General features: G+C 46.5%; 1 protein-coding gene across 2 annotated transcripts; it reads right to left on the bottom strand.

The window, feature by feature from the left end:
- Positions 1-717: 717 nt before the first annotated feature.
- On the bottom strand, positions 718-37,063 carry ARRB2 (arrestin beta 2). 2 transcript variants are annotated; one of them, XM_088446174.1, is made up of 15 exons: positions 36,981-37,063; positions 24,328-24,358; positions 23,544-23,604; positions 22,705-22,749; positions 22,249-22,445; positions 22,042-22,101; positions 21,717-21,784; positions 10,562-10,697; positions 10,365-10,449; positions 6,608-6,680; positions 6,384-6,521; positions 6,215-6,298; positions 6,035-6,108; positions 4,082-4,136; positions 718-2,423 (listed from the first exon to the last, which is right to left on the bottom strand). In XM_088446174.1, exons 1-15 carry the CDS (start codon positions 37,001-37,003, stop codon positions 2,327-2,329), a joined length of 1,227 nt encoding a protein of 408 aa, XP_088302300.1. In that variant the 5' UTR covers positions 37,004-37,063; the 3' UTR covers positions 718-2,326. The 2 variants fall into 2 exon arrangements, with proteins under 2 accessions (XP_088302300.1, XP_088302299.1); XM_088446173.1 differs by lacking the exons at positions 24,328-24,358; positions 36,981-37,063 and adding an exon at positions 23,997-24,283.
- Positions 37,064-50,942: the final 13,879 nt, after the last annotated feature.

The raw sequence follows: 50,942 nt of genomic DNA, 5'->3' as shown, positions 1-50,942 counted from the left end.
AAAAAATAAAAATTGTCAACCATTTTCATGTCGAACTTTTGACATGTCTAACTTTAGTGTGTCTGACTTTTGTTTGTGTCTAACTTTTGTCCCCGTCTAACTATTGACTGTCTATCTCTTATACCACTCCCCAGTTTTAGAATGTCCGAACAGCAAAACTGTGGCAGAGAACGCTGGGATGTGTAGTTCCACAGCAGCTGGAGTGCAACAGGTTGCCTAGCCATCGTACTGCATGAAGCAATCATTTTCTGAATAGAAGCACAAAAAAACCTATATATGTAATCTAGCTTTGTTTCACAATACTCTTAAACCCACTTCCTCCCTTCACTGCTTGAACTTCCTTCTAATACCAGCAGATAAAACAAGAGCAGCCGGCTTCCTGAGCGGCCTTACGTTGCAAAACAAAATGACCACCATCGGCGTAAAAAGGGACTAACGCAATAATAAACAGTAAGCAGCTTGCAGCACATTCAGTGTACTGCACGTTACTGTGCGACCAGTGAATGCGCATCAGCATCCTTCCCTGTGCTATAACGCGTACGCTGCATTATAGCAGTGAACTACCGCTAAACTAATAAAACAGGCTTCGGATAATACAGAAACTGAAAGGAATACAGGGATTCTAGAGGGGGGCGATTGGCTTTCAGCAGTCAACATTTTGCACGCCGCGATTTGTCTAGATCGACGCAGTAATAGCCGAGGAATTAAAGACCACAATCATACACCAGATTTTATTGTTAATCCTCACATCCTAATATTTGTAGCAAAAAACGGGGAAAAAAAACAAAACAACAAAAAAAACAAGATAAAAAAATAAAAACAAAAAACAAGATAAAAAAATAAAAACAAAAAACCTGTGGCGCTTCTCAGCAGCACAGAGAGATCGTGTTACATCTAAAAAGACAAATATATATTACGAATCAAGGCGAAAAAAAAAAAAAACACTCATTAAAAAGGAGGGGACAGAGAGAAGGGAAAATAATCTGTCACCTGCCGTTTGTGCGGAGGAGGTTACAGAATCAGCTCCCTTAAGTATTTCACATAACAGAAGCAAAGTGCCCCCCACCCTCCCCCTCCCCAGGGGAGCCAGTGAAAGCGTATCCAGACTTGTCCTGCTATTTGGCGGAACAAGAGATGATGGCAGTTCTGAGACTCCCTGAGGCCACTCAATCCCCGTCTGCCCCTTCCGTGTCAGCAGGACTCAAAAGCATCACATTGCGTCTCCCCCCCCCACCCATTAAAAAAAAAATGTATCTCCAGTAAGGTCATGACAGCATGACTGGCCCTCAGGACGGTGTAAACACCCCACCCACCCACACACTCCCCCGCAGATCAGACCCTCTCGCCCCAAATCCTACGTATTCACAGCTGTGGAATGTTCCCTGTATACAGTGAGAGAGTGTGAGAGAGAGAGAGAGAGAGTGTGAGAGAGAGAGAGAGAGAGTGTGAGAGAGAGAGAGAGTGTGAGAGAGAGAGAGAGAGAGAGTGTGAGAGAGAGAGAGAGAGAGTGTGAGAGAGAGTGAGAGAGAGAGAGTGTGAGAGAGAGTGAGAGAGTGTGAGAGTGAGTGAGAGTGTGAGAGAGAGTGTGAGAGAGAGTGTGAGAGAGAGAGTGTGAGAGAGAGAGTGTGAGAGTGAGAGTGAGAGTGAGAGTGAGAGTGAGAGTGAGAGTGAGAGTGAGAGAGAGAGAGAGAGAGAGTGTTAGAGGGCACGTCCCAGGCCATCCAGGATCTCGGGGGTTTATACAGAAGTGTGTACAGACGAACACACGGACAACACAGCGTGTAAGCTTGGTGTACGCACGTTTGGCATGCACACGTTGCAACAGCTACACGTGTGCAGAAATGTTTGATCAGGTGGGTATACATGTGAATATATATATTACACGACCATGTTTAAAATTCCGCTTGATCTCGGTTTATATACAAGGTATAGCCGCCCCCGCGTGTAGACCGTGCGTGTTCGGCAGCAGCAGATTCCCCGTTACACTGTGTATATGCACACAGACTTACGCTTTCCGATATATACATAGAAGACTGATATATATGTAAGTGTACATAAACAGCATCATGAGCCGCGGCTCCCCCGACACATACAGCGGTGCACACGTACATACAGGCGCCTAGCCCCGTAATAGAGGGTCTGTGTATATACACTATACTGTCCCGCCCATCACATGACTATACACGTGTGCACACATCTACACGCAACACAGCCTGCCCTCTCCGTTACACGTCGTGGCCGTAAAATCCATGCGGGGATTTCCATCTGAGGAAGAGGGAACACGTTCCACTTGTGGCAAAGGGGCGGAGCCTCCACACGCGCTGGGCTAGCAGTACGCCTCGTCGTCGTCCTTGTCGTCTTTTAACCCCTTGAGTCTCAGACGGGCAAAGTCTTCAAATACAATGTCATCGTCCTGTGGGAAACTGAGGGGAGAACAAGTTTAGAGAAGAGTGGAAAAATTTCACATTGGACCACTTGTCACATACATTTCAAAGTAATGGAAGGGAGTCTACAGGGGAAATCACCGCCGACAACAAAAAGAAAAAAAAACTGTGGAGCTTTGCAAAAGCTCTGACATAGAAGCAATCTTGCCCCCGCAAAAATCATCTGAATTCAGTTTTACCCATTTTAGGCTTCAGTGTCCGACATTAGACATCAATCCCTCCCTTACAGAATGTAAGCTCTTTCGAGCAGGGCCCTCTACCCTCTTGTGCTTCTCCCTACTGTCATTTAATTTATCTCTTACTCCCCACTAGGGCAACTAACACTCGGCTGCTTATGTGGGCGTAAAGGTCGCTAATATAGCAATGTTTATTATACATGTCCATCTTTGTATTGTAAGTCGCTGGTTACTTATTTGTCTATGTACTATGTAAGGCGCTGCGGAACACTTGCGGCGCCATATAAATAAATAATAATAATAATGGGCTCACTGAATGATTCTAGATTGCAAACCTTCAAGACTTACTTTACCTGCAATGATAGCAGCCTATACATCCCGAGACACATGGTGCCTGGCTGATGTCATTGGTAACAAGCGATGTCATAATTTGCACAGCTCAATACTCAGGGATGTAGTCGGTATCCCAGCGTGCGGGATCCCGATGGTCCAAATACTGGCGGCGAAATCCCGACAGGTCGGGATCCCAGCCAACCCAAAGGTAAGTATCGGGGTGTTAGTGGGAGGTTGGAGTTAGCTAGCGGGGTTAGGCAATAGGGGGAGGGCTAGGGTTAGGCACCGGGGAGGGAGTGTTAGGATTAGGGTGCGGGAAGGGGGAGGTTAAGTTTAGGCACTAATCAGGGGAAGGTCTCAGGTTTAGGCACTAGGGAGGAGGTCTCGGGTTTAGGGTGCGGGGTAGGTTAGGTTTAGGCACTAGGAAGTGGAGGTTAGGTTTAGGCACCGGGGAGCAAGGGCTAGGGTAGGGAAAATTCTTTCCTATGGGTGTCGGGATGATGCTGTCGGTATTCTGAACAGCGGCATCCCTTCAGCCGCAATTTCATACCCATTTTCATGTCGAACTTTTGACCCTGCCGACCTTTTGTACCTGTCAAACTTTTTACATGTCTAACTTTTGTCCCAGTCTAACTATTGACTGTCTAACATCTGGTGTCTATCTAGACATTGTCTAACTAATTACTGTCTATTTCTTATACCACACCCCAGTTTTAGATTGTCCGAACAGCAAAACTGTGGCAGAGAACGCTGGGATGTGTAGTTCCAATGGCCAAAATTTACTCAGCAGCGTGTTCTAAACTCCAGCGGTTTGATGGCGGTTTCTAAATGACACCAAAACTGCCGCTTAGTCATTTTAGCCCTAGCCCTCTATTCTTTTCTAAACTGTGTTTTGACGGCGGTTTTGGCCTTAGTAAATCTGCGGATAGCAAAAACGACGACAAACTGACGGGGGATTAGAAGCCGCCGCTTAGTAAATTTTGCTCAATGTCTCAAACACACATGGTTTCCTGCCTCAACTGAGCACGGTACCGACGTGTCCCGGGCAGCGAAAAATATATGCCACCCGGTATCACGCTGTGCACACATGTACCCAGGGGGCACACAAACACTTGCTGTAACACTTACTTTGTATCAAATTCTATGAGATTTGTGTCAACGGGCATATCCATCTGAGGGTACTCTGCAATACAGAAGGAGACGGCAGCGTGAGAGAGAGGGGTCATCTCTGAGTGACAGTCGGAGGGACTGCGGTAGTTCTGCGCGGACAGCATGAATAAGGCATTGGGGAAGAAACAGCCGCAGACACTAAAATAATTGCTGTTTATTAGCCCTAATCCGCCCATTCAGTGGTGAGGACCGATTGCGTCAGAGTCCTTGTAGTTTCGGCACTGCGTTCCTGTGATGGTGACATGTTGGAAATGAGGATTGCAGTTCTGTGACACAGCTGCCAGGCTGACCACTAGGCTAGATTCTGCATAAGTAGATCTACATACATACAGCTTCTGGAAGGAAGAATATAGTATAAAATGGTTTCTAGCACTTACCGACTACTATAAACGACTACTCTTGGCGACCAAGGGGGAATCCTTAACCTATTCAGGTCAACCCATAGAAAGTACTTTTGGTGCTTGTGTTATATCCCCCACCCTTGAACCTTTAAAGTTAAATCTAACAATTGTGTGATTATAGCCTTGGGTGCGTAACTTCGTATTGCTAAACAGTCACATTAAATCGTTTAATCCCAACTTTCCTGATACACTGCAGGCAGTGGGCAAATCCTTTACTGCTAAATTCTGCAGTTTCAATATGGTCGCTAGATTGTGTGACTCACTATATGTGCATACCTTTGTGTTGTTAATCACATTAAATAAGCTTCGCCTTTATCTCTATGATGAAACATCGCATGCGGTAGATCGATCTCTTAATGCTAAACTCTGATTTACATATAATTAAAATACTTGGAAGCACTGCGTGGTTAAGATGTTCTGCTGCTAAATTCTGCAATTATTGTAGACCTACAAGTGCAAACGTACTCATTTTGCTGGAGTAACCAACATTAGGTACCTCCCACACCTACCCGTCCGCGGTTCCCTAGGGAGTATTCAGACACGGCTGGCTATAAGTTTCCCAATCATTGATATTCACCCCCACCATCCTGATGAGGATTTATCTTCACATGGCGTTATACCGGGAGTAAACAAGGCGTTATACCGGGAGTAAACAAGGCGTTATACCGGGAGTAGAGGTAGGAGAGCTCTGAAGCCTCTTTTGAAATTTCACACTTTCAGCACATTCGATTTTAAATATTTCACTGGCTCCCAACAGATTAATATGGACAGCTTTTTTGTGAATGCATTTTCTCCCCCATTATTTTCTTTTTTTTCTAAATCAAAGATTAAATAAAAGTTATATTATAGGTCTTCTCATGAAAAATTCAGTAACAGACTTGTAACAGTCGACAGAATTAAATACTGGTACAAAAAAGCTGAAGTGAAGCCAAGTATTGCATGTGATGCATGCACGTTCACCATAGAACTTACCCTCCCCATGCCCAGTCTCATTACCAGATGACCATACTCGGCAGTCCCTTACCTATGCCCAGGCTCACTGTCAGACAGCTACACTGAGCAGTACCCTATGCCTAATCTCTCTACCAGACGGCCACACTGAGGTCCATAGTCTACACAGAGTATCACTGACAGACAGCCATACTGGGCGGTCATCCCCTTACAGCCGGTCTCACTACCAGATCGCCATATGGGTCTGTCCCCATCCTACACCCAGTCTCACCGGCAGAATGCCACACTAGGCAGCCTACAATCTATGCCCAGTCTCACTGGCAGACGTCAGTAAATCTACCCCTGGAGTTAGTGACATTTAGCTATATTTCTGCGAGTGAATTGGCCTCATGTCCCTGGCACATCACACCTGCTGTACATTTCTCATTTATCTGGAAGGTCAACAGCATAAACAAACTTAACAGGCAGCGACACACAGCTGGCAACCCAATGGGCAGACTTAGCCAACGTGTAATAGAAAGCCAGAAACACGGGCATGTCAGGGGCTTATTACACTCACCGGACAAAGGTCGAGACACCGGCTCTGGAGGCTTCGGATGCATTAGGACAAAAGGCAGCTCTACAGCAACATCCCTGGGAGAGAGAACATCCAGCTTTATGCTAAATTCACATATCCTAGCGCTCATATCCTCTGCAGCAAAGTCATTACTAAAATGCGTTACACCAGCGCAATACTCACGCTCCACGTGACACCACGAGCTTCACTCTAACCCTGTAGGAGACCAGGATTCCCAGAACCTCTTTACTGGAGCCCTCCTTCACACTGCAACAACACCAGAGCAGTGGGCATGAGGAGCCAACACCACACAGGGCAACTGTGCCAATCACAGCCCGCACGGGACACTTACATGGTGCTCGATGCAAGATTGGTGTCCTCATGTTTCAGCTTCCCGTCCAGGGCGAGCCCACGTTTCTCCCGGTTATTAGACAGCAAGGGGGTGAGGGTGTAAACTTTGCAGAAGGTGGAACTGCCGGCCACCTGGTCACTGTGGGCACCAGAGAAGGGAGGTCAGCGGAAGGAGAGAGGAGCAGGGGCACAGAAAGCTGCGGGAGGGGGGGAGGCTATACTCACTCCTGTTCAATCTGGGCTACCGGACACTTGTACTGAGCCGTGCTGAACAGGCAGATGTCTGCGTACTGTCGGACTGCAAGAGAGCAAACAGCGAATGGATGAGGAGCATTCCTCATATTTATAAAGGTACTTGCATATTCCACAGAGCCATGGATGAATAAAACATTATTATGCAATGATGATAACACAGGTTTGAAATTAGGGATACACCAATTACATATTTTTGCATTTAGCTGAATACCCAAATCCTCCCCCCCCCAAAAAAAAACTAATATGCAAAGTAGGGCTAACTAAGGAGGCACCTAAACCATAAACCCACATTACATTTTCTCTCTATAAAGAGATACTCTACGGCACGCAGAACACACCCCAAAACTTGCTGCACCCACTTATTTCTTTATTATAAATGGGAATATGTTGAATTATATGACTGGAGCTAACTGGAGTAAGAGTAAAAGGAAGGTGGGGGCGGGGGGGCACTTATGTTGTAAATGTGAAGGATGTTGAAGAACATCTAAGAAGCCCATTAGTGGTGTTATAGAAATCACACTAAGGCAGGGGGCCTTCAACCTCGGCCCTCCAGCTGCTGTGGAACTACACATCCCCAGCATGCACTGCCATAGTTTTAGCATGCTGTTATATCAAAAAGGTAGCAGTGCATGCTGGGATGTTTAGTTCCACAGCAGCTGGAGGGCCAAGGTTGAAGACCCCTGCACTAAGGGTTCAATGAACTAAGCCTTGGGGAGTAATAAAGTATCAACCGATCAGCTCCTAACGGTCACTTTACAGGCTGTGTTTGAAAAGTGACAGCTAGGAGCTGATTGGATGGTACTTTGTTTCCCATCCACACTCTCTCTACAAGGCTTAGGGGTCTATTTACTAAGCCTTGGATGGAGATAGTGTGAACGGAGATAAACTACCAGCCAATCAGCTCCTGTCATTTTTCAAATACAGCCTGTGACATGGCAGTTAGGAGCCGATTGGCTGGTACTTTACCTCCATCCAAGACTTCGTAAATAGACCCCTCAGTACATAACCCTCCCCCAGTAAGAAATAAAAATTACCCACAGAAACGGGGGGGGATTGATGCAGAATTGGTAGAGAATAGTTCAAAAGAGTACATGGAAAAATGGTGTCATTTAGGCCACGAGCTGAGCGGTAGGCTTCTCAAGATGTGACCAGCTCTGCATGTGTAGCCCGTCACGTTTAATGTACACAGCTCATCAACCGCCTATAGACATTGTGCAAAAATAAATGCTGCGTGCTCTCGAACTACTACCCCTCCCCCCTAATCTGCTTAATCGTCCATGAGTCATCTGTCACAATTTCCGGAAGGACCTGTTCTTCTACATGTTAAAAGATTGTGTGAAGATAAGGCGGCCCTGTACCAGCCAACTTCCTAAAATTAGCTTTTATAGCATCATAAAAATATATCAATATCACTGCCACAATACTCAACTGGATGAACAAATCTCATACAGCATATTATGTATAATGAGATTTTCTGCACCCGGTTTAAGAGTAACCATTGTAAAAGAGGTTTATAGTGCGTGAATAATTAGCGGGAACAGAAGAAAAAAAAATAAAGTGTTGGAAATAATTAAGGAAAGATTTGCATCAAAATTAAGCCTCTGTTTTAAGGATCGTTCCAGTGGTGGGGTGAAGGGCTTGGAGGCAAGGATGAGGATTTCCCGAGAACGCTAGTTAAAAGTTTAGGATAGTCTTATGGATAAATACATCTTTCCTCCTTCAGATTGAAGAAAGTACCCGATTAAAAGCCGCTGATCTGATGAAGCAATTATCGGATCAGTGCGCATCCGTACACGCTGAGCAATTTCTTGCTCGGTCTGTACTTTATGATCGGAAGGTCACAAATGATAAGCTTTTGCAGCACACTCTATAGCGTCCTCCCAATCTGAGCGTTGCAGGAGCGTTTGAAGCAGTTTATCGGCTTTCCAGTTGACAAACTATAAATCGCCGCCGCTTTTCGGATTATCGAGTAAATAATTTTTTGTATCGGTACACAGGCCCGTATTAAATTTGAGGCGAAAAGTCCGGATCCGCGATACATTTCCGCCGATGGCGTCATTTTCGCCTGTTTTGCTTTTACCCCGTATTCAATTTGAAAGACTTTCCGCCTAGGCGGAAAGTCAATGCAATGTACTAGGCGGTAAAGTTTCGCCTATGAATAGCAGGCAGAAAAAAGTGCAGAATTGGGGTTTTGGGGTGCAACGTTGCAGGAACCCCCGTGCAGCCTTCAGACAGTCCCCCAGAGGTAAACTATCAGAAAAATTTTCAAAAAAACACTTGACACCCCAAAAAATGACTTTGAAAAAGGGTGCGGAAAAAAAAAATGTTGGGGTACAAAGTTAAAACATAGCGAACTTAACTCTGGGGGGGTCCCCAAATATGGCCCAAGTGTTTTTTTGATTGCAGGTGTTTGTGGCAGGTGGATTTTTCAACTTAACTTTAGCCACTTTAAAATATGCTGGCCCCATTTTCAAGTACCCCAAATTTGCTGGGACAAGTTATTTTCTGGAAAAAATACTCCTGAATACTATTCTGCACCACGTATAGAAAAACGCTATTTAGCAGCTATTAAGCCCATTTAAAACACCAAATACCTTCAGCAAGCCAAATCGGGGGGTATCATAGGGAACCCTCATGTCAGAGCATCTTTTGGGGGGTGTCAGGCTGATTTCCCCAAATCTGACAGTACTTTTCGCCTGTTCAAGTTTCGCCGGGTCCCGTTTTCGCGTACTTTCAAATTGATTACGGGGTAAAGCGGGCACGCGCGCGATACTTTTCCGCCTACAAAACAGGCGTAGTAGGCGAAAAGCCCGGGACTTCGAAAAAGTATTGCGGCTCGGCTCAAATTGAATACGGCTCTTAAAGGGGAACGCCAATCAAACAGAAGGTTGCGTAACTAAATTCACTGCGCTGGGCACAACGTACTGCAATATGAGCTTTAATATAGAATATAGGGCCTGATTCAGACCCGGTCGCAAGCGCCGAGCGCTCGCAACCGGGCAGATTGTGGCCCAGAGCGTATGTGCACGACAGAGCCGGCTCCGTCGTGCGCATGCGCGAGACCCGGATAGCGACGGGCAGTCGCTCCGGGTCTCGCACCAAAGGGGGCGTGCTGTCAATGTTGAGTGACAGCACATCCCCTTTGGTGGGCGGTCCGGGGGGGTGGCTGCTCAGACGGAGGCGTTCCCATGAGAACGCCTACCGTTTGGGGGCAGCCCCACTGACATCACAAGTGATGTCAGTGGGAGAGCTTTCGGCTCTGTTTGAGCCGAAAGCTCTCTGGGGCTTGCGGCCACGAGACTCTACCACAAGGGTCTCGTCGCAACCCACAGCAATGCGAGCGGCCAGGAGCGTCCGGCTCTGAATCAGGGCCATAGAGGATTACAAGACCTATAGTAGTAAGCTTCAGAACTCAGCCCAACGATTTCAATTAAGCAAGATAGTTTTAGAGCAGAGAAACCCTTTAACTGGTGTATGAACAAGCACTATTCCACCTGTGTTTAACCGGAATGTGGTGCACGGAAACCGGGGTCTACAAACACATCAAACAAATACCCAGCCCTTATTCTACCAGCCTGGTGTTATAAGTGAGGGGAATGAAGAGAACCAAATTATGTTACAATGTTGGGTACAATCTGCACTGCTGAATAGACCCATCCGCACTCATTAGTAGCGACATCACCGGTGTTACAGATTACACAACAGCAGAGGTGCGGGCACGACGTACCAGACACTTTCACCCTCTTGACAGTCTTGCTGGAGTTATTCGTCACGTGCACATTCACGTTGATGGCCTCTCCGTGGTAATAGAGCTGAGAAGAGACAGACAACAGATCAGTTCCCAGCGTTCACCACTGAGGGCGCTCTTCCTGCATCCCATAGCTGCCCATTATCTCCACACACAGGATGAAAGCCCTGCTGTACCTCCTTGTCCAGCGAGGCCTCCAAGTGCAGCGACCTGTCCGACATCAGGAAGTTCCTGGTGATCTCCGCTATAGGTTGGGGTCCCGCCTTCTCTGGCGCAAACTGCACCTTCCGGATGACCAGGCGCACAGAGTTCCTGTAACGTGAAATTACATTTAAATCAGTGTGACCCAACAATATGGCTCATGCCTCAGTTCTAATAGAGGAAAGACATCTGATAATAGATAACATATTCCTTAGTGGCTACTTTGTAACTGGACGGGAAAATCAGGCTTAAAAATAAAAATAAAAAAATTCCATTACATAGAAAATATCCTTTGGATCCTTAACTGCACTATATGACCAAGTTTTATTTTTATCCAGTGGAACGAACTGGTATAGATAAATTAAAATGTATTTTATTTCTCTGCTTGATACGGTCTTGTACTAAAAATCCAAGAACATGTGAATTGTGACTAACGCCCATATAACACCACTGGATGTATATATAAGAAGCCCAGTAAGACTGTATGCAGTCAGAAATTCCACATATCTTTAAGGGGTTAAATCGGCTTATGTATACTAGCTTAAATGAACGCTACATTATGTACACAACCAAATCCAGAGACCAAAACTCAACTATATTACAGGCCAATTGAATTAAACAGCTCTACACAACAACAACGATGGACAATTCCAGCTCATGAAAGAAACTGATTCAGGGGTCTATTTACTAAGCAGTGTTAGGAGCTGATTGGCTGGTACCTTATCACTTTTCACTCTGTCTCCTAACACTGCTTAGTAAATAGACCCCCTGAGTGGTGACTTGTAGTGTAAAGCCCCAGGGGCGGCTGGTGTCTGGTCAGTAGCTGCGAGCGAGTTACCCAGCGATAGGCTCAGTTCAGCTCTGAAAAACGGACATTTTCATTGCAAACGATTCTTTCCCCGCTGTCTGCTCGTATGCGGCCTTCTGCAAACTCGTGATTACACTTGCTAATTAACTCCTTAGCAGTCCGTTTGGTATTTAACAGCCTCCTGACCATACTGGTGCTAAAATAGGTTTCTTTTGTGTTCTATTTAGAAGAAATATTTTTATATATAATTGCACTTTTTTTTTTTTTTTTTTTTTTTTTTTCTTTACAGCAACTTTTTATCTAGTGAAAAATGTAACGAGCGCACCTTGAAAAGTACAGACAACACCCACTTTAAAATGTTTCTTATCTCTTGTTTCCAGATGTAATTTATTGGCTCATCTCTCCGCCAAGTGTAGTATTACAGTAGTTTGTGTTCAGTGGTTCATTCATCAAGATGGCAATACGCAAGTCTATCTCAGGTTATCTCAGCTCTAGAGCAGAGTACCAGGATCAGTGTCCATTCCGAATGCAACATAACATCCGTCCTTTCAGCTTCAACGCAACCCAGGGATGCTAGAATGTAACTATGCCCACCTTCAAGAGTCATCCACCATCATTTACTATCGGGACTTATGAGGAGTATCGATTTAATATTATTATTATAATTATTAACAGTTATTTATATAGCGCACACATATTCCGCAGCGCTTTACAGAGAATATTTGGCCATTCACATCAGTCCCTGCCCCTGTGGAGCTTACAATCTATATTCCCTACCACATGCTCACACACACACACACGAGGGTTAATTTGTGTCGGGAGCCAATTAACCTACCAGTATATTTCAATATGAACATTGCGCTTGTCTCAAGTGCTCACAATCTGCGGCACTGTGCGACCACAATCTGCACAAAAGTACGCAAGTGTCACAAAACACTCCACAATACAGCGATCTAACATTTACATTTTTGGTAATATTGCATATAATGTAAAGATGGGTCATCTGATAGAAAGTTAAACATTTGCCACACAAGGAAAAAAATTTAAAAAAGTATTTTTTTTTTTTCTTTAAGTTAAAAACATCATTGAGGTTTCTCTGATTACATGTGAAGTTTGGAGGATTTTTACAACATTTGTTCCTGGTCTGTATAACCCAAGATGGATTAAAAGCTATTCTAGAGGAAAAGGACCAGAAGATGCAGAGAAAAACCAATAGCGCGAGGATTAAGCTGTAACGCCCTCATAATCTCCCCAAGCACAGGTCATTCAGGTGACAGGGCTCACAATCAGGGTACTCTGCTACACAATGAGATCCAGAAAACATGCTCAATCTTCTATACCGCTATCATTTGTAAGCAAATCAGAGAACCAGAAGTCACTGGGCACCACAGCAATTTAAAAAAAGGGACCCTAAGGGGAATTCAATTCAGCAAAATATGCTGCCTCGATGTCCATCTATGCACATTACTGCTGAGCCCGAACATTGCTTATTTTCCTGTGCACCTCTAAGGAGAGTTACTGGACCTGACTGGAAAAAGAGCCTTCACTGGGCCAGACCATTCTGCAGCCAGAGCCTGAGAACCTTCAGTGGACCATACCATTCTGTATCCAATCAGAGCCTGAGGACATCCACTGGACCACACCAATCTGCATCCAAACAAAGCCTGAGGACCTCCACTGGACCAAACCATTCCGCAGCCAGAGCCTGAGCACCTTCACTGGACCAGGCCAATCTGCATCCAATCAGAGCATTATAATGTTCATGAAACAAATGAACATATCCAATGTCTAAGATTTCCGCATATCTTGCTTGACGCAGCTTGCCATGCACAGCCGCCAAAGGTTGCCACGAGCTGTATTTATGCCAGGTGCCCGCTACTATATGTGAAATGCTCCGCCTCCAGCCCCAGCTGCAAGAAGAGAGCTTAGGCTCAGGATGCAAACAGGACTCGGAGCGCCTGTCCTGGAGCCTCCACATCCTGGAGGAACGGCTCCCAGCCACAGTCTGACACAAAAAATTAAGCTTAAAAAAAAAAAAAAAAAGTGTGTAGCAACTTAAAATATATAAAGGGAGAGGGATAGACAAACTATATTAAAGGGTTAGAGGGGGTGGTGGTGATGGGAATAAAACATACTGGGGGCTGGCTAGAGCCTGGAGGGACACTGGGGGCTGGCTGGACGAACACCTAGGGCTGAATGGAGGCAGGGTGCCACACCCCCTTTTGGAACAAGAATATTGTTACTTTTTTAAGTACCCATTTGGGGGGGGAGAGGGATGCATTCTTACTGTTTGCATTGGGGGCCACATTGTCAAGAAACAGGTGTGTGTAAGTATAATATATTATACATACATACATACATATATATTATACATACATATACACACACCAGTCCATGTCTGCCCCACTCAACCACGTTTGACGTCAAAAGCCACAACAACACGGGCTCCAATTGCGAATTTAACAGATCAGCAATCTGCGTCATAAACCTATTTAAGGTGACACCGCAATCCGAGTACATTGGTAAGAGAGGTGACATTAAAACCTCTTTATTCCATTGATCTGTAGGATGGCCAGCAGCAGGTACACAGCCCAGTCAGTGTCCGGAGCCGCTCCATTCTCTCACCGACTGATTAGCACATTTCCTCTCTGTGGTCCACTCTCCAACAGAGGCAATGCAGCCCATGTTAGGTGGTTCAGGTTAGTGACATCAGTAAGACAGTGGACTACAAGGGAAGAGCAGCCCCCCCCCCCCCCCCCCCTACCCAATTGTGCACTTCAGTAAAATGAGGTTACTGGTTCTAAAATGCTTCCTGTTTGCTTTAAGGTGTTAATTTGCAGCCACCACACAGGCATCATAGACGCTCCTCTCACAGATTTTACCCTGTAACAGGGGTTTGTGGAGGTGACGAATGGTCTGTGCCAAGACAGCAACACACGCGCTCTCTCCTCCTCCTCCCCCCCCCCCCCCCCCTCCATTTATGCAGAGCCCTGTGGTGAGACGCACGCGTCTACAGGGATGTGGATCTGGTTATACGACACACATGGCTCCTATGGTGGCAGAAGTAACAGATGCCCTGCACTAATCGGCATCGTTCTCTAGCTGCACACTGACAGGAGGTGTCCACGGGGCACCTCTTACTACAGGGCAACCACCAGATATTTTACGGAACTACTACAGCTGGCAGACGGACATCCTGAGATCTGCGGTTACACAACAGCTGGAGACCCACAATGTCTGCTGCTTATGTCTTACTGTATATTGTGTCTACCGGCAACTATGGCCGCACTCACAGATTCCTTTATTACCGAATAAAAAGTGGTCTACTATAGAAAAATAAAATACAATTAATATTCAGTAGTGAAAACAACAAAAAAAATCCATTGACCTTTCCAAATGTCTGATTGTATTGCCCATTAAAAAAAAAAAAAAAAAAAAAAAAAGTAGATTATGGAGGTCAGCCATTTTGCTGGAGACAAAACCCCAGCTGAGGTTATGTGAAAGCAATGCATGGGCAGGTAATGGACTGCTCATTGCCTTATTACTGTTCCTTGAATGACAAGAGGATAGGCAAAGCCTTGTTTATCTATAGCTGGCCACACACACACACAGCGGTGTGTACACAATGAGCCGATGTGTACGATTTCCCTTGAAACTCTCCCCGGCAGCTGTGCACACGATTTGGTGTCCGATCTTCATACGATCTCTCCTGCATCAAGACTGTCACAGTGCATCTAGATTGTCACAGTGCATCTAGATTGTCAGATCTGCCCTAGTGCACGACAGATCTGGAGATGCGATCGGGGACGCGCATCGTGAGTGGGGGACTTATTTTACACGATCTGTTGTTCCAATGTATCGGAACTGGCCAGATCGGGTGAAATATCGCTGTGTGTGTGGCCGGCTTTAGTGGTGCCTTATGGTTATCACTAAGTGTCAGCTTCTCTGCAGCACTAAAGCTGGGTACAAACCTAACGACGGTGCGACTCAGCGATGTGATGTAACGATACATTGAAAATCGCCATAAACACTACATGATCTGGCGCACGATAACGCCAGAACGTGGCTTCATATGCTGCACGTAACAATGCCACGTCAGCCGTGGAATCGTACCATCTAAAAAGCAGCACAGCAGATGAGACGGATCAATGGACGGCAGTGAGCGACGCACTATGCGATGCAACGGTACAATATATCGGACAATAGATCGTATAGTGTTTGTACCCAGCTTAAGGGCTGATGGTTCTGCACAGTGCAGCAACATTGTTGCAACAGAGGAACTAGTAACAGCTGGAATGCAGTGAATGAGGAGGAGGTGTGACAGATGAGAACAAGGTACATTTTTCCTGAGCCAGCAGCTCACAAGTAGATAGTTTAGAAGCAGTGTTTATGTACAGTATGCTTATATTTTGAATGGATACATACAGTACTGTGCAAAAGTTTTAGGCGTGAGTGGATTAAATGCTGCAAAGTAAGAATTATTTCAAAAATAGAAGTGTTACTAGTTTATCTTTAATCAATTAACAGACGCAAAGTGAATGAATAGAAGAGAAATCTAAATCATATCAATATTTGGTGTGACCACCCAATGCCTTCAAAACAGCATCAATTCTTCTAGGTACACTTGCAGTTTTTGAAGGAACTTGGCAGGGAAGTTGTTCCAAACATCCTGGAGAACTAAGCACAGATCTTCTGTGGATGTAGGCTTGCTGACATCCTTCTCCCCCTTCATGTAATCCCAGACAGACTCGATGATGTTGAGATCAGGGCTCTGTGGGGGCCATACCATCACTTCCAGGACTCCTTGTTCTCCTTTACGCTGAAGATGGTTCTTAATGACATTGGCTTTATGTTTGGGGTCGTTGTCCTGCTGCAGAATAAATTTGCAGCCAATCAGACGCCTCCCTGATGGTATTGCATGATGGATAAGTACCTGCCTGTATTTCTCGGCATTGAGGACACCACTAATCCTGACCAAAGCCCCAACTCCATTTGCTGAATTGCAGCCCCAAACTTGCAAGGAACCTCCACCATGCTTCACTGTTGCCTGCAACTACTTACTGTACCCTTCTCCTGCCCTTTGGTGAACAAACTGCCTTCTGTTACAGACAAATATTTCAAATTTTGACTCCTCAGTCCGGAGCACTTGCTGCCATTTCTCCTGCACCCCAGTTCCTATGTTTTCGTGCATAGTTGAGACGCTTGGCCTTGTTTCCATGTCGAAGATATGGCTTTTTAGCCGCAATTCTTCCATGAAGACTACTGCTGGCCAGACTTCTCCGAACAGTAGATGTGTGCTTCTGGGTCCCACTGGTTTCTGCCAGTTCTGAGCTGATGGCACTACTGGACATCTTCTGATTTCGAAGGGACGCATGATGTGTCTGTCATCTGATGAGTTTCCTTGGCCGACCAGTGGGTCTACGGTTCTCAACGTTGCCCGTTTCTTTGTGCTCCTTCAAAAAAGCTTGAACAGCACATCTTGAAATCCCGGTCTGCTTTGAAATCTTTGCGAGAGACCTTGCTGAAGCAGTATAACTACCTTGTGTCTTGTTGCTGTGCTCAGTCTAGCCATGGTGTATGATCTGTGACTTGAAACGGTCTTCCACAACCTCATCTTTGTAGCAGAGTTTGGCTGTTCCTCACCCCGTTTTAAGCCTCCAACACAGCTGTTTCTGATTCAGTTAATGACTGTTTCAACCTAAATAGGAAAACGATCACCACCACCTGTTTGGTATGATTGGTTAATCATACACTTGGCTATAATCCTACAAAATCTTTGACTTTGTGCAAGTGTACCTAGAAGAACTGATCCTGTTTTGAAGGCAAAGGGCGGTCACGACAAATATTGATTTGATTTAGTTTTCTCTTCTGTTCATTCGCTTTGCATTTTGTGAATTGATAAAAATTAAAAATAACACTTCTATTTTTGAAAGCATTCTTACTTTGCAGCATTTTTTTCCATACCTGCCTAAAACTTTATATACTTTTTTTTTAGTTCTTTCTACACATATACAGACTGACCATTCAGCGCTCGCTAAAACGGATGGGCCCAAGAGCGCAATAAACGTGATTCGTTCAAAAACCACAGGTTAGATACATGGAAGCAGAGAACGTATCTACCATGTTAGTGAACATGAAACATCCGCAGGCTTGTGATAATACAGTGATGACACGCCATGCTATCTGGTAACACAGGTGTGGGGCTGGATACGTCTGCGGAGATTGCATGCTCAGTGGTCAAACCAGAACGCACAATTTCCTCCCATTCAGATACAACATAGGTAAGCTCAATTAGCAAGCACCCTACCGAGGAATCATGCCAAGAAAGAACTGTATTGGGAAAACAAACCTATGGGTGTTTTATATTTACCTAATGAAAGACAGACATATCCAACTAATTACTTTATGACAACTTTAGCAAACACAATTAAAGTGACACACAAAAAAGGGAGGGAAGGTGGGGGGTGGGAGTGATTATATTAGTTCTAGAAGCTAAAATAAACAAGCCTCATCCTATCCACTGCAAGGATCAATGTCTCCCATTAAGATCTACAGACAAATCCTCTGAAATACTTTGTGCTGCTCTGTAGATTTCAATGTTCTGTTCATCGGCAGTTGATCCCCTAGAACAGGGGTTCCCAACCACGGTCCTCAAGGCACACTAACAGTCCAGGTTTTAGGGATATCCATACTTGACCACAAGTGATTTAATTAGTACCTCAGCTATTTTGATTTAACCATCTGTGCACAATCATGGATATCACTAAAACCAGGACTGTTAGTGTGCCTTGAGGACCGAGGTTGGGAATCACTGCCCTAGAAGAACAGGAGACGGCAGTGTGCAGAACCTATCAAATGCACCTTAAACATTTTTTTCTGAATGGGAAATGTCCGCGTGAGAGACTGACAGATGCGCGGCTTGTGTTGGGGCAGGCTGAGCAAAAAGAGGAGAGCAATATCTGTGGACCCAGCAAAAGGAAAGTTTATTTATTTCTCTTATCAACAGTCACTAAAATTGTGGTGTGTGACACGTGGGCAGTGCCCTACAGAGGAGATACAGACTGACTGATATGTTGGCAGTCCCCAACCGAGCACATACAGAGACTGACTGACACTTCTGGCAATCACTACCCAAGCACATGCAGACAGTCTGTATGTGCTCTGTTTTGGATGCCCACGCATCGGTCAGACACAAGGGAAAGCCGTTGATCTCACAGTAACAATGTCTGTGCCCTCAGCTTTTTCACCTGTGCCAGATCATGCAAGGACATGTGGTGAAGTAAAACTCGGCATAACTCAGAGGTGGCCAAGTACTCAGTTACAAACTACCAGTAGATGGCAGCCGGCCGCTTGGAAACACTCTGCCCCCTTCAATTTTTTTAAATAAGTGGGATAAAGGGAGTGGAAGCTTATGGACTATTTTAATGCTAAAAAAGAAATAGGTGGGATTAGCCTAAGCATCATGAACACACAGTTTCAGGTTTACTTTCCATCAGAATCATCGTTGACCATAGAACTGACTACAGACATAACATGCGCACAATCTAAGGGCCATATTCAATTAGAGGCGAAAAGTCTGAGGCCGGACTTTTCGCCGTCATCGCAGGTTTTCCTAGGGATAAAGTATCTGGCGCGCGCCCGCGTTTCCCCGTATTCAATTAGGATTCGACGAAAACAAGACCCGGCGGAAAGGTAAGTAGCGAAAAGTCCTGTCCCTTTTTGGGGAAAATTAGCCCCGTCACCCCCCAAAAGATGTACTAACATGGGGGATCACTATGGGTACCCCCGTAAAGCCCTGCTAAAGGTATTTGGTATTTTTAAACGGTGTTGGCAGGTGCTTTAATGAGTCTTAAAGAAAGTGGTGAAGAATAGCATTTAGCAACATTTATTTATTTATTTTTTAAATAACTAGCCCCATCAAATTTGGGGAACATGAAAATGGGTGCAAGTCCCTAAAGTGAAGTTTTAAAACTCTTCAAAAATCCACCGGCCGCAAGAATCCGCATTCCAGAAAACACCTGCCACATACTTGGAGACCCCCCCCCGCCGAGTCTATTTCGCTAGTTTTTAAGTTTATCCCCCAACTTTTTTTTCTGCCTCCAAAACGAAACCACTTTTTTTGTGGTGTCCTACGCTACTTTTTTTTATAAAAATGTTAGATAACTTTTAGGGGACATTCCAAGGGCTGCAGGGTACTTTTTTAAAGTTTGTACCCCAAAACCCCAATTCTGCACTTTTTTTCGCACTTGCGCAAAAAAAAAGTCTTTGAAATTGAATGTGGGGAAAAGTGAAAATGGCGAAAATGACGTAATCGGCAATAAATTATCACCTCTAATTGAATATGGCCCTAAGGGGCAAATCTATTACATTATGATCCAAGATTATTTTTTAGCGGTTTGAAATTCACATGATTTACTAAAAGCAAAATAAGTTATTTAAATCTCCACTTAAAAATAAAAAACAACCTCTCTCCAACAACTGACAAGCATAGGTGTCTGCACTGTGGGGTGTAGAACAGGGGCTTTTAGTAATGGGCGATTTGCAAAATAAACAAAAATATTCTCGCTGGTTACAGATGGTCAAGACCGCGTGATAACCAGTGAGATTTTCCCCTCCACCTCAATTGAGGCTTGTGAATGGGTGCTGGAAGCCCATAGAAACGCAATGCTGATCGAAATAAAGAATTGCCACTTTAATATTAAAAAAAGAAAGCAAGATCCTATACTATTGTGAAACTCCCAAGCCCCACAAGCCGCGGCACGCTGGTACAGTGCGAAAGTGTCTCTGGTCCTACAGGAAATGTGCCGCCTATACAAATTCATTGAAAAAGCGGCTCCTTTCCTGAAAACAGACACAAAACCACCCAAAATCGCCTGACGTTTAAAAGATCTCAACATTTTGCTGAATGAGTTACATTATATGGGGGTTATGCTGAGCGATTTTAACCAAATAAAGGTAAATCACACACGGACTATTCACACGGTCACTGACGAGCAGCCACATCAGACAAGCCTATCTTAATTGTTGGGTATAATTTAAGGTTCAGAAGACTATTTGCAGCTCTCTTATCTAATCTACTCTGTGTAGTCGCCAGGTAACTCTATACACACACACACAATCCTGGGTGCCAGCTGGCCTGAGGTGTATGCTCCCAAAGGAACGCACGCATTGCGAGCAGCCACCTGCGCTCCTCCCCATAGACCGTGGACTAATCTTGCATGAGCCCTCTTGTCTAGGAGAGGGTACAAGCCATCAGCTGATGCTCAGGCTGTCCCCAGACGCAGCCAAGAGATATAGACACACCACAAAGGTGACACGAACTGCTGAGTTACATTACACCTGTATGATACCACCTCACAAGATGGAAACGCTATCAGTTTTTAGCCACCATCCAAGAGGTGGAACCATGAAGAGATTTAAATCTTGGCAGAATAAGCCAAATGTACATACATACTAATAATGCACAGAAATAAAAAACATTCTATGGGTACAGAAACCACGTACAGATGTGTCCTCATACACTTGCTCAAATAAGCCCCCCTCGGTACGCCAGGTCCAGGGCGACTCAGTAGCGCAACGCATCTTTCTCCCTTAAAAATGCGATTCTTATTCACAGCAATAAAACATCTGGGAGAGACAAAACTACTTTGCTAGATGACGGTGATCATTTTGATGCGTGACGCTTGTACATCTGTGCGCGCGACGTGCCACGGTTTCCGATGTGCTTCCTCTGCGACTTAGTACGTGTTTAAAACTAATTCTGGTGTGGTTAACGTCGCAGGCAAGGGTCTCTGGTAGACCGGGAGGCGTTTGGCTGCGTCTGCGATGCGAGTAAAGTTTAAAAGAAAAAAGACGGCAAGCTGCATATGAGCTCGTCAGCCGCGCCATATGGCATATAGACGCTAGTTGTACGAGGACGCATCTGTATAGAAGATTATTAAAATTAAAAAAAATATATATATATATGACACCCAGTTATACATCTGTATCGGAGCAGACACCCAAATACACCTTATACTCCTGACACTGGAGTGGACGAGTAGCTGGTCTCTCCTGGCTCAGTTATTCTCTAGCAATTACTTAGGAGGACAAGTATTACACCATACTAATAATTGTGTAGGAGCAACAAAACTAGATATTAGAAGAAAAAAAAAAAAAAAGGAGTGAATTGACCCAGACCGAGCTGCGCTTCACTGAAAGGTTTATAAAGATCGTATAAAACAGCTTTTGATCTGTACTCATCATGTTTAATACCAGTTTGTAAAATGCCTTATACATACCGGTAAAATAAATAAAATAAATGAAAATTACAAGAGTCTTACCTTTTGTGCATCTTTTCCTCCATGGATTTGGCGCAGAAGGCACGGATTTCATAGTCGACGCCGCAGGCCTGGAGGACAGAACAGGACGGCACGATGTAAAGACAACTATAAGCGGGATCTAATTCCTGGATTACCATGTGCAGTGTATGCGTATTGGGGGGAGACGACCATTACATTGGCAATTACATTGCAATAACTGCGTGGAAGTAGATGTGGGTCCTATCCAAGCTATTCGCTTTAATTATTGGTCAACAAGTATCAAAACAGACCCTTTTCTATCTTGTAGGGGAGGTGTATGCATAACATATACAGAAACATTTCTCACCTTTCCGGTGTCCTCGGGTCCTGGTTGAAGCGTCACCGAACATGGCAAATTCTGTGGAATCTGGTAGAAATGAAAGAAAAACAAGTGCCAACTGTAATGTGACTGATGGAGGCGACCCAAAGTGGTGGAAATGGATAAACAGGAGGGAACAGCGAAGTTAGACAGGAACAGGGGGGCAGAGTAGAGAAAACGGTGGCGTGAACTAACAGTGAAGTAGAACGGATGGGCTTGCTCCCCAAGCTTCTTGATCAGGCGTTCCTGCAGGCGGGTGAGCGGCTTCTTCTCCTCTGGCAGAGGGGGGAAGGCCTGGAACGTGGAGATGAAGAGGTCCTTCCGAAACGACAAGCCCAAGACATCCAGATCCTCCCGGCCATAGCGAAAAGCACAGGTCAAGGTGACGAAGACTGTAGGGGAAACAGAACGAGATGAGGAGAATTAGAAGAGGTGGTGGAGCAGAGGTGGTGGACGGAGGAGCAGAGGTGGACGGAGGAGTGGAGAGGTTGACAGAATTGTAGGGAACGAGGAACAAAGTCTGGAACAAAAGAGGAAGTGTGTAAGAGGAATATTAATATCAATTCAACAATCTAAGGAGGAAAGGAGCATAAGGGTAATATAGAGATATATACTGATCTCCCATTATCTTATCTGACAGTTAGTAAATACCTTTGCGGTCTTTCAGATATTCGTTATCGACCAGAACCACTCCGTCTACAAGACAACACAGAGAGACGTACATGGATGGGATGCTAGCAATACACGCATTCACAAGTCACGTCCAAATAAAGCCGTGCTAAAAACATAAATATGGTACAATTTCTGAGGCGAAAACATCTTTCTGAATTTGTAGAAATAAGTGATAAAAGTCTACGTTTCTATTAAACCGCTCTGTGCATGTGAAAGGGGGGGAAAAAAAAAAGTTAAAGTGAAGCAAAAAAAAAAAAAACCCGGGCGAATGATGCCCACCATCGAGAACCTCTCATTTACCAGTATTGTAAAGAATCTACACCTACATTTAAAGAGCAGCTGCCAATGGTACACAGAGCTTAGGATAGGTGGCCCTGTCGTGTCTGTTATACTAACATTTAAAAACACAGGCAACACCTCTCCACTAACTCAGCACCATCAGTGCTTTATGCGCCTTAAAAAAATAAATATATATATATATATATATATTAGGGATGTGCAGGCTCGGATAGGTTCGAGTTTGCACGTGGAGTTCGGATTTTTCCCTCCAAAAAAACGGAACTCAGAACGAGGCAAAACGTCATCTTACATGGACGAACATCATCATTCCTGGACAAAAGACCAGGAATGATGATGTTCGTCCATGTAAGATGACGTTTTGCCTCGTTCTGAGTTCCGTTTTTTTGGAGGGAAAAATCCGAACTCCACGTGCAAACTCGAACCTATCCGAGCCTGCACATCCCTAATATATATATATACACACACACACACATACATACTTTAAGTCAATATATAATGCTAAAAAAAATAGCTCTCACCAACAGGTTCAACTCGATTGAGGTGATCCACGAAATCACGCTTCCCCAGGTACACTGTCAGCTGCAAGCAAAAAGGAAAACATTACGATCCCATCCCAGAATTCTTTGTTGATGGCGTCACTGCCCCTTATCAAACACAAGCAGGTACCAGGAAAAAAATAAAAAAATAAATTTATATATATACATATATATATATACACACATATACATACACACACACACACACACACATATATATATATATATACATACACACTGTCCAATAGCTCGTTTATTTAATATCACATATAAATGTTCAATACCACAGATATCCACTAATAAAAAAAAAAAAAAGCGTAGCCAAGATACATATAAAAAATAATGTATAGATTTATTAACGCACAATTATCAGCATAGCTAGTCCCCTAGGTCTCCCCCCCCCCCCCCCCCCCCGCACGGCCCCTCTCGGGTTACCACATTCCGCAGGTGTTTCTTGTAGACTGTGAGACCACGAGGTACGATGCAACGGATACGTTCCAAATCCGACAGGTCCATGTTACAGTCCCTCCTTATCTCCAGCCTGCACTGCCTCACACAACCATCTCCTCTCATGGTTACATCTCCTCGTACCCCCTTCCCACCCTGGGGAGCGGATTCTGGCCTCAGGAGATAAAAGGCTCCATGTATGATAGGATGAACAGAGGGGCCATGGGGAGCTATGGTGACACAAACATTAGGCCGCCTGGTTAACCCCTCCCGCGCCACCACACAGGCTGGAGTTAGATCACCCCCTGCCACCACTCACCTTGCAGTTAGGGCTGGATTTCTTGAAGACTCTGCAGGAAGAGAGGGAGAGACAATTGCATTACATACATTGTATGCCCGGCACTTAGCAAACCCGTGTAACTAAACTCACAATCCTTTAAAAAAAAATGAAAAAAATAAAATACATTCCAAAGCAGTCAGTGAGAGATGTGCTGTCATTAAGTTCTAAAATATATTAAACTAAGACTTTCCACCACAATGTATACGAATGGGAATAAGTTTATTTTAAAGAAACTTAACGATAACCAAATCTTAACTGACATTTATCCCCACTCTGATGGTGGCTTCTCACTGCAATACTTCTTACAGGAGCAACAGAGAGCATGTAGCTCTGAGAGTCTTTATAGGAGACCATGTAGTAATGATTCATGGGGGGGGGGGCATTCAATTCACCGCGTCGTTAGCCCAACTAAAGGATTTTTTCTCGCACCCACCTGAGGGTGTGAGCGTAAATCTTACTAAAGTGTCGGCTGCAATGCTATTTTTCAGCATAGTGCGGCGCAAACATCGCGGACGGTTACAGCGCCTAAACACCCGACTTAAGGCGCTATTTCACATCGCGTTCAACTGAATTGTCCCCCTTATAGGAAGAAAGGAGAGCACATGTAGCGATGAGAGTCCTCATATGAGAAAAAGGAAAGCTTTACAAATACATATAAGATTAAAAATAAATAAATAAATTTCTTGCAGGGGGCTCATTGATCATTTTGAACATACAAACACATCTTCATTGCTGCAATCGCGCCAAACAGCCCCTCTTGGCGCACCAGGTCACGTGTGACTCTGCTAGCACCAGGCGTCTTTTTTTTTTTTTGCCGAAAAAAGCGTCTTAGGCGCAACGTGAAGTGACGAGGCCACACCAGGAGACATTGCTGATTAAACGGATACCTGTGCATCTGTGTGCGACTGAGTCTCTGAATCTACATACATAGGGCGGTATTCAATTATTTTCGCGGTCCGTATCTCCAGTCTAAAGTGACGGGAGATCGCGGGGAGCTAATCAATTGTTACTGCTTTTCCCAAAGTGGTCGGGTTTAGTGCTGTGGCGCGATCGCGAAAAGTGCAGTTCGGACGCCCAAACAAGTCACTTTTCGCCCATTTCAGCTCGCACCCCCCTGGGGCTGCGAGCTGAAATGGAGCGCTGGCAGCTGATCGCGCCCGACAGGAGCAACAATTGAATAGCTCCGTCGGGGGCAAAGGGGGCTGGAAACAATTTAATTCCTCCCTTAATGCTATAATGCAGCTGCTTTTTTTTCCACGCCAAGTTCCATTGTGCTTTGTATACAGACTCAGTCGCACCCAGATACACAAGAGTAGATATCAAATTAATCAGTGCAGTCTCCTGGTGCGTCCTTGTCCCACCGCATTGCGACTAAGGCAGCTCACTTGCACCGGGCATCTCGCACGCTGCGTAGCGTATTGAGGCTAGATGTATGAAAACCCATCTGTTGTACAGTGCCTACAACCTCTAACGAGGGGCATATGGGATAAAAACAGCTGTCCCAGATACCACCTGTAATTACAGGCTACTGTCAGTCTGTTAGACACATGACCTGCGTTTCCTGACTCATGTCAGATGACTTAAGTCTTCCTTCCTGAAAAGGCGAACACGCAGTGTCTACACGCAAACCCGACGGTGGGCAGAGTGTGGAAACTGGAGGACATGGTGTAAGCATGATACGCCAGCACCGGGTTAGCTCTAAGCTTGCACAGAACAGGAAGAGACAGAACATAGACCACAGCAACACAACGGACACTCCAACGCACAAGTGCCATTAACACTTCTGTGTGCCGGTTACTGCTCTGCAGGAGCGCAAGCTCTTCAGGGCCTATTATTTTGCAAGCAGCAATGAGCAATGTTTGATGTACCGTAATAACCAGAAGCAAATCTCACAAGGTTACAATAAAAGCTCAGCCCCATAACTACATATCCACGCGTATATAAAGAAAGTCACCAGCCGATAAGAAATTATACAGTATAAATTATGTAAAAAAAAAAAAAAAAAAAAAACAACACCTGCATTACATTCTTCATAAATATATCTGATCGCCTGCAGATAGTGGGTTGTGTCCATCACACCCGATATAAGAGCAATGCAGCACCTCATGTATACAAGTCAAGTGCCAGTGTTTCACTCATCCCTAATAAATGATCCTAACATTGGTCCGGTCAATAAAGCCGCCCTCTCCAGATACTCTGTACACGCCTCTGATGTCACCATGAAGTGGGCAGGGCTGAATCTTAGTACATACTAAATGACCACTAAAGGCAGAAGGCCTTGAATTTGGAGCATAGACCAAATAAACTGTAAAAAAAAAAAAAAAAAAAAAAAAAATAATAAAAAATAAATAACTTGTGTATGTTTGTTCACACAAATGTGCTTTCCTGTCTGTATAGATATATTGCTATTCATTGAACAGGACTTATTTCCATTTCAAATATTCCAGATCTTCAAATCTCTTATTCAAATATATAATAGAGCAATAAACAGGCTCTTTCCATACCAGACGGCATCCCAGCGAAGGGGAAGGTACACAGGGAAATTGTTGCTCGCCGTGTGCGGAGGTAAGGCAAATTCCTTTTGGACGTGGCCGAGCAATGTGTACCGAAATGTACACAGTATACGGGGCGGGATGCTGACCAAGGTGAATGCTGATTTACCTAAAGCAAAACAGGCTGGCTAACAGCGTACCTGCACTATTGCAAGTGACCTGATCAATGGCACAACGATAAGTCCTTACAGCCAAGCTTCCAATCGAAAGATGGCGGCACCAGGGCTGAACTTGCTGTCCACTGAGAGATGAACCAATAACGAAGCCTATCAATTCACTAGAAACAGTGTTCTCTCACAGGAGGTATGAGGCTCTCGATGCCTCAGTGAGGTTACTAGCTCTGCAAGTGAATCAGCTACATCAGATGTGGGGAACCTTTTTTCTGCCGAGTGCCGTATTGATATATAGAACATTATTAGCGGCCACGGATGGAGGCCACGCCCCCTCTGTGTGACGTCACACAGGGCGGGGCAACAATCGCTGGTGATTACAGCAATGCCCGGAGCATCCTGAGGATGCTCCGGGGAGCTGTGACAGCAGCGGTGACCATCTGAAGCGCCCTAAAGACATTCCAGGTGGCACTGCTGCATAGATTCTGGCTGCAGGGTGCCATTCTAGGCAGCCTGCTAGCCAGATGAGGCTAGCAGATAATAGCTCAGAGGGCCAGACCAAATGATTCCGCAGGTCTTATACGGCCCCCGGGCCAGAGTTTCCCCATCCCTGGGCTACATGCTCGTACATGTTGGTTCAAAAGACACGTTAACCAACATACCATTTAGAAGGCAACATTTACACTGAACCACAGCAACCAGCTATTGCCTGCTGAGCGCAAGTTATTGGTTGACCGCAGGTGTGTGAATGGATGCAGTGTTAGTAAATGAGCCCCACAGACCCAAGACAACCTCTTATTTTAATGTGAATTATGTGATGGCATTGATCAAGACTATGCCATGTGTGTTTAAGGAATCTCTCCCATATATCTGGCAATAGCCTAGAACTACAGATTCATGTAAAGCAGATCTTTATTTAGAAAGTGGGAAGAAGGGTGTCTTATAAATACTAGTAATGGTTTCACAAAATAAACAGTATTTTATTAGCCAATTATACTGCAGACAACAAAACGAGGTTTAATGTAGTGCACCGGGTCACCTCCAGAGAATAGATAAATATTGGGTTCAAACCACACAACATCTAAGAGAAAGATAAAACCGAGCACTTTCACACAGACAGTATGTGCTCCGATCCCATGGAGCGGCTGCTTCTGCCGGCCGAAGGCGTCCGTTGCCCGTAAAATGCCCGCCGTGATCACAGAGTACTATTGCCAAGTATGTACAACCGTCCATTTATGGGCAAGTGCTCCTGCCAAACAGTTAACATTGGTCGAACATAGAGGAGCCCGGCTAAGCTGTGGGTTATTTCTTCATAGAATTATATATTTTAGGTGTGGAGAAACAAGTTATTGGGGTGGGGGGGAATTAGAGAATTTTTTTTTTAGGAGGATCCATATGTGCCAGATAATAAATCCCATATATGTACATATGGTGACAGTGCTTATATTGCCTAGCTTCAAAGTAAAAAGGATTCACACCATCCTACAAATGTTTAACTACATGAAGGCCACAGCAGGTTAAATGACTATGGGGCAGATGTACTAAGCCATGGAGAAAGATAAAGTGGCAACCAATCAGCTCCTAACTTGTCATTTTTTTTTTTCATATACAGAGGGGTATTCAATATGGGAGCGAAAAGTCCGTGCTGGACTTTTCACTCCACATCGGAGAATTTTCTGGGATAAAGTATCGGGCACGCGCCCGCTTTATCCCCGTATTCAATATAAAACCTCCGAAAACGGGACCTGGCGAAGTGGGATTTGCGTTAAAAAACGAAGTTTTCCTTGAAAAAATTGTAGGACCCCCTAAAGTTGTAAAAACATGGGGGATCACTATGGGTACCCCCGTATTAGCCTGCAAATGAAAGTCGGGGATAGGTGTTTTTTTCCCCGACATTGAAGAAGTGATGCAGAAGAGCACTTAGGTTATTTTTTTCGATTTTTAAAGTGGTCCCATCAAATTTGGGGTACATGAAAATGGGTACTAGCATATTTTGATGTCCCTAAAGAAAGTTTTTAAAAATTCTGCAATTGTGCACCTGCCACTATAAATCTATTCTAGAATACACCTGCCGCATACTTGCAGAATAGCCCTGAACCTATTTCCCTAGTTTTAAACTATTTTTTCCCCATTTTTTTTTTTTTCACCCCAATTTTTTTATTAATTTTTTGGGGTGTCTATTTTTCTTTTTAACTTTTTTTGACAGTTATTTTTTAACTGTCATTCCCAGGGGTGCAAGCTATTTTTTTTAAGCCTGCACCCCTAAACCCCAATTCTACACTTTTTTTCGACACCTATTCAATGGTGAAAAGTTATCCCCATTTTTTATTAAAGACTTTTCGAACCTGCGAAAAGTCTTTGAAATTGAATACGGTGTAAAACTAAAACCTGCGATAATGAAGTCATAGGTGCAAAATTAACGCAAAACTGAGTTTTCGCACACATATTGAATTCCCCTAACAGTGTGTAACATGGCAGTTAGAAGCCATTTGATTGGTACATCTCTCATAACATAAAAAATATATAAAACATATATATTATTATATACATACACACACATATATACACTAAATATGCAACACCATCTAAATGGGGGTATTACAGTGTACACTTCTCACAGAAGCACTAAGCAGTTCCCCATAACAAAAGGAAAGCCAGGGACTTCACTTCATACTACCCCCCCCCCCGCTCGGGTTCCGGCCAGGGTGCTCTAAGGATCAAAATCAGACCGTCTGGGTCAGGTAGCTTTAATAGTTCCATATAAAACCAGGTGGTGATTTGTTGATGCTTGTATAGCGCTGCTTGATAATCTTGACAAGTGTGGCTTTTGAGGCTTTTAATCCCTTATATCTTCCCAGGAAGAAAGCGCATTTGGGGCAAGAACTTTTCAAAGCTTTAGTAGAAAAAGATCAGGAGGAATCTCCTCAAATCAAGGCGATCGAACATTTATTCCTCTGCTATATAGGAGTGGGGAAAAAATGGTAGCAAAACTTGGTCATGCGATCCATTAGAACTCAAGACCACGCCGGCAATATAAAAAGTGGGATCCAGTTTTAAGACCTCCACGTTCCAATTAATAAAGATCAGGGCTAATTAAGTCATTGGATCGCTGCATTCGCTGGGTACAGCTGTTTTGGTAATGTCCAATCAGAAAGCTTTATTTCTCATGAGAGAGAATTTTTTTTTTATTGAATTGGTACCTTGAAGACTTGAGACAAAACCAATGGTTGCATTATGTCTCCTGTTAGAATATAACCTTGTTACCCCAATAAGTGACAGGCCAGAGTGTCAGAGCGGCACTAGGGCGAGCCTACACAGGAAGCTATCACAATCCAGGATGCACAGACAGCAGTAAAAAGTTACTTTACAATAAATAACGCCACCTGCTCTGATGATTAACCCTTTCCTGGCTGGCAATTGGTCATATTCAGGATGCAGAAGAGCGATCGCTATAGCCTATTCTAAACGCATTTAACTCCGTCCCACTGGAGACCACTTCGGGGAGTGGCTGCCTCTCGGGCTGAAGTCTTACATCAATACGGCCTCTACCTTTTCACATTCATTTCAAAACTCGCCCAGGAGGAAGAAACATGATGGCTACAAAGTACGTGGTCTTTCTTTCTGAGTGTAGGACCCTTGGATGTTGCTGCCCTCGGGAAACCCTTTCACCTGGTGGTCTGTACCTTGAAAGAGGGTATCCTGAGACCAGACGGTTGTAAACGGCTTATTAGGGAACAGGAAACGTGTAAAGTAAATAATGTGTAGCTATCGTGCTGGAGGAAACTTCTGCAGTGGAACAACGATATTTCGCTGCATTCCAAATTCAGTCAATGTAACATAGTTGTAGATGTTACCTAAGGGTGCCCACACACACAGCAATATACTTACGATCCGACGATGTGTCCGATTTCCCTTGAAATTCTCCCCGGCAGCTCAGCACACGATATGCTGTCCAATCTTCATACGATCTCCTGCAGCCAGACTTTTTTTATAGTGCATTGTGTCCTAGATTGTCAGATCTGCCGTACTGCACGGCAGATCTGAAGATGCGATGTGCGACCTGCGGGAGCGCGCATCGCATCGTAATCGTGAGTGGGGAATCACGATGTGTCGGAATCGGCCAGATTGGGGAAAAATAAAAAATTAAAAAATCGCTATGTGTGTGGGCACCTTAAGAGAATCTGAATATCGCACTGTAAGGCCCAGTGCTATAAAGGGTCAAGTGGCAGCTTTAAGTGCGCTCTAAGGCGCGATAGTTTGACATGGTGAAAGTAGCAGTCATCATCGTCAGAGCGCAACCGCACCGCTGCCCTATTTCTGGAACAAGAGATACCGCAAGAAGTTGAGTGGATCTCTGCAAACGCTCTTCTGAATAGTCCTGAAATCAGTGAATGCACCCAAGGCCAAGAGCCTTACCTAAACTTTCTGGTGCCCTGTGCCAGAGAGCATTGGTGCCCCCCACCCCCCATTTTTTAAATAGGGACATAAGATAGTGCACCTCAAAAAGGGCCATGGCCTCATGGGGAAGGGCCAGGGAAGAGATAGGGGAAGCCAGGAGATGCTAGAAGTAAGAATGATAATAAACAGGAAAACTGCGCCCCCTGCCCTGCAGTGCCCTGTCATACTACCCTAGTGACAGCCCTGCTCAAGACAAACCTATCCTACCTGCCGCCTAGTTACTCCCACTCAGTCACAAGCAGAGATACCCCTAGGTACCGCCTGTAAAGCTGGGTACAGACTAGACGATGTGCAAACGACGCAATGGTTGTTCCCATTTCCCTCCATCCTCAGAACGATATAGTGCGTAAACCCTATGCCAGTGATTCCCAACCTCGGTCCTCAAGGCACACTAACAGTCCTGGTTTTAGTGATATCCATGCTAAAGCACAGGTGGTTAAATCAAATTAACTGAGGTACTAATTAAGTCACCTGTGCTCAAATATGGTCATCCTTAAATCCTGGACTGTTAGTGTGCCTTGAGGACCGTGGTTGGGAACCCCTGCCCTATGCAATGCCAGCGTTATTCCTCACATCATCTTCCGCACAGCAGATGAGAAAAGCGAGGAACGAACGCACGGGAGCGCACAAAAATGCGTACACTAGACGACGTGGACGATATGTCATTCCAATTCGGCTCAAAACGACAAATCGGCCAATATATTGTCTAGTGTGTAGCCAGCTTAACTGCTCTAAGTTGCTTATGCAAGTTCTGACGCCTGCGCAAGTCCGCTGAATGCGGCGAGATCCATACGCAGACGGCGTCGAGTGCATTTCTGAATCAGGTCCTAAGTTGGCTCAATCTTTAACGTTACGGGCCAGCAAGTGTAGAAACATTTGGTGGCACCTCACGACTATTCTGCTTTAAAAAGAGAAAAATTGAAATGCAAATGTCTTTAGGAATCACCTGTAAATAAACCTCGATATCAGATAATGTTGTGTGATAATAACGTAATAGCCAACTTCATCACTGCTCAGTTACAACTTAATGTTATCAGTATAAACAAGAGTGATGAGTGATGGACCTTAACAATTGTTTCTTTTCAAAGCTCATGACGACTATCATATTACTGTCAGCCTGTCCCATTAAGAAATAGTGTGAACCGAAATCTTATAGGGCAGGGTGTTCGAATGGATTAAAACAGGTTTCCCTTCCATAACTAATGGATAAATATTATATTAGAGTCATTGAGGTTTTCACTATTCTCTTTCCTAAGAAGGGACGCCCCTGTGATGTTTATCAGTGTCATTGACGGAGGTCCCCTTGTATTGGCCAGGCCGAAATATACCTGTCAGGTGGCAAAGCCTAAAAGCTCCTCATGCCTCTGTGGTGGGAAGAGATATCAGTGGATTGATAGGCGGTATTCACCGTAATATCACTACACAGAACAGCAGCGCCGCTCGGGTGACAGATTATCATTCACGGCTCTCAAGTGTCTATTCTGGAGAATAAGGTAACGGAGCCCAACATTAGCCACCGAGTAGTTCCCTGTACATAGAGCAGACTCTGATAAGCACTCTACTGTGCATTATGCACAGTGGGTGTGTAAATACAGTCTCCGGCTAAGCACTCTAATATACACAGGGAGTATAAATCCACCGTCTTCAGTAAGCACTCTATTCTGTAATATACACAGGGAGTATAAATCCACCGTCTTCAGTAAGCACTCTACTCTAATATACACAGGGAGCATATATCCACCTTCTTCAGTAAGCGCTCTACTCTAATATACACAGGGAGCATAAATCCACCTTCTTCAGTAAGCGCTCTACTCTAATATACACAGGGAGCATGAATCCACCGTCTTCAGTAAGCACTCTATTCTGTAATATACACAGGGAGTATAAAGCCACAGTCTTCAGTAAGCACTCTATTCTGTAATATACACAGGGAGTATAAATCCAGCGTCTTCAGTAAGCACTCTATTCTGTAATATACACGGAGTATAAATCCACCGTCTTCAGTAAGCACTCTACTCTAATATACACAGGGAGCATATATCCACCTTCTTCAGTAAGCGCTCTACTCTAATATACACAGGGAGCATAAATCCACTGTCTTCAGTAAGCACTCTATTCTGTAATATACACAGGGGAGTATAAATCCACCGTCTTCAGTAAGTGCTCTACTCTGTAATATACACAGGGAATATAAATACACCGTCTTCAGTAAGCACTCTACTCTAATATACACAGGGAGTATAAAGCCACAGTCTTCAGTAAGCACTCTACTCTGTAATATACAAGGAGTATAAATCCACCATCTTCAGTAAGCACTCTATTCCACAGGTTCTCAAACTCAGTCCTCAGGACCCCGAACAGTGCATGCTTTCCAGGTCTTCTCACAGACTCAAAAAAAGTTAAATAATTAGCTCTAGCTTTGATCTTTTAAAATGCGTCAATGACTAATGAATACACCTGTGCCCCTGCTGGGTGACCTGGAAAACGTGAACTGTTTGGGATCCTGAGGACAGAGTTTGAGAACCACTGCTCTATTCTGTAATATGCACAGCGGGCGTATAAATCCACCATCTCCAATAAGCACTCTATTCTGTAATATGCACAGCGGGCGTATAGATACACCATCTCCAATAAGCACTCTATTCTGTAATATACACAGCGGACGTATAAATACACCAAATCCAATAAGAACTCTATTCTGTAATATACACAGCGGGCGTATAAATACACCATCTCCAATAAGCACTCTATTCTGTAATATACACAGCGGGTGTATAAATACACCATCTCCAATAAGCACTCTATTCTGTAATATACACAGCGGGTGTATAAATACACCATCTCCAATAAGCACTCTATTCTGTAATATACACAGCGGGTGTATAAATCCACCATCTCCAATAAGAACTCTATTCTGTAATATACACAGCGGGCGTATAAATACACCATCTCCAATAAGCACTCTATTCTGTAATATGCACAGCGGGTGTATAAATACACCATCTCCAATAAGCACTCTATTCTGTAATATGCACAGCGGGTGTATAAATCCACCATCTCCAATAAGCACTCTATTCTGTAATATACACAGCGGGTGTATAAATCCACCATCTCCAATAAGCACTCTATTCTGTAATATGCACAGCGGGTGTATAAATACACCATCTCCAATAAGCACTCTATTCTGTAACATGCACAGCGGGCGTATAAATACACCGTCTCCAGTAAGCACTCTACAATATACACAGAGGGTGTATAAGTACATTATCTGAAGTGGGCACTGTATTCTGCAATACACAGGAAGCCTAAATTCACTGTCTCCGGTAAGCAATCTATAATATATGCCAACAATACAATATACACAGCAAAACCCTCTACATAGAATAAAAACACATGCACAACAGCAACAAGTCAAGTAGTGCAGAGCTGAGTCACAGAATGTACACACACTATATATGCAGAGCTTGTACACACACATATATACACACACAGGGCAGAGGTGGTACATACAGTGTATACAAACATGGGGCACAGCTGGTACACATACAAGGGGCAGACCCAGTACACACACAGTGTATATACACACATGCACGGAGGAGGAGGTGTAATGTGGGATCTTTTAACTCAAACACACTGCAGGGTTGCTACATACATACAGTACAGGTTGCGTCTCCCATGTCCAAAATGCTTGGGACCAGAACAAAATTGTATATCGGATTATTTTGTAGTTGAGAATATTTGCATACCATAATGAGATCTCGGGGATGGGACCCAAGTCTAAACACAGAATGCATTTATGTTTCATATACACACAGCCTGAAAGTAATTTTATACAATATTTTTATTTTGTTCATCAACCACAGTTACACGAAATTCATTTAGGTTTCATATACATCTTGAATATAATTTGTATACAATATTTGTAATAATTTTGAGCATTTAACATTTTATGTACATAGAACCAAAAGAAAGAAAAAATGTTTCACTATTTCAGTCACATTCAAAATTCCATATTTCAGAATATTCTGTATTTCGAAATATTTGGATATGGCAGACTCAACCTGTATATATAAACAAATGGTGCACAGCTTGTACACACACACACACATATGGAACATTGGTGATGCACGCACAGTATACACACACAGGGCAGAGGTGGTACACACAGGGCAGAGGTGGTACACAGTATACACACAGGGCAGGGGTGGTACACGCACAGTATACACACAGGGCAGAGGTGGTACACACACAGGGCAGAGGTGTTACACACAGTATACACACAGGGCAGAGGTGGTACACACACACACACAGGGCAGAGGTGCTACACACAGGGCAGGGGTGGTACACACACAGTATACACACAGGGCAGGGGTGGTATACACACAGGGCAGAGGTGGTACACACACACACACACACACACACACAGGGCAGGGGTGGTACACACACAGTATACGCACAGGGCAGGGGTGGTACACACACAGTATACGCACAGGGCAGGGGTGGTACACACACAGTATACGCACAGGGCAGAGGTGGTACGCACGCTCACGCACAGGGCAGAGGTGGTACACACACAGTATACGCACAGGGCAGAGGTGGTACGCACGCGCACGCACAGGGCAGAGGTGGTACGCACGCACGCACAGGGCAGAGGTGGTACGCACGCACGCACAGGGCAGAGGTGGTACGCACGCACAGGGCAGAGGTGGTACGCACGCACAGGGCAGAGGTGGTACGCACGCACAGGGCAGAGGTGGTACGCACGCACAGGGCAGAGGTGGTACGCACGCACAGGGCAGAGGTGGTACGCATGCACAGGGCAGAGGTGGTACGCATGCACAGGGCAGAGGTGGTACGCATGCACAGGGCAGAGGTGGTACACGCACAGGGCAGAGGTGGTACACACAGTATATACACACAGGGCAGAGGTGGTACACACACACAAAGGGCAGAGGTGGTACACACAGTATATCCACACAGGGCAGAGGTGGTACACACACACACACAAAGGGCAGAGGTGGTACACACACACACACAAAGGGCAGAGGTGGTACACACACACACACAAAGGGCAGAGGTGGTACACACACACACACAAAGGGCAGAGGTGGTACACACACACACACAAAGGGCAGAGGTGGTACACACACACACACAAAGGGCAGAGGTGGTACACACACACAAACAGGGCAGAGGTGGTACACACAGTATATACACACAGGGCAGAGGTGGTACACACACACAAACAGGGCAGAGGTGGTACACACACACACAGGGCAGAGGTGGTACACACAGTATATACACACAGGGCAGAGGTGGTACACACACACAAACAGGGCAGAGGTGGTATACACACAAACAGGGCAGAGGTGGTACACACAGTATATACACACACGGCAAAGCTGCTATAAACAGTGAAGCAGATGTGGCAGTACATACACAATATATATACACACACGAGTCTTATGGGCGGAAGATAGACAGTACATGTATATGGTCGGTAAATACACACCGGGTTCCCGCTCTCTCCCCCATCCTCCTCCTCCTCCTCCTCCGCCTGCTGCGCTCTGGGCAGCACCGGGCCGCGCGCACTCTCTCTCACACGGGGGCGCGCACGGTATCACGCATGCGAGGGGACGGGGCCAGGTGCGCTCGTGATTGGCTGAGACCATCGTTGTCGTCATCTCTGACTCCTGCCCACCTTTCCCCCCCACCCCCCGGAGGGTGTGCGTGTCGACGTCACCGGACTTAAACAACACGCCTCCTGCGAGGGGTTTAAGGAAGCGGACGCGCCCTGGTTGGCTGACTGTGGTCTCAGGGCTGATATGTAAATCAGCTCCCTGGGTCCACTTCCTGATTGGCTTGTACTTTGATATGTAGATAAAATGAATAGCCGGAGTCTGATTGGCTGTCAGCCATGTTAGTTACAGTGCACCTGTCCCCTGGGTGCAGGCAGCCATGTTTTGGGTTGTACAAACAATTATGAGATAATGGGGTATTACAAAGAATCGTCAGTCCCATCTGTACCTGCCACAGTGGAGCTTACAATCTATATATTCCCTATTTATTATTATTTATTACCAGTTATTTATATAGCGCACACATATTCCGCAGCGCTTCACAGAGAATATCTTACCATTCCCATCTGTACCTGCCACAGTGGAGCTTACAATCTATATTTCTCTTTCATCCACTAGGGGACACTGGAGGTGCTTACGCTGGGGTACAGAGGCGTGGATAACTGGAGCCGGCACTTTAAATAATTTAGAAGTGTGAAGCTCCTCCCCCTCTATGCCCCATCAGCCCCCAGTTTAGAAAATGTGCCTCTAGGAGCTGGTCACATTATGCTGTGCTCCAGCAAATACATTTTATTTTATTTTTTTAGCATCTTTTACATTCCTATAGGTACCCTTCGCCACCTATCTAAAAGGTGGGGTCCGGGTACCTGGCGCCCTGGTGTTTAGACATCAGGAAGGAGTGCACAGGGCTCATTACAAAAGAGCTCCTGCCAGCTCCTTATCGCCACAGCAAAGTCTTCACACAGAGAAGAGAAGACTCTGCTGACCTGCTGAGAGAGCCTCCGGGGGCACGCAGTGAGTATCAAGCTGCGCATCCCCCGGCTCCTGCCCGGCACTGACACAGCATGCTGCGCTGTGTTGGTGTATGCATAGCGCAGTTAAACAGCGCTACACCTGTCCTGCTGTCGGCGCTGCCCTGTGCTGTGTAAGGGAATACACAGCGCTACACGCTTCTCCCCTCTCCCCGCTGATACACGCACTATACACCTCTAGAGTTAGAGTCCTCCTCTCCTGGGGTGGAATCTCTAATTTTGGCGATCAGAAAAATCCTTAACTTACCTGAGTATGTAATTCCTGCATCCCAGGAGTGTGAATTATTTCATGAACAACCAAAGAGCTCGGCGGTTTTTCCGTTCTCACTGCATCTTCAACAGCAGCTCTCAGTGGCCTGGAAACAACCGGATAAGCGGTTCCAAATTCCACGCCGGTTTCCTTCTAGCTACCCTTTTCCATCATCCATGATGGAAAGTGGGAAACACCCCCTCCAGTAGAAGCGTCCGTCTCCCGTCTCTCTAAGAAAACAGCACTTCCGGTACCGGGAGCTACAGTACTAAAAGATCCTTCGGATCGTAAATTGGAGACAACGCTAAGATCTATTTATACCGCAGCGGGTGCTCAACTTAGGCCCACCCTTGTTACTGCATGGGTTAACAAGGCGGTGGTTTGCTGGGCTGCAGGGCTGCCATCAGAAATTGTGGGGCCCGGTGACAAAGTAGACAGGGCCCCCCCCCCCCCGGGGGGAGGGAGGGGATGGAGATATATATATATATACATACATATGTATAAATAAATAAGCCGCATCCACATAAAATATGTTGAAGAAGCTAGACCCACATAAAAAAAGCCAGGAAAGTCTGACTGGACAGGGGGGGGGGTGGGGGTTATAGGCTCAGGGCTGAGAGGGGGCAGGACAATGACGGCTGGCAGGACTAGGGGGGAGACGCACAGGGCCAGGGGGCTGTCTGGACTGGGGAGTGAGGCATGGCAGGGAATGCTGCCTAGACTAAGAGAGGGACAGGGAAGGCTGGCTGAACTAGCTGGGGAGGCTCAGGGCAGAGAGGGGAGGACAGGGTAGCCCATAAGCCTCATTCTCACTCCATCACCAGCGTGTCTCTGCCTCATTTTCCCTCCATCCCCAGCGTGTCTGCCTCTCCCTCTCCCCCCCCCCCCTGCCAGCATGTGTGTCAGCCCCTATCATCCCCAGCATGTGTTTCAGCCTCTTTCTCTCTCTCTCTCCCCCCCCCAAACCACCACTTACTTACCTTATTTGCACCTTCCTCTTCGGCTCCTCTCGATCCCTTCTAGCAGCCCGGCCCCTTGTTATGACACAGCGCGCGTGACGTCATGACGTCACGCGCGCTGTGTCATAACAAGGGGCCGGACCGGGTGTCTGTCTTGTTGGAGCCGGAGCGGCCAAAGCGGGCTCGCTCTGGCTCCAACCATTTCATTAATGGGGAGACGGGACCAGGTTGGCGGACAGCGGCGCTAGTTCCGCCCCTGACTCTATACCTGCCGGTGCAGCACCGCAGCCAGCCGGGCCCCCCTGTGTGTCTGCTCTCTCCGGGCCCGGGACTCAAGGCCCGGCAGTCCCCTCCTGATGGCGGCCCTGCTGGGCTGACCAGTTGATTACTGGTTTGGACTCTGGTACTTCCAGAGCAGAGTTACGCCTATTAGCAGAACACATCCGTGAGTCTGCAGTTTACCTGGGAGAAGCGTCAAAAGATATCAGTCAGATTAGTGCTCGCATATCTGCTTCTGCTATTTCGGGACGCAGAGCCCTCTGGCTGCGCGCCTGGCATGCGGATGCAGAATCCAAGCGTGCGGTGGAGGGTTTACCATTCAATGGCGATATGCTGTTTGGCCCGGAATTAGACAAATGTATCCCAGGCCACGGGGGGTAAATCTTCCTTCCTCCCGTCAACTGCACGGGCTCCCAGAAGAGCTTACACTGGACCTTCGTTTCATTCCTTTCGTGCATCACATTCCTTTCATGGTAGAGCCAGAGGGGCTCCCTCCCAAAGAGGCGGCAGAGGTAGAGGCCGCCCACACACGGTTGCACGTAGACAAGAGCCTAAGCCAGCTGAGAAACAGGTGGCATGACGGTCTTCCGTCCCACCTGGGACCACCTACAGTGGGAGCCCACCTGCAAAGATTTCAACAAGTTTGGAACCAGATGTCTCCAGAACCGTGGATCCGCAGACTAAGGGTCTGATTCAGAGCCGCTCGTTCGTTCGGAGCGATGTTCGCACATCTGCGCATGCGTATGGGTTTTGGTACGCATGCGCGAACCAGTCAGTGCGGTCAGAAATCGTGTGCTCGCAAAATAGCGAATGCCTGCTAATTTGAGTGACAGTGTGAGGCGTTTGTGGGTGGTAACAGGGGAAGGTGCCTGAAAACGGGGAGTGGAGATCCGAACGCAGGCGTGCCAAACGGTCAAAACGGGCGTTTTAAGGGTGTGCATAATTAACAAAGCAGCGTCATTGACCACGTCACTTGGTTGTCTTTTAGCCTGAACTGCTCGCATGATTGCGGTAGGAAAATGCTACCACAAGTATAGCGAGCAGTTCAGATGCCGTTCGATGTACTCGATTAATCACATAAATAGCGGAGATGATGTATGATGCGAGCGGCCAGGGGGCGTTTTTTTCAAAATAACAACAGACCGCAAAGAGCGAGCACTTAATTTAAATATCCGGCCCCTTTTTCAGAACGACCGTCCGCAAATAGCGTTCGGCTCTGAATCAGGCCCTAATTTCCCTGGGGTACCGAATAGACTTCGAGTCCCCCCCTCCACCTCGGTTCTTCACTACAAGTCTGCCAATACCTGCAGACATGGCCAGAGTTCTACAGGAAGCTATCCAGTCTCTAGTAGTATCATCTGTGCTAGTTCCAGTTCCAGAACATCAACGAGGTATGGGGTTTTACTCAAACCTGTTTGTAGTACCCAAACCGGATGGATCGGTCAGGCCCATCTTGAACCTCAAGTCATTGAACCTGTATCTGAAGATGTATCAGTTCAAAATGGAGTCTCTGCAGTCCGTTATTGCGAGCTTGGAACCAGGAGAGTTCCTATTATCCCTGGATATCAAGGATGCCTATCTCCAAGTTCCCATTTGGGAACCACACCAAGCCTTTCTGCGTTTCGCCATATTGAAGGATCATTATCAGTTTCGGGCATTGCCGTTCGGGTTATCCTCGGCTCCCCGCATCTTCACCAAAGGTAGCGCGGAGAGAGGGGAATGGAACATAGCAGCCATAGTGGAGCACTTAGGTTCTCATTCAGACCCGCTCGCGAGTGCTGTACGCTCGCAAGCGGGTCGATGTTACCCAAATGTGCATGCGCACAACAGAGGCTGCTCCGTCGTGCGCATGCGCGAGACCCGGATAGCGACGGGGAAGCCGTCGATCGGGGTCTCGCACCAAAGGGGGCATGCTGTCGATGGTGATTGACAGGGGGCATGGCTGCCCAGACGGAGGCGTTCCCATGGGAACGCCTACCGTCTGGGGCCGGCCCCACTGACATCACTAGTGATGTCAGTGGGAGTGTTTTTGGCTCTGATAGAGCCAAAAGCACTCCGGGCTTGCGGCAGATGAGACCCTACCACAAGGGTCTCGCCGCAAGCCCAATGGTCGCGATGGTCTTGACCATTGCGACCATCTTTTTGGCCGCTCGCATAAGCTGTGGGTGGTCACCCACAGCTATGCGAGCGGCCAGGAGGCCGCTCCAATTTTAGGTAGGACAGGCCAGATTCAGAGCGAGCGCTCTTGTCACAGCGTCCGGCTCTGAATCAGGCCCTTAGGGCATGAAGAAAGGGGAAGAGCCTAATCAGCGCGGGCTCTCTCTCTCTCTCTCTATACGCGGCAAGCGGCTGTAAAAGACAGCGTGGCTGCCGTTTTGTTAACTGTTAAATGCATTGCATCTCTCCATTATACAGGAAGAGTGCAGCGGAACTGAAGGCTGGATTCTCTTGCTCCCCGTTCCTGGCTACAAGCTACAAGTGATAAGCAGCTCTGGTACAGAGGCTGTGCATAATACACTGGGGGTGCAGGGAATCTGATCTGTGGGAAGGGAGTGGGGTGTGCTCCTCCTCTGTGTCCCAAGCCAGCCTTCTGTTTTCTTCTGTTATACTCTGTCCCTCTGTGTGTGGTGACTCTGTGTATCCATGTCAAACAGAACAAAGGCGTCTCAAAAGATGTTTGTTTGTTCTAGGTGTAACAACAAACTAACCAAGCCGCATGCTGCTGGGTCCACGTTATGTGATGCTTGTATAGCAATTGATCCACCTATGGCTATTACTGCCTCACCTGCGCCTACATGGGCCGCTGACATGTTAGGAGTAATGAAGTATTTAACGTCTGAGTTAGCTGAGGCACGGAAGTCTCAGCCTCCCTGGGTTGCTGGGCTAACCAAGTCTCTTGACACCCTGGTACAGTTTATGGGTACAGCTGTGTCCACACCTTCCACTTCTTTACAAGAACCGACACAAAAGCATCCTTTATCGGCTGTTCTCCAGTCAGAAGAGTCTGACGAGGAATTCCTCGTTACGGAGGATACTGAGGAGGGGGAATTGGAGGAAGCATTACAGGACATGATTGCTCTCCTTCGGTCATCGGGAGTGAACATAGGCCCTGATTCAGAGCCGGACGCTCTGACAGAGCGCTCGCTCTGAATCAGGGCCGTCCTTCTCTTTTTTTAGAGCGGCCTCCTGGTCGCTCGCATAGCTGTGGGTGACCACCCACAGCTATAGCGAGCGGCCAGGAAGATGGTCGCGATGGTCAAGACCATCGCGACCATCAGGCTTGCGACGAGACCCTTGCGGTAGGGTCTCGTTGCCGCAAACCCAAGAGTGCTTTTGGCTCTGACAGAGCCAAAAGCACTCCCACTGACATCACTTGTGATGTCAGTGGGGCCGGCCCTAGACGGTAGGCGTTCCCTATCACTCAACATCGACAGCACGCCCCCTTTGTAGCAAGACCCGGAGCGACGGCATGCCCGTCGCTATCCGGGTCTCACATATGCGCACGACAGAGCCGGCTCTGTCGTACGCATGCACACTGGGCCAACATGGACCTGCTTGCGAGCGCATAGCGCTCGCGAGCGGGTCTGAATCAGGCCCATAATCCCTTATTTGGACGACCTGTTACTCAAGGCGCAATCGGTATCTCTTCTTACAAGTCATGCCTTACTGACCTATCAGACTCTAATCCAACACGGTTGGATAATCAACTTCAAGAAATCAAATCTCAATCTGTCCCAGAAGCTCCTGTTTCTGGGCATGATCTTGGATACGGCATCACAGAGGATCTTTCTTCCAATAGACAAAGCCCGGGATATCCATTTGTTAGTTCAGCTGGTCCTCAAACCAAGGAAGGTGTCCCTCCTTCTTTGTCTGCGTCTCCTGGGGAAGATGGTAGCGGCCTTCGAGGCACTACAGTTCAGGCGGTTCCACTCCAGGGTGTTTCAGCTGGACCTACTAACACAGGGGTCAGGGTCTCATCTGCTTCTACATTGACAGATCCATCTGAGCCCAGCTACCAGAGTGGCTCTTCTCTGGTGGACACTATCCAACAATCTTTTAGCGGGCCAGAGATTCGGAGTGTTGGACTGGATCATCGTAACAACGGATGCCAGCCTTTGAGGATGGGGAGCAGTAGTCCTCGATTATCACTTTCAGGGTCGATGGTCCCCTCTAGAACAAAAGTGGCCCATAAATGTGTTGGAACTCAGAGCGATTTACAATGCTCTGATAGAAGCAACAGAGTTTCTAAGGACTCGTCCGGTAAGAGTCAGTCCGACAACGCGACGGCCGTCGCGTACATCAACCGCCAAGGAGGGACTTGGAGTCTCATGGCCATGCAAGAAGTAACTCAGATTCTCAGGTGGGCCGAGAGCCAGTCAGTAATCTTGTCGGCGGTATTCGTCCCGGGTGTGGACAACTGGGAAGCAGATTACCTAAGCCACCAGGATATCCATCCCGGGGAATGGAAGCTTCATCCAGACGTGTTCAACGCGTTGATACGTCGATGGGGATGTCCTCAGGTGGACCTCATGGCGTCACGATTGAATCGTCAGCTCCCGGTATACGTGTTAAGAACTCGATATCCGCAGGCAGTGGCAGTAGACGCTCTGACAGTTCCGTGGAATTACGACTTGGTTTACCTCTTTCCTCCGATTCCACTTCTTCCTCAATTGCTAAAAAGGATAAAACACGAGTGAGCCTCTGTCATTCTCGTGGCTCCAAACTGGTCTCGGAGAAGTTGGTTCGCGGACCTTCAGTCCCTATTGTCAGACGATCCGTGGCCCCTTCCTCTGCGCCCGGATCTGCTACAGCAGGGTCCTTTAGTACACCCCAACCTAGCGCAACTGCGTTTAACGGGGTGACTCTTGAAACCGATATCCTAAGACGCAGAGGAATCCCAGACTCTGTCATTCCCACCATGATACACGCCAGGAAACCAGTTTCGGCTGCGCATTATCAGCGCATCTGGCGTTCTTATATCTTGTGGTGTTCCAGTCGGGATCTTCCATCTAGGACTTTTCGGTTGTCCCGGTTTCTGCTTTTTTCGGTTGTCCCGGTTTCTGCTTTTTCTTCAGATGGGTCTGGATTCTGGCCTTCGTCTTGGAACTTTAAAGGTGCAAGTTTCTGCCCTTTCAATTTTTTTTCAACGGAAATTGGCCCTCATTCCTGAGGTGCAGACGTTTCTTCAGGGGGTCTTGCGTGTGCAGCCTCCTTTTGTACCTCCGATAGCTCCCTGGGACTTGAACTTAGTGCTTTTGTTTCTTCAGTCGTCCATGTTTGAACCTTTGGAAGAGGTTGATATTAAGTACTTGTCTTGGAAGACAGGCCTCCTCTTGGCTCTAGCTTCGGCTCGTAGATTTTCGAAATTGGGTGCTCTGTCCTGTAAGCCACATTACCTTGTGTTTCATGCTGATAGGGCGGATCTCCGGATGGTAGCCGCCTTCCTTCCCAAGGTAGTGTCGGCTTTTCATATTAATCAGCCTATTGTTGTACTGTCTTTGGTGGAGGACTCTGGTGGTTCTTCTACCTTGGATGTGGTTAGAGCTCTCCGCATCTATGTTGACAGGACTGCTTCCCTCCGTAAGTCTGAGTTGCTTTTTGTCCTCTATGATGCGGTTCGGAGGGGTTGGCCAGCGTCTAAGCAGACTTTGGCACGTTGGATCCGGCTGACTATTCATCAGGCTTATGTTGGTGCCGACCGCCGGCCTCCTTCGTCCATTTCGGCTCATTCCACACGTGCCGTGCAGCCACTTGGTCTTCAGTTCACATGTTTGTCAAGTTTTACAAATTTGATACGTTCACTGTTTAGGCATCCCGTTTTGGCCGCCTAGTTCTGCAGGCGCCTCAGAGCGCTCCCGCCCGTGGGGAAAACTTTGGGACGTCCCCAGCGTAAGCACCTCCAGTGTCCCCTAGTGGATGAAAGAGAAAATGGGATTTTGGTACCTACCGGTAAATCCTTTTCTCTAATTCCACAGGGGACACTGGACGCCCACCTCTGCGCTCTCAGCCTGCCTGTTTGGTATGTTCCATATGTTGTATGTGTTGATTATTGTGTGTTCTTCTCTCCCTTTTACTCCGCTTGTTCTCCATCTCCTCTCGGTCTTCATTTTCTAAACTTGGGGCTGATGGGGCATAGAGGGGGAGGAGCTTCACACTCTAAATGATTTAAAGTGCCGGCTCCAGTTATCCACGCCTCTATACCCCAGCGTAAGCACCTCCAGTGTCCCCTGTGGAATCAGAGAAAAAGATTTAACGGTAGGTACCAAAATCCCATTATTTATATAGCGCACACATATTCCGCAGCGCTTCACAGAGAATATCTTACCATTCACATCTGTCCCTGCCCCAGTGGAGCTTACAATCTATATTCCCTACCACATGCTCACAAACATACACACTGTGATCAATTTTGTGGGGAGCCAATTAACCTACCAGTATATTTTTGGCTATGACATTTCTAAATTTTTTGTGAGGTAGGAACTGTTGTGCATGCCAGTAAAAAAAGGGGAGTGACCTCACTGTAAGGGGGCATGGTCTCTAGGTAAAAGCCACGCCTGAAAGCCACGCACCATGTTTTCATCATGGCCCCCAGTCGCCTTCTCCACTGAATACATGCACATGTGCATGGCATCTATTCACCGCTTACTCTGCTAACAGCAGTACCGGCTCTAGGGGTGTTCGACCAGTGCGGTCTTACAGGGGCGCCACCTGTAGAGGGCGGCACCCCTCCCCAGCATCCCGATTTCAGCAGGACAGTAGCGTCCCGCTGTTCCACCCACGGGCCAAAGTGGCCCGTGGGTGGTCAAATCGGGAGGCTGGGGACCCCCACCGCCGCAGCTGTGCAGCGGTGCCGGACCCCCACAGAGTGAATGGATGGCGCGCGGCAACCATTCACTGACGGGAGAGGGCTGGGGGAAACCCAGCCAGTGACGGAGTGCTGGGCTTTACCCCCAGCCTGACGTTATTTGGAGGCGTGCCATGCGGGCTCGCCTCCAAATAACGTCAAACAGGGGGCATGGCCTATGGTAATTAGGCCACGCCCCAAATTCGGTCGCGCGAGGTTAGGATACTCTCTCAAGAGCCGGCACAGGGTGCTCAGAACCCTGGAGCCGGCCCTGGCTAACAGACTCTCCAACATGACCCCTTCCATCCGGTACAAAAAGCTCTGCTCCTGGATTTCTATCTTAATTTATGATTGCAGACACCTGTGGTGGTGATACACCTGCCTCATCTATTAACAAGCTCAACACAGGTGTCTGCAATCATTAATTAGGTGGGAAGCCCAGGAGCAGAGCATTTTTGTACCGAATGGAAGGGGACATGTTGGAGGTAGGTGCCAAGCAGATTAGCGGGTAAAGCTGGCCACACACTAGACCAACTTACATCCAACCAGCCAACTTGTTGATTGGTTGGAATGAAAATCTGGTAAAGTATGGGAGTAACTGATGACCAGCAATTTGCTCCTAAATGTCAGAAAACAGATGAAAATGGCCGTCAGACAAGTTTGTTAAATGCTTGATCTAAACTATTTGTTCAAACAACATTTTTTGTCCATTTTCCAGCATTTGGGAGCAAATTGCTGATTGTCATTTGCTTTCATCCCTTACCAGATTTTCATTCCAACCAATCAACTAGTTGGCTGGTTGGACAGATAATCTTTAGATGTGTGGCCAGCTTAAGAAGGGGCCTCCTGATTACCCCACTGCGAGACACTGCGGCCCGCTCGGGGTCTCAAAAAGCGGGATTGTCCCGCCAAAATGGTTGGGAAGTATGCTATCACATGTACACACACACAGGGCCATAACTATGTGCCTGGAATGGTACCGTGCAGACAGAATTGCTGCGGCAGTCAGACAGAATTGCTGCGTCCTTTCAGCGCTACAGCATATCTCCAAACTGTCCGTGCCCCTACACCGTGAGGCCATGCCCCCTTTTCTGGCGCACGCGTCAAAGGCGTGCAGGGGTCCTTATTCTAGAATGAAGATTGTTGAGAGATATGGCTACAGGCAGGCGCCATGCAGTGTGAGAAACTCTCTCACTCCGGAACTCACTACAAAAGGGGCGGCTGTTGATGTTGATCGACAGCTCGCCCCTTTTTGTAGGTGGGTGGTTTCCAAAACGGAGGCGTTCCTTAAGGAACGCCTACCGTTTTGTGGGCGGCCGCACTGACATCAGCAGTGATGTCAGTGGGGAGCTTCCTGCTCCATCAGAGCAGAAAGCTCCCTGGGGCTTGCGAGTGCCAAGACCCAAGCTTAGGGTCTGGTCGCAAGCCCCGATGGTCGCGATGGTGATCACCATTGCGACCATCACCCTGGTCGCTAGCTAAGCTGTGGGTGGTAACCCACAGCTTAGCTTGCGACCAGGAGGCCGCACCAAAAAAAAAGAAGCGTCCGCCCTCATTCAGAGAGAGGGAACGCTTCTTGCGACCGCCTCTGAATGAGGTCCTCAGTGTATGCGGTGATTAGGAGGACATACAGTCTTTCCTGGGGTGTGGTATATCATGTCAACATAAGAATGTCGTTATCGACCACGTCAGCATTAATAATATCAAATTTCGACATGATTAGAATGTCAACAAAACATTCCTGGTGGTCTTGCAGTGACTTTCCTGGTACAGCGGATCCGACTGGCTCCAGCGGTGTCTTCCGGATCATGCGGCTCTACCAGCAAAAAGTCTGATTAATCCTAATTATACTCCTAGAGCCTAACCCTAGCCTTCTGCAGCCGGTCCCTGCAGAACGTCAGCATTTCACATGTCGACATTATGAACATATTGACATTCTGACAATGTTGGCATGTTAAATGTCAACACCATAGCTGTCGACACTGTGGTATCGACATAATTAATGTTGACACTACATCCCTCTCCTGCCCTTATTGTGGTTGTCACAGCTTCTTCCCCGTGGGCTTCTTATTAACTTGCAGGGCCGAGGAGAGCTGAATGGGGCCCGGGTGCTGGAGTGTAATTGGCCATACCAAGGAGGTGTGACCACGCCACGGGTCAGCTGCAGACATTTGTCCCCCCTCAGCAGCTTACCTGGGCCCCTACAATAAGCCTTCTCGGCACCCCTGTTCACTTGTCTTCAGGAGCAAACCATTGCAGTGGCAAACGCAGGAATTCTAGAGGGGGGTTTCCAAATGCCTGATTTTAGAGCGAGTGTGGCCAGTCCATGAAGAGGACATAACTAGCACTTAATCAGCTTTAATATACGTCATACAAAGTGTATTGTGTGTCATGATTCCAGCATATACAGAACCAGAGATCACAGTAAGCCATTAGATGCAGCAGTAGGCCATCCTGCTTGAGTTGAATGTATTTATTTTAGATGTGGGCACCATTACAGACTATTGGAGCATGTCCGGGAGCCTGGGGGAGCAGCAGAAGAACCTAGCACTGCTCTAGACATATATCTACATATTGGGCTCTATAGCAGTGCATCCCTAACAGTGCATGTTTTCCAGATCTCCTAGTTGGTGCACAGGTTATTTATTACTGGCTGATACATGTTTTAAGATCCACAGGTGGTGCTAATTATTTCATTTGTGATACCGAGAAAAAGGGATGTGCAGGCTCGGATAGGTTCGAGTTTGCACGTTGAGTTCGGATTTTTCCCTCCAAAAAAACGGAACTCAGAAAGAGGCTAAACGTCATCTTACATGGACGAACATCATCATTCCTGGACAAAAGTCCTGGAATGATGATGTTCGTCCATCATCATTCCTGGACAAAAGTCCTGGAATGATGATGTTCGTCCATGTAAGATGACGTTTAGCCTCTTTCTGAGTTCCGTTTTTTTGGAGGGAAAAATCCGAACTCAACGTGCAAACTCGAACCTATCCGAGCCTGCACATCCCTAAAAAAACATGCAGCACTATTCTATTACTATTTCTACTGTGGTCATGGTGTAGGCTGGGGCGGGGAGTTTCCAGGCAGACAGAAACCCCCCCTGCGTTTGCCTATGCATTGCATTCCTCCCGCCTGTCCCACTTAGGCGAAACAGTTCCCCCGAATCACAGATCAAGACATTTGTATATTTGGCTGATGGGTAGCCCCTTAATGCATTCTTTCCATTTTCTTTTTCGTCTCAGGGAGAAGCTCAGCGTGAAGAATCAACTTCACTAGGAAGTGGGCGGGAGGCGCAGACTCTTCTGGGGGTGCAGGGAATCGAAAAATTGAGAGACTTCCGCGACTTCCTGGAGAGTAGGCAAGTATGCCTTAATGGTAGGTCTGCACGTCATTGAACGAGTATATTTAGGGGAGTTGTGTTTATACAGAATTGCAGGGTATATAGGGTCTGATTAAGCAAGGATCACAGCTGCTAATACGCACGCAATCGTCCGATTGTTGCATGCTGCACATGCGTATGCATTGCAGTGCCTGTGTGCGAACTAGCTATTGCGATCAGGACTGCGATACACAGGGTGAGGTCTCATTGCGTGTGTGTAAGTTAGAAATTCCTGAGTGAGGACTGGGCTTGTGAAAGTGTGCGTATGGGTCCGATATTATTACTCGATGTTACCGATTATTTCGCTATGTTGCTTAAGTATACTGATGTGAGTAATGGGAAATGAGCGTCCTTATGTCTGGCTGTGATCGCAATGCGAATGCAATAATTTTGCACATCACGGCTGATATTAGCAACTGCGTTGCGTGCGTATTAGCAGAATAGCGATCCTTGCTGAATCAGGCCCATCATTTATTTCTATGGCAGTGGTCAGCGTTGCAGGCTCTGATGAAATGATGGGGGGGCAGCTCCTGGCTTCCTGTACCTATGTGTGACTTCCTGACCTGATTGCGTGACTGCTCAGTATGTGAAATAGTCACACAGTGCCATGAATTAAATGGGCGTTTGAAGTGAAATACCAAATTTTACACTCTGTAAACAAACCGTTACTGTCACTATAACTATAACAAGCCGCACAGTGCGCTCAGACCCTAGCAGGGCCTTGTGTGACATAAATAAGTATAGACGCCTTTTATTCTCACACATTTCTCAAACTTACACACAGCGTTGTAAAGTGAATTTGTGTGAAACGCGAATTAGATATGCACTGTGGGCCAAAGCTGAAAACATGCCAAAAGCAAACAGAGTGGATCCGTTGTCGTGGAGGAGCCATATAATATACGCTGTGGTTGTAAAAAATTACGTCACGTTACCTGTCACAGAGCCAGATCACGGGTTCCTGTTTAGGGTACTTTGGACAGTGAGGGGCCATGACTACCCTAACTCATTTCAATGGCATCATTGCAGGCCTCAGGACAGGTAGAGACAGCGGCATCATTTGAACCTTGTGGGAGCCTTAGATAATTTGCGAGGGGGCCCCCTGAGATTTCGACTGCCTAGGTGCCTCCATTCAGCACTGGGTGATGATCAT

Source organism: Taudactylus pleione, unplaced genomic scaffold (genome assembly GCF_031769625.1).
Source record: "Taudactylus pleione unplaced genomic scaffold, aTauple2 ptg000393l, whole genome shotgun sequence".
NCBI lineage: Eukaryota > Metazoa > Chordata > Amphibia > Anura > Myobatrachidae > Taudactylus > Taudactylus pleione.
Note: the sequence above shows the minus strand (reverse complement) of the source record. Positions and strands in the feature narration are given on the sequence as shown.

Excerpts from the sequence above, each read along its gene's own strand:
- ARRB2 (XM_088446173.1), bottom strand. The coding sequence starts at position 24,134 with ATGAGAGGAGATGGTTGTGTGAGGCAGTGCAGGCTGGAGATAAGGAGG. Across the intron at positions 10,698-21,716 it reads GAGGAAAAGATGCACAAAAG|GAACTCTGTGCGCCTGGTCA; the intron begins GTAAGACTCTTG and ends TTCACGTTACAG. Across the intron at positions 10,450-10,561 it reads AGGCCTCGCTGGACAAGGAG|CTCTATTACCACGGAGAGGC; the intron begins GTACAGCAGGGC and ends GTCTCTTCTCAG.